Genomic DNA, 56,950 nt, shown 5'->3' with positions numbered 1-56,950 from the left:
TAGATGGTTGAAGGCCTTTCCGCGATATGCTTGGGGCTTTGTCATTGCTTAGTGACCCAATCAGTGTAATGATTTGCCTAAAAAACCCACTTGACGTGACATTTGTGGTGTTTTTAGTCTGTTAACATGCCCTCTTTTGTGGTCAAGAAAGCATCAACTTTGCTCATTGAAAGATTGCCAAGGAAAGTGAGCATTGAAAGAGGCAAATTGTTTGTGACATGTTACGTAAGTGCGTTCGCTTTGAAAAACGGGGCAGATGAGCCTCTGCTTTTCAAAAAGATGACACGACGCTATCTTCAATCAAACTACCTCCCAAGAATTTGCTAATCAGTGAGATCCCACACCAAATCCTTGTAGTTGAGACAAATTACAAGTCCCAACTCTTTGAAAACTATACTCCAAACTTCATGATTTGCTAGAATTTTATGTTTCAAGACCAATTTTTTTTATAGCATCAAAAGATATACGAGGAAAAAGGTGTTCAAACCCTTCAATTATTGATAATTCCAACAGATTTTTTTATGTAATTAATTGTCGAGAAAAATTATTTTGTGGTCTAATTTTTGACATAAGAACTCCAACGATGAAAATCTAATTTTAGTCAAGAAAATGCTTAAATAGTTAGAGTTATTCAGAAACTAAATTTCCGACGATTATCATGATCATATATTATATAGTTCTGGACGTGCCAAAAATGTGTTGAGGGAAAAGGACAGTAGAGCCCATAACCCACATCATTACTCGGTCAAATTAAGCAGTGCTTTCGTTGCCATGTAATCTTCTGCTTTCAATCCAAATTAAATTTGTCTTGGCGCACACTTGAAGCTTTCCAAACTAATAATTCCCTATGCTAGCATGCTTGTTTGTTGCTGTTCCTGTCCGAAGCAGCTGGCTGCTATTAATCAAGTTACCGCATCCTTTTCTTTTTAATTTTTTTTTGGAAAAATATTTTATATTTTCTTGTAAAATATTTTCAATAATAATAATAATAATAGTAGTTGTTGTAGTGATTTGATGAGATAACAGTGATGAAAAAAATAGTAGTGAAATAATCATAATAGTAATTAAAAAAAATATATATTAGTAGAGAAAGAGGTAATGGTAAGATAATGATTACGGTGAAATAAAGATGATGAGAAGATAAAAATGAGGTGATTATGGTAATAATAATAATAAAAAGATAATGATTGAAATAGTTTGATAAAATTATAATTGAGTTATTATTTAGAAAACATTTTACAAAATTTAATGGGTTATAAATATATTTTAATAAATGAATTAAGTTGAATAGTAACTATAAAATATTTTTATGAATACTTTTTATATAAAATATTTTACAAGAAACAAATAAAAAAAACCATTTCTAAAAACAAATATAAAAACATGAGAAAAATATTTTACACAAGACTAAGTGGGACCAGTTTCCCATGACTTCAAGGATTGGTCTAGAAATTAAAAAAGAAAAAAGAAAAAAGTATATTCCTTTTCTTGATGTACCAAGTTTAAATCTTGGACATTCATGAGAACTTTTTAAACACTCTTATTGATATGGGAGGGCATTTTAAGTCCCTCAAGAAAAGTAAAACTTGTTTTAATTTAGGTGAAAACTAATATAAGTATATATTTTTACCATATAATAAAAAACAATATTTCATATGACGTGTCCACTAATGACGGTTCACCCTAGTTCTGCTGGTCACGAGCTTGAGGGCTCACGGATGCCAACCATTTGACGCACCACTTATCATGACCAATAACTTTGAGCAGAAAGAGCACAGAACCATAGGTCCACACGTGACATAGCCATGGCAAATGGGTGCCACTGTGGATTTTACAAATCGAAGCCGTACAGAGTGTACAGTGGGAGTTTCATTGGGTATAATACTGTCTGAAAATTCACAGATACTGCATTGCAGTGTTGCCAGATGGACTTTGCTGCAACCTATAGGAGCTACGCGCGACTTTTAAAATTGTTTGTTTTCATGTTTTAAAAGAATTTAATTTTTTTTTGTTTTTATATGTTAATATTAAAAAAAATTAATATATTTTTTTTAAAAAATCTATTACTAGAATACCAAATAACGCGAGGAAGGTAACATTTTAGGGCTCCATGAGCACTGAGAAAGAAAGTTTGCATTTTAGAGCTTATAATCATTTTGATATTTGTTTTTATGAACGAACTGTGCAATTGGCCTTAAAAAAAAAGAAAAGCTGTGTGGAGGAATAAATATTTAATAATAAAATAAGTTCATTATCAAAGTTAATATAATAAAAATTAAAATTAAAATTAAGACAAAGATCTACAGCATCTAACCTGCGAGATCAGTATGGATGACATAATAAATGAAACAAATCAACTATATGAAATAAAACTTTATCATGTTAATTTAATATCAGCATATTAAAATTATTAATTTAAAGTTAGAAAAAATATTAAAAAAAGCCATGTTTCGAACGCAATAATAAAGAACCCTCGTACAAGACAATACACCCTCAAAAATCGCTCAATTTCCTTCTCCATTCTGTACTTCCACGTGACTTTCTGAATATCCCACTCGCTAAAAACCCAGCCAGCTGCCCACCAACACTCGACCATATGAAGCAACCACAAACATCCTCCACTTCCCACTACACAATGCCACTAGGCAACCCTCTCCTCCTCTTCCTCCTCCTCCTCCTCACCACCCTCACCACCTCTCAGCTTGAGCAAACAACCTACCTTCCCCCACAAGACGCAGTTTCCATCCTCTCTTTCAAATCCAAAGCTGACTTAGACAACAAACTCTTCTACACCCTCAACGAACGTTTTGACTACTGTCAATGGCAAGGCATCAAATGTGCTCAAGGCCGCGTTGTCCGTGTTGTCCTTCAAGGTTTCGGTCTGCGTGGGACTTTCCCTCCCTTCACTCTTTCCCGGCTCGACCAACTTCGTGTCCTTTCTCTCCAAAACAACTCCCTCTCCGGTCCCATTCCTGACTTGTCCCCACTTTTTAACCTGAAATCTCTGTTTTTACACCATAACTCTTTCTCTGCTTCTTTCCCTCCTTCCATTTTATTGCTCCATAGATTAACAATTCTTGATCTTTCGTACAACAGTCTCACTGGACAGCTTCCTGTAAATTTATCTTCTTTGGTCCGGTTAAACTCGCTTCAACTCGAGTTTAATCAGTTTAACGGGACACTCCCTTCTTTAGACCTCGGACTTCTTGTTTTCTTTAATGTTTCTGGCAATAACCTTTCCGGCCCCATTCCTTTGACCCCTACATTGTCACGTTTTGACACCTCCTCTTTCTCCTTAAATCCTTATCTTTGTGGAGAGATTATTAATAAGGCTTGCAAGCCACGGTCTCCATTTTTTGATTCTTCGGCTTCTCCTACTGCTAGTTCGCCGGCGGGAGTGCCGTTTGGACAAAGCGCTCAAGCTGGAGGTGGGGTTGTGGTATCTATAACTCCTCCTTCGAAGCAGAAGCATAGTAGAGATGGTGTTGTTTTGGGATTTACTGTTGGGGTTTCGGTTTTAGTACTGTCTTTGCTGTGCTTTGTTTTGGTTTTGGTCAAGAAACAGAAGCAAGAAAGACGTGTTGAAGAAGAGAAAGAACAAGTGGTGACCGGGACGACTTCTCCGGTGAGGACACCTTCGAACAATCCGGCAATGCAAAGTCAAGTCGGAGAGAAGGGTCATGAGATTATAAACACGAAGGCGACAGAAGGGCTGGTTCAACAAGTTAGGAAAGCAGAGAAGAGTGGGAGTTTAGTGTTTTGTGGGGGGAAAACACAGGTTTATACATTAGAGCAGTTAATGAGGGCATCTGCCGAGTTGCTGGGGAGGGGTACGATTGGAACTACTTATAAAGCTGTTCTTGATAATCAATTGATTGTTACAGTGAAAAGGCTTGATGCTAGTAAGACTGCAATTACTAGTAGTGATGTGTTTGAGAGGCACATGGATGTTGTCGGTGCGCTTAGACACCCAAACTTGGTGCCAATAGCTGCTTATTTTCAAGCTAAAGGAGAAAGGCTTGTTATCTTTGATTATCAACCCAATGGCAGCCTCTACAATCTCATCCATGGTATTACTTTGTTTTTTTCCCCTTACTTTCTAGAAGTTTGCCTTGGCAGAACTACATTTCTCTTGTTTCTGTTTCTGATTTCGTCACCTTTTGAGCTAGGACCACATCTCCACTACATGGATTTTCTTCTTAATTTTAACATTTAAGGTATTTTCGGGCCAGCTTTTAGCTCCGATGCTAAATCCTTCTCAGGTCACCGGCAGGCCTTAAGCAACAAGTCTTTATCCAAACCGGTACATTCATGAGAAATTATGTTTCTCTAGGTCTCGCATATGATGCGAACGCTAGAATGATAACGTAGAGAGAGCAAACCAATGGCAATTTTGCTGAGATAAAATTCTGGCATTTCAGTTAAATTCAATGAATACATGAAAAGGAAAGTTCAACCAAGAGTTCATTTCATTTATAATGGACCTAGATAAGAGAAATAAATAATCCAGTTGGACCCACCTGCGAGTAGTGTCCTGATGTGTTATGTCACTGTTTGGTAATGTCTGGACGTGTGTGCTATTTAGCATTGGATGGCTCATAACCTCTAAACTGTTGCAGCTTTTTTAGAATTTGGATTCTAATGTTCATGTTCCACTGCCGACATTCACGGTGTTGCTTTCAAAATGAACCAATTATTTATAAAGAAATGTAGTGGCTTTAATTATGTTGTTGGCTAGACAGCTAGTAAAAGTGAATAGAAAATTTTGTCCTTAAAACTCTGTTGATGTAATGAAACAATCTCAAAGCATGGGTGGTTCCGCAACTGATCAACATTAACATTAATCACAGGATGGTACATTTACATGCTGTTCTGCTGTTAGTGTTTTGAAGTTTAAATGTTAGTCTTTGTTCTTGGTATCAACATACGATCTTCATAGTAAATGTACCAAGAAAATCATGTTAGGAAGACGCATGATTATCATCTTTTGAGACCATGATGCCATTCTTCATGGTCAACACTTAGTGACAAAATCAGAGAGTTCATTCATTTGTTGACTGATCTTATGGTTTATCCAAATGATTGGGAGGAATTAATGGTGCTTATCTTTCGACAGGCTCATAATTGTTTAGCATATGAATTAAGCATAGATACAAATGTTGAATATATAGCCTGGGTGTAATGGTACCTTCTGTTGGCAGTGTTATAAGCATAAGCATAAGCGTAGTGGCTAATGCTTTCTTAATACAATTTAACTTTCATAAAAGAAAAAGTTATTGTTCTGCCTTAATTGATCCTCATCTGTAGATTGCATAGGATGCTTATGTTTTCCCATTTGTTAATACTGCATGTATTGCATTGCTACTCTAATTGCATGTTTTCTAGAAATTGGATTTGAACAACTCCTATATTAAAACAGTTTTGTGATGGTTGGTGGAGCTGTCATAACTTTAGCTGAGATTATGAAAGGCCTTTGTTAAAATAAAAATAAAAAAGGGCTGAATTTTATCATTTGTTTTTTGGATGCCTGTAATGGATATGCATGGCATGATCACCTTTCGTCAGTGTGGTTCTCATCTTCCAATCAAATGTCATCAATTTGTTTTATGTTTGAACAGAATTTGTATCCTTTTCAATCCTTGTTACTGCTATCAAAGAATTTTTTCATACATAGTTTATAACAGAAAATAATTTGTGCAGGTTCAAGATCAACAAGGGCAAAGCCACTTCATTGGACATCGTGCTTGAAGATAGCAGAAGATGTGGCACAGGGTCTTGCTTACATCCATCAAACGTCAAACCTTGTCCATGGAAACCTGAAATCCGCCAATGTTCTACTTGGAGCTGATTTTGAGGCCTGCATCACAGACTACTGCCTTGCCATGCTTGCAGACACTTCTTCTAGTGAAAATCCTGATTCAGCAGCTTGTAAAGCACCTGAGACTCGCAAGGCTAGCCGTCGAGCCACTTCCAAATCTGATGTCTATGCATTTGGTGTGCTATTACTGGAGCTTTTGACTGGTAAACATCCATCACAACATCCATACCTTGTGCCTGCTGATATGTTGGACTGGGTCAGAACAGTGAGAGATGACGGTAGTGGGGATGACAACCAGCTTGGAATGCTTACTGAAGTTGCTAGTGTTTGTAGCTTAACCTCGCCGGAACAGAGGCCGGCAATGTGGCAAGTGTTAAAGATGATACAGGAGATAAAGGACAATGTCATGGTTGAAGATAATGCAGCTGATGGATATTCATAGATCCTTTGTATGTTTTCACACAATTGAAAGCATAGGAGAATTGAACTCGGGGGATCAGAACTATCCTTTTGGAAGGTATGTACCCCATTGAAGAATTATAGAATGGAATGATCAATGCGAGCTATGCGTGAAATGAGAAAATTTTCATTTCTCCGGACTTCCCCTGCAGAAGTTACTGGAACTGCCGTTCTTGATGTCACGGATGTGGGATATAGATCATAATTTTGTAAAGGCTGCTTCTTTTTTTCCTCTTTTTTTCCCCCTTATGGAGTGTTTATGATCATTTTGATTTTTGAGGTTTACTTCATGATTACGCAGTATCTGTTTTTCTTGCCAAATCTACCAATGAAGGTTTGGACCGAGTCGATGCAAAGTCCTTAAGATCAATGTCCACATATTTTCAAGCAGGAACGCCCAGAGCACTCTCGATGAATAGCAACATAAAAAGCCATCTATTGCCAAAGAACAGAAGCATACATGGGAATGGATTTGATGTGTGGAGAGATAGAGAATTGGAGATTGCACGAGTAACATGATTTTCATGATACAGAAGTTGAAAGTGAAGTGAAGATAATGTTGAAAAGAATGGTGGAGATGGAGCTGGCTAACTGCTTTCCCAGCAACCATGCCATCATACCTGAATTATTTGTCATCAATGAAGACACTAGCTCATAGCAGCCATGGAGGATTCAACAGTTAACGACTATGCAGCTGGGTATGAATCAATCTCTAGACCAATGCGTTCGGGAATCCTAGATGACCTCCTCCACTGACAAGGCCTTATCGGAGATGAGAATACGATAAAGGTCAACCTGACCTCTCTAATGAATCATCCTTTCATATTTCTATCCAAACATCCCACTAAAGCCACCTCATAAAGGGCATCTTCACTGTAAAGGAGTGGTCCTACCAAGCCACAAACCATAACCAAGTAATCAACAGCATTTGTGATAGCTACAATGGTTTTATCTAATAATTTTGTTGATGAGAAACTTTGTCCCCAATGTATCCCACGCCCTACAAGGATGCACACAGCATGCCATAGCAGCGCTGCAAAGGCTGTCATTTAGCGAGTTGGCTTTCACCCTACAATGGTAGCGTGGCTCCTTTTCAGATAGTTTCATCTTTTCATGAGATGGCCCTGCGGGCTGCATCCTGCTCTACTTTTGAGTGCATTATCGGTGATATTTTCATGATTGGATCCCTTTCAGTTTTCAGAGGCAACGAATGGCCTGCATCTCCAGTTTTTGTCTAGCCAGACCCCACTGCGCCCAGACTGTAAGAAAAGCACTGATCTGGTTTGAATAATTCAACTCAAGGCAGTTCCATTTGATTTCCCCGTGCAAAGTATACACGAAACTGACAGTGGAAAGTCTCTGGGACTGATTGAGTGTGGAGAAATAATAGAATACGAAGGTCACTTTAGTTACATAAAAAGTCAACAAAATGTGTCAAGACTTGAAGCCAGGCTAGGATCCCCGAAAGAACCAAGGAACAGGGCTAGCTATTGGACGAAAAAACTACTCTTTATTGATCTCTCTTTGACTAAATCGTAACATGTACAGGCAAACTGGAAACAACCTACAATGAAAGGAAAGATTTCCTCTTATTAATTTTTAATAGCAATAAACTCAATAGATTAACAGGAAAAATCCACATCCTGAAGCACAGCATCAAAATCTTCTGTCATACACACATGCTCGGTTGCTCAAACCTTCTACCATTTTCCAAAAATTTTGTTAACCCATCAGCATGAGAAGATGCAGATGTCATGATTTGAGACGGCATCAGTAATTTCCCATTTCCCATTCTCTCTCGATAGGAACCTCTTTGCCAATGTACAACAGCCTGTGTATTGTTGCAAGGAAAATAGATGTCATGCATTCTTTCAGGGAGAATTAAGAATTTAATAAAAGATGGCGAGGGTTTGATTCCTTGGCAGAATGACAACATAATAAAAGATCTGTCGGGCCGGTTTAAGCGCAGGGCATGCAGAAAGTTACCCAGGAAACACGGGCCACAGTCCAATATTCATGGGCTCTTGATGCTTTAAATTACCAGAGTAAAAGGAAATTTAGACAATCGTTGTCCACACTGATCTCATGGTAGTTTAAAGATGACAGTTTTATGCAAATTTAAATCCAAAGTTTAATGATTCTATGATAATTTTGGTATTAAGAATAATCTGCCCACTGCAACTCTACCATGGGGTTGCACAGTGTATAGAACATTATGTTCAAATAATAAAAATTAACAAAAATTTCAATCCACCTGGTATGATGGTAAAAATATATGAAAAACAAGAGCAAGACTTACCTCTACTCGCACGAGTTTCACCCAACCATGAGTCAGATCATATAAGCAAGCAAGATATATGTACAGCATGTGGTGGTCATATCATAGCACTAGAGCCTGTGAGCGAGGCCTTGACCTCATGATTGTTTCATCACTGTGTTTGATCCACTCTGAGAGCTTCCATGGTTTCTGCCACTTCCATTTGAACTGAAGCAGCCACTGATGATGACTCCTCTTCCATCGCCAGAGTTTTCCAGTTTGCCCTAAAGCTGCCAATTTCTTCATTGACAAATGTCCAAGCGGTACTATCTGAACTCACAGCATACTTGCCTTTATTAATCAAAGGGGAAGCCACACTCTCAAATACAGCAAGAAGCAGGGGAATTACCTTTCCCGTTTGGTCTAGAAATGCCACAGATTCTCTAGCAGGCCCGTTAACAATCCCAGGTGTAAATTTTAGTTGCTTTGGCGCTGGAAGCAACATTGGAGACAAATGACCACTCATGTCGTCTGCATAATGCTTCGAAGAACTGCGTGAGCTATCCTGTTGATTTTGATTCATAAGAGTAAGAAAATTACACTTCCTCCCAAAACATAAAAAAGGAACTAGGGTCCTCATTCATTGGTGCTAGGGTTAGAAGCCAGGAATCAGGAAAGAAATGATGTTTTCATCACAAATTCCATAATATTGTTGAATCACAAGTAATAGAAACCCATTTACGATATCACATGAATGGACAGTTGAAGCAAAATGTTACAATAGTATTTACAAAATGTTGTCACCAGGAAAATTCTTCAGCCTATGTTGAGGGGTTAATGGATCATCTCGTACAAATCTCTATGATTAAAGTTGACCAAAATCTAGGATATTACAATTCATGACTTTGACTTAGAATTAGAAGAACAAATGTAGCACGTATGATGATTAAAACTATGAAATGTTGAGTAGGCATTCTCACCGAAGCTGATGAGGCAAATGCAATTGCAACAGCTTGTTCTCTCATCTTTTGCTCCTTCAGAAGTTCCTTCCTCTGGATCTCACTTTGTCTTAGTAAGATCAAAAGATCATTCAATTCGTCTTTAGTTTCCTTGATTTCCATATCCTTTTCCCACAATCGGCATCTGATGACAAATGGATGCTACAATAGTCAGTTCTAACAGACATCCACCAAATTTTATCACTATAAATAAGCTACAATTGACACTGTCATCAGTTCATTTACAGAGGGAGGAAGGTAATTTGGGTAAGTTAAATTGGAAGTACAGAGTCTAAATAATCAATAATCCTAGTAAAACATTTGATCCTTGTCCATGTAAACCACCATCAACTTTCATCTTCTTTTCTTCTCCTGTTTGTTTGTTTCACGGAAAATTATGTCAGTGTATATTGGTAAAGGAGAATGTCCATGTAAAAGTGAATCTAAATGTGGCTCTTTTCTACTTCTAATCACTTAGCTTATATCATCTTTTACTTTACTGGGCACAGATTAGCCTTCCATTTTCCGTATATCAAACTGACTGAAATTAGAAGTTAGTGAATCAAAACTGACTGAAATTCTTTGGGAAGGTATATCACAACAAAATCTGATTGCCAAAAGAAAAGGCCCATGTTTTCACTGCATTACCTATCATCTGCAGCTGCAGCAAACATATACTGAAGCAGGTTCTTAGCTTCTCCCATTGAGCGTATTTGGTTCCAATGTCCACGGCCAATAAAGTTACGCTCTCTTTCTCCGGCTTCTGAAAGTTGTGAAGCCATTGTTGCTAGGGCACTTGCAGATACTCTCAGCATGTTCTCCAAAAAAGCAATTCTAGCCATTCTTGCATTTGGTGACATCAACATCAATCTGGTTGGGTGAAAGAAACACAAACCTCTAAATTAATCCAATAAAGAAAAGGATACCTGTATTTCCATCTTATTACATCATAAGAGATTTTCTTCATGCATAATCCCAAATACATCCATCGATTGTTTCATGAATCATATTCAGGTTTGAAGCTGGTTGAACGATCATAATTTGCAGGTTACAAATGAGAGCAATTAATTAGAAATATACCTAGTATGTCTATGTCCATTCTTTCCTTCTTGCGGACTACCCCCATTTGGAGAGAGCTGGTTCACTTGTTTCAACAAGGCTAACTCCTCCGCTAGTGCAGCATGTCTGTTGAGTTGTTCTAATTAATAAAATAACCATAGCATGTTGAAGAAAGCATGTACAGATAGCAACAACGAAAAGTGATTTATTGACTACATACTCTTGTTTTTGCTTCTCATGTTGAAGACGAACTTCATGCACTTTCACCATGACTTCAAGCTCGTGATCAAGCCATCTTCTTAAGGATTTTTCATTGCCCTAAAATCAAACTCAAATTAACTTATTTCTCATAATGATTTTGTAGGCTAAAATATGATCCAATTCATGATGGGTCATTTCAATAGGTCAAGCTTACTGCTTCACAGTCCTTATGAGGTAGCTCATAATGTTTTAAAAGACACTGGAAGAAATTGAAATAAACACACTTCTTATAATGTTTTAAAAGGCAGACAAAGGCATCCAGCATATGAACCTAATCATGTTAAACATATAATATTTTCAAAACAAACACAGAGAAGGAACATGTTGATTATGACTTAGAGCCTAAACTGAACCCAATCAGTCAATTCAGATGTTGCTCTGATTTGAACAAAAGATGCTGACTCTATCAACTTATTACCACTATAATCAACTGGAGAAGTCTAGATCATTACCTGCCCAGGCGATAAATGTCCATTGGAATTAGCTGTAAGGGACAATAAAACAATCAGTGTATCATAAATTTTAAAGAAACTAAGTCAAAGAAGAAATATTTACCTGAGCTCTCACGTGGTGAAGACTTGCGGGCTTCCAACAACTCCTTTAGTCTTTTGCTAGCCATTGCCGCCTCCTCTGTCTTCCTTTGAAGAACCTGAAACAAGAGAACACCGATGCAACCTTCCTTAAATATTAATAAAACAAATCAACTACAAAGCCTAGTCAATACTCGGTATTAGTTGCCACACCCCAGCACATGACCTAGTTTGGCCTATAGAACTGCTATAAGAAACAGGCAGTGCACAAACAAGAAAAAATATATGGAAAACAGAAGCAATGGTAAGATGTTATTCATGATACTAATGCTTATACTATGCCTTGCCAGATATAGTTCCTTACCATTTTCTGACGTTGATGCAGGGCTTCAAGCTTATGCCTCTCATGCTCATTTCTCCTGCCCTCCTTTCTTAGCTGCTTGAGCAAAACCAAAATCAAAACCACGGAAAGCACACAAGTATAAAAATAGAATAAAGTAGGACAAAACTTGCCAACACCATGTTTGAAAACATCAAAGTGATGGATTAAAAAAATGATCTTGTAACAAAGCATAGCCCAGCATTGTCGTTTCTTTTTTTCTTCTTCTTTGGGATAGTGAATCACCTGCAGCAATTCCTTCTCTTGACTGGCCTTCCATTGTCGAAATTGTTCTGATTCTTGTTTTATCTTGTGCTGCAACTGAACCTAAAAATTGAAGAATGCACGAGTTGGACAAATATCAAAAACATAAGATATGATTAAGGTAATAAAAAAATTTGCAAAAGCTGAGTGGAAACCAACCTTTTGAGCCTTGATATATTGTATTTCAGCTTGCAACCTATTCGCTGCTTCATCACTTCTTTGTTTTTGCTTCAAAAGTTCAAAGTGGCTTTCTTGTTTCTTTTTAAGATCTAAAATCTGAATATGTATGATGGAATATAGCTTAAAATCACACAATAGAACATGTCATGCCAACAGAATGACGACCAGATGAAGCATAATGTCACCTGTGCCTCAAGTGCTTTTAATTTCTGAGAATGAGTATCTTGTGTTTTCTGTGCTTGTCCATCAGAATTGGCAGCAAGGTTCTCAATTTCAACCAATAACTGATCCCTCTCTTGCTGTGTTCATTTTACTTATCATCAGCCATAACAGTGAAGCTGAAGTAAACAGCAAATATTCAATCATGTACAGTTTACCTGAACAGTTCTTTTCTCTTCCTCGAGTTCCAAGATTTTCTTCCTGAACTGCTGCTTCAGAACTTCAGTGTCAACCCCTCCAAAAAGTTTCATCTCAGACTGCATAAAAAAAGAGTAAACTGAGACCAAACTCAACATGCTGGACAGATATCAAAAGATTTCTTTGTGATTTTGATCACTAAAATGTAAGAATTTCTTGGGGGGGGGGGGGAATGAAGTTTAATCGATAATCAACATTTAAGGTTACTTGTGGGAGTAATGACTTCATATGGCAACTAGAATTGGACATGCTTGGCTATTATAAGATAACATGCTTATACATCAGCATCAAGTTAGTTTGACTAAGAAGCAACGCAAAAATAGGTTCCTCGGATAAGTTAAAACTAAAAATCAACTAACTTAGAAAATATGCCAGCCTGCATTGTTACATTCCTGTCCACCCAAAAGAAGGTTATTAAATAGTCATAGCAAAAATCTGCATATCCAGTTCTTCAAACAACAAAAAATATAGAATAAGTTCTAAGAGTATCACCTTCCTATTTTGTAGAATGTTTCAAATAATCGATATTTTCATAGAAGAAACAGTATGGATAGTTTTCAGGAGGCACCAACAGTTTTATTAGGAGCATTGGCGCTGCAGGGCAACACACACACACAAAGATGCTCCAAGAAAACAAAAAGGAGATGTAAGCACTCAGACTTTAGAAACTCTAACATCTCCAAACATCAAAGGTTGTAGGTCCCACAAAAGATCAAACGAGCCACAATAAAATGGATGATGTGCAATGGAAAATGGAAATATAAAGACACGCACCTTTATTTTAAATGCATGGGTGTGCATGAATATATATTATCTGGATCGAAAGTTTTTATTATTATTTTTTTGGATGAAAAGTTAATTTCAATCTAAAGTACTTATTTTCCAATCGTTAAACTAACAAAATCATTTATTATCATCAATGTATGAGATTTATAGAACAAGCACAAGCAGAACCTCTTTTTGCTCCAAACGTTTGTTCAGCTCATTCAATTCTTTATCCATGGTGCTTTGTATAAGTGTGTGCTCCCATTCTTTTGCTGCTTCATCAATTTCCCCAGAGCTATCACCTGCAGAAGGCAGTTGCAATCAAGATGTACGAGAAGTGGCAAATGGAACACATGACTTGCATAATATAACCCTAATAGCTGTGGCAGCTCCTTTGATCTACTCCCTAAATTATTCTTCTACAACAGGCTGGACAATATTAGTAAACAAGAAATTTACCTGATATGCCTTCATCCATATAATACTCAGATGAGTCCATACTCTGAAAGTTCCTCTTAAGTCCATCACTTTTTGCAGAAGTGGCATGCCCCTCCTGAGGTTTAAAACCAAAATGCAAATACATTACTATGAATCTAACAATTAAAATTAGATGTCACTACATTAGTGAAAAAAATGTAAATAAAACCATAAGGTACCAATAAGAAAATATTATTTTGGGGAAAACAAAACCAGAAAAAGAAAAGAGAATAGATAAAAATTAGAATTTCCTTTGACATACATAAGCATCTATTTCACACTTCTCTGTAATAGCACATCGGCTCCGGTATTCATGAAGTTTTCGAGAAAGGTCCTCATTTGTAGCCTCAAGCCAAGCAATCCTTTCCCTGAGAACCTGTTGAAGCAAAGGTTTTAACTCATTAAGCATACCACAACTAAATGCATATATTTCCCTAAAAACAAAATGAACTAACTTGATCGAATCATGGTTTTAGAAGATTGCATATACCTGTACTTCATCTGAAGCAGCTCTAACCCCGCGAGTACAAAGTTCTGCCTGCAAGTACTTTAACTGTTGGCGCATCTGTTGCATCTCATTGGATATTAAATCTCTATTAGCCTGTATAACAAAAGGAGATTCATTGCATCACGATAGGTGGCAGTTGAGACCTGATCAATTTTACAATCTACAACATATGTATGGCAGGCCACACAATATTTAAGTGATAGAAGAAACTTACAACTGGCTTATTTTGAATATTGCGTGCACGGTTTGCGTATTTGAGAGTGTTGAGAGTCTCCTCAGCATTGATGTCAGCAGGACTGATGCAAGCTGGAAGAAAGAAATCTTTCAGAAATTGAAGAACAATATAAGTTTCTAATTACATTATAGATAGCAATCTAAATCAAGATATCTTGAAAATATCTGCATCTTGTCACCAAAAGGCGCTTTTAAAGAAAAATTAAGCATGACTATTGATTACCTATCATAACAGTTTTGCTGTTTCCACCAAGGGAATCCTGTCAGAGAATAAGCAGAAACATTAAGAAGAGAAATTGAATTGGCAAAAGGAAACTCTTTAACACTTCCTAAATTCTTGTAAGACCTGGAAAAGATCTTGTTTGTCATTTCTGATGCCAACAAATCCACCACTCTGATATTGTGTTCCATTAAATTTTAAAAACCAAAAATGCAGAACCATTATCAACTGATACCTAATGTCTAAAGCCCCAACAACTAAATTTTAACATACATAACTACACCCATTATTAACCTGCCAGTTACCAAATGACTAACTAGTAGGTGAAAAATTTCCTACACTATGAAAAACCGAATGAAACTACATGGTTTGTTAATATCCTCGATCCCTTGTTGTTTGCAGCATAATGCTTAACAGCTGAAACAAAAACAGTAAGTGTAGCCTAACAGAGGTGCACAGCACATGGAGAAACAACAATAACAAACCAAGACGGCCTCTCCTATACCACGTTCAAGCCTTCAGCCTAAAATTTTAATCATCAGAAAGTAGACTCGTATAAATTTAAGCATCTTACTGGCATTTTTGCTAATACTAATTTGCACCTATTTAGTCTTAATGTGTAGCTTTAATGTATACTATGTGCAATAACGTTTTTCACTACTTAAAACAATTGAGACATCTGAAGCTTAAAATACCAAGTGGAGAGGCCCATAAACATCAGACTCTGCATTTGACCACTTAAGAATTACTCAACATCCATAAAAAATAAAAAAAATAAAAAAATAAAAAAAAAGGTTACTGAGAGCTTTGTAACGTGACCTATCTGAGTGGAACTTGTTGTAAGACAAATGCATAATGAGAATTACCAAGTCATATGCTTTATAAGGCAAATGTTTCATTTAATTTGCATTGACCTTTTTAGTCTGTAATAACATGGTAAAATATGCTGATGAGATGTCAGTAATGTGGGAAATTAACGTAACCATTGGTTGCATAGATATTAGGGAATTACATGAATCATGTCAACATTAGCTACACAAATTAGTAACATGAACAAACAGTTTTTTTTGTTAGTCTAACCTGTAAGAGTCGGGTCAGTTTACTGTCTCGGTAGGGAACATGCATGCCTTCTTTTCGCTTTTTTTCATCCCCCAAAGCACTGATGACATTACCAAGTGCAAGAAGCCCCTTATTAATGTGAATACCTGCTCGTGTAAACATAATTGATACTTTGTCACAACAACAACCAAGCCTCAATCCCAGACTTGATGAGGTCAGCCGTGTGTGGTGTGTGTGTGTGTGTGTGTGTGTGTGTGTGAGAGAGAGAGAGAGAGAGAGAGAATAGTAGTGAGAGGAAAAGCTAGAGCATGTTAGCTAAAGTTCATTTACCTACCTTCTTTCAAACGAAGACCGTCAGTACCAGTTCTTTTTGCTCGTTCAGATCCAGCTAGATCTACCAAATGGAGCTTTGCACAGAAATACTCTTCACCCATATCCTCATCTGGAGTGTCATTAACAGGAGAAACTGAATGGAGTTTGCGCATCTGTTCTAATGTGATCGTGAATATGGCATGCGACCGACTTTTATGAACATAAAGAAGGGAACGACATGACATTAGACTATGAAAATACATTGCAAAGTTATAATGATGAAATAAGCCTTCATAGCATCTACATTTATAACTTCAATATACCTCTCTCTAGCAAAAAGGAGAGAACCCCATTTTTGCAGCTAAAATGGAACGTAGATGGACAAAAAAAATACTAATTATTTTATGAACTCAGCACACAAAGATTACCATATGATTACCAAACTCCTTAAGTGAATTTTCCATCGTTTGCCATATTTTACTTTCTTACTGTCCTTTTCTTTTTGAAGCCTCATCTTCCATTCAATACTTGTTTTTCTGTCTAATACAGCTATGGATGTTTGAGAAATTTAGTTACCTATTAAATAGAAAGGATTACCCCCAATTGTAAAGTGAAGTTTCATGGTTAATATCAACTTTCAAATAGCAAAAGTAATTGAAGAGTGTTTCTCAACCAAAAGTTTTAATTGCTTCAATTGGAAGGCATGGAAAGTTAGTCAGAATGAAATCTTAAATTAGGCAGAATGGATCTTTTGATGTTCACAGTTTACCTGGACTGGTTATTCATATTTGTACTTCCCGTTGCCCTACATAATGATCCTTGCTCCAAGCACGCTGCCATTTCTTGCAATGTACTGACAGCTACTTCAGTTGATCCTGCTAGAGTTATAACTCCATTCGATGCTTCACGAATTTGTATTGGAGACTTCCCAGGAACTGCAACTTTCCCAGCATGTCCATTAGCAACCACTGATTTACTCTCAGATGCAGAATCCAGCAAGTCTCTCACTTCTTCCCTTAAGATCTTCAAATTGGAAACCCAATAATTAAATGCTCAACATGGAGGAAATCATGTATTAATGAACATTCTATGACAAAAGAATAGCAGCCTATCCATCAGTTGCCAATTTATACACTATATAAAACTGGATTTCTGTCCAAAAGTTCTTCTCAGTGTCCATGGCATTAACACAAGAAAAGATATTTTAACCTACCACATGTTAGTCAATATCATTTTAATTTAAAATTTGATTTCCCCCTTTTCATATAATTACATAGTTCTGTAGAGGAAGCTTTGAAGATTAATATCTTTGTACATACCAAACATGATGCATTGAACTAGATAGCTAGCACCATTTATGGTGCACGACTCGGGGCATATCTTTAGGTCCTTAATCATCTGAGAATGACAGTTTCTCTATGAAATACCTACCTCTATGAAGGACACATGCAATTGGAATTCCGTTTGATGCTTCAGTGTTTCAATCTTGTTGAATAATGCACCCATAACTTGAGGAATCAGTCCGGTATGGCAACCATCTTTGAAGCCAGTTCCCATAGTATATGTTTTCCCCGATCCCGTCTGCAGCAGCGTGTGTGTGTGTGTATATATCATTATCAATCTCCAATTAGAAAACCCAGTATTCGTGAGAAATCATATGCAAGAGCCGTGGCATTGTATTGAAGGTAATATTTGGGACGGGGTAGGCATTACCTGACCATACGCAAGAACCGTGGCATTGTATCCTTGGAACAATCCATCAACAAGTGGAGCAACACATTGTTCAAACATGGCAGATGACTCTGCGCCACCATTTCCATAGACATGATCAAATGTAAATGAATGTGTCCCAATTTGTACCTAAGACATCATCAAAACCATCAGCATTCTTACCCCTTGTTTCTTAAAGTATCCGAAAATCCAACTTCCTAACAATTGATAAGGAAACAATGCGCGTCCAACAATATAACGAACTATCAACAAGGCCAGAGAAGGAAAAAAATCAATAAACAGAAAATGAAAATGACATGCAGTACAGGTATGGTAATAAGGTAAGTAGTAGTAAGCAGATTCAGGTCATCAATAATCATGAAAGAAGCCAAGGAACTCAACAAAGATTACATTAAATTCTTAATTCAGCTCATACAACAACGAGAGAGAGAGAGAGAGAGAGAGAGAGGAACTAGAGAACTACATAGACACCTGAGGTAGTCGAGGAACAACAGAAACACAATCTTTACAGCCTTGAAGACGCTCGTCGGCAATAAGGGGTCGTATATGAAGCGCAACCTTAACACTACAAGTCTCCGATGACGGTATCATTTCCATAAGCAGTTAAGAAGAAGAAGAGAGAGGAAAGAGGAGGTAAATACTTTCCTTGGAAGATAGATTAGTTAGTTAGAGAGAAATTATGGCGAGGAAAATGATAGAGCAGCAACGAAGACAAGAGGAAGGCGGGGCTGGGATATTTGTTCGGATGGGGTAATCACTGTTTAACTCAATTAATAACATTCATTAATTATTCTTCCCTCTTTTGTTTGTTGTGTGAACAAATTGTTGCAGCTTCATTTTCTTCACTGCTCCTGAGCCGCAGACAGACAAATATTATATTACTACCAGTAAAAGCAGGAGCAGTGAGTCGGAGTGAGTTGGAGCGAGCGAGCGAGTACACCAGCTTCCTTCGACCAATAAAAGGTAACCCCACCCCCTCTGGCTGTCTGTATCTGCTGCTTGGTGTGCGTACGTGTAGACGCTCCACTCCTAGACTGGTACTCGAAGAAGAGTGCCGCCCTTCTTCTTCTTTTTTATTTTTATTTAATTATCAAAAAATTATTAAAAAAATATGAATAAAATTAAAAATACATTTAAAAAACACTAGACTCATCACGGTAAGCAAGAGACCTGCACTAGTCTTTAAGTATATATATTTTATTTAGTAAAGGAAGGCTTAAAGAGCCGAAAGCAACGGCCAGGATCAAAACCAAAACGTAAGACGAAGGAACAAACAGCTTTCTGGGGCCTCCGTCACGTGCTAATAACTTCACCAAGCCTTACAGCTGGCTGGATCCACTAATCCCACTTTTGTTACATTCGCTTACATTTCTCAATGCCAGCTGTTTTTTTTTTCTCCTTCGTTTTGGCTGGCAAGTGGCAATGAGAGTTAAAAGTAACTTTTTTGAGCTTGTTTGGTTATTCCTTTCTTCCCGGGGGATCCAAATGGAAAGCTGTAACAAAAAAAACTATTTTTTTTTTACTTTTTAATGAAGAAAAATCATTTTTGATATTCAAAAGCATTAAAATACATTATTTAAATACCAATTCTTCCATCTCTACAATTTTTCTCAATACTTTTATAAAAAAAATATTAATATTAAATATATTAAAATACAAATGGATTGTTAAAATAAGTTTTTTTATTGGATGCACATAAAAAAAAATCATATTTATGGCTATTCAAATGGGTTTTTCATTAGAGAGCTACTTCAATACATGATTTTTTTAGATTCTTTGATAAAAGATATATTTCCCGTATTTAAATGAGTTTAATAAAAAAAAATTCTAGCCTTAATAGTTGAATATAAAAAAATAAAGAAAATAAGCAAACCTCTTTAATCACCATGTCATCAATCACTTAGGGCAATACCAACACATGATTAAAGAACAACATTTGGCCAAATCATATAAGCCCAAAGAGAGTATTTTTCTTGTTTTTTTTTTTTTTGTCCTTTCAAACGATTAAACCTATTAGAAGAAATGTAATGTCAATTTGCATGTGATGATTTATATATATTGCTTGATATTTTTAGAGGATATTTGAGAATGTGATATAATTGCTTTTAAAAATATTTTTTTATTTAAAAATAATTTTTTTAAAAAAATTATTTTTAATATTAGCATATCAAAATAATTAGAAAACACCAAAAAATATTAATTTAAAATAAAAAAATAAAATTATTTTTTTAAAAAAATATTTTTAAATGTAAAATCAAATTGATTAATGTGGTACAATATAAGTTAAGCAAACTGCCGGATAGAACAATTACTTGCAACTTGTTTGACTATAAGAAATGTTAGGAGAGAAGTTGCTTAAATCTCAACCTTGAAGTTTCGTTTTCTTTACCTAATTCTGAATTCTTGGACTTCATTAATTCGACCGTTAGCTTGGATGCTAACTAAGGAACCATAGGAAGCCCCCACTCGTAAATATGACTTAATTACATGGTTAGTTCTTGTGTTTAATCTGATCTTAGTTCTGTTAGTGTTGTGTTTGGTCTGCACCACACCATCAAAATCAACCTCATCTTGTCCTAAAACGATCATGATTAGGATTCAAGGGAGGAGGCTAATCGGCACAAAACTACAAATGGTGTGCTTTCTAAAGAGTTCGGTGGTCAGATTTTGTTAATGATGGTGGATTGACTGACTTCCATTTTAGATCGATTGAGAGGTCCACCGAATTCTTTCCTTAATTGGAAGGCAACATCGGCATAATTGATGCCATTCAATTCTCCTACTAGAGATACTTTGAAATTGAAACATCACCCATAGTCTATACTAGTTTATTGTTAGCCCGCATTTTCAAAGGCGTGAAAAAAAATATTCCAGATCTTGAAATTTACTTATTTAATTTCTTATCTATTTCATGTTTAAAATTAATCCACATAAAGATTGTCTATCAACTTGAAAGTTTCTAAATCAACCTAGGTTATTAATAGAAGAAAAAGAGGAAGACATTGTTTGGCTTTTAAAAAAATTTCAAGTCTTGTTTGGGTTTAAAAACTTAGAGACCAAGGAAGAGAATTGATTAATGTAACATACAATGAAAAGGCATCATTGTTTTATTATCAGGGGTATGTTTGGTTTTTTAACCTTGTTTTTTATTAAATTATCATGTGGAGTCAGGGGTATTTTTATCTTTATGTAATTCAAAAAACAAAGAGGAGGCATTAGCACCTTTTGGGCGACATGTGAGGCGACTTTCAATGGCCATTGGAGATCCTCAACGATGGTGTCTAAAGCGTCGAGTCGCCCTCAACATGGGGCCAGCGCATGTCAGCATTCGCGACCTGGTGTAGCTCTGGTAAAAATTTTTCTCCTTCTTTTTTTTCTCTCTCTCCTCCACTTCAAAAGATATGTTGGCCTTGCAAAGTGATCCTTAATCTTTTAATTGTATTAAATTTGATTTATTTGTTTTTCAATTTCATCTCTTGACATTTGATTTTTTATTTTTTATTTTTTTATCAAATTTGATCTTCATTCTTTTAATTCCTATTTATTTTGCTTTTAATCCTTTTCTAATTGGAATTTATTTTTCGATTTAATCCCTAATCATTTGATTTTAATTCTTTTTTTGGTTGAATTTGATCATCATTCTTATGATTGCAATTCCTTTTATTTTTAGTTCTCTTAGTGATTTTTTTTTTTTTGCAATTTAATCACTCATTGTTTAATTTCATTGGATTTTCATTTTATATTTGGTGCTTATTTTATTATCATGCTCTTAAAAACCAACTCAGGAGTCGACCCCTATCATGTCTTGAGTCATGAGTTGGGTAGAGTGATTGGGGTTACCAAGGTCAATCAGGTTTTTTATTGTGCATGAAGTAAAAATGACATTATTTTGATAAAAAAAATAATGGTAAAAAAATAAAAATCAACGGGTGTTGACATGATTTTCTCCTAACTAATCGCTTGATTTTTTATTCAATGAAAAGGTAAAACTTGTATTATTTTGATAAAAAAAATAGTGGAGGAAAAAAATTCAATTATGATCCTCTTTCTTTTGATTGTTCTTTCTTGTTTTAATTTTTTTTATTTTCATTTGATTTTGTTTAGTTTTTATATCAAATATGGTACTCGTTCTCTTTATTGTTGTTGTTTTTTTATTCTTTTCTTGGTTTGTTTTTTTCTTTCAATTTTATCCCTCATCATTTTCTTTCATTTCTTTTTTTTTCCTAGATTTAGTCCTCATTTTTTTAATTGCTCTTTTTTTTTATCATTTTCTTAATTTGTTTTTTTCTTTGAATTTTATCCCTTGACATTTTATTTCAATTTTTTTTTATCCAATCTTGGTTGTTATTTTTTTAACTTTTTTTAATTATATTTTTCGATTAAACTTCTCATTATTTTCTTTTATTATTTTGTATATTAAATTTGATCTTCATTATTTTGATTATGATTTGTTTTTTTTTTAACGGTTAAGAATTTTGTTCAAGGTTTTTTTTTGTTTTTTTATATAGTTATCTTGATATCATGATTAAAATTATTGATTTTAATAATTAAAAAAATTGACCAGCCCCACGACATAGCACAGCAAAAACAAAAATATAGTAAATGACAAAGGGAAATGTTTTTTCCAAGTATCATTGATAATAATCTCTTTTTTCCCTAGACACATCCCGGTTTCTTAATACTTTCATGCATGTAGTAATGCCCTACACGAGGACATGCTGCTTTTCAGGAATTCAAGAGTGTGTTTTGCAGTGGTCGAGATAGTATTGCTCGGTAATCAATCATGCTTTTTGACTCGGGCAATACTATGATTTCGAGGGATGGAGATTACTCGGCGTAATCTTATTGTTGAAACGAATATAAGAAATTATGAGCAGACAGCATGTGTAAGCCATCGAAATCAACATCGCAAAGCATCCAATGCTAGAGGAGGATCCCTTGACTCATCTTCACCATATTCGAAATCAAGTCGAGGGGTGAAGCTGTGGGATCAAACGAGGTGATTTAGTACAGTGGACATATAATTATGAAAAAAAAAAAAACAACAGCATGGAACCGAGGAGAGGTGGATGATCAGTCCAGAGGAGAGGAATTTTGGTAAAAAAAAAAAGAAGACTACTTACTGTTCGAGGAAGAACCAGAGAGAGCTTTTTCTTCCCTCCTTTACTTTCCTGACCATTTTTATCTCCAGCTGCGCTTTCTGGCCTCAGTGGGCCTCTTCTTCGCATGCTCCGTAACTTTAACATGATCACTCAATTCCCTGTCAATTCTCGTTTGATTGTTCTCCACATACTGAAAGCTTTATCCAATACCAGAGATTAGATGTTGATATTTCATATATATCTCGAGCTGTTCTAATCCAACAGGAGAATCCCACAAAACTATGATTGCGTTTTCTCTGATCAATGTACTCATTCAAGTTCAAGCAGCATCGAAAAGCAATCCACTTATTTAGGTTAAAGATAGCTTTTTAGGGTACAATTATGGATGTGGTCCTCTTTATCATTACAAAACAATCCCCACACTATTTCTTAGTATAAGCTTTTGTTCTCAATCAAGTTTTGTCCTGGACATTTACCAGGTGCAGTTCCACTGAGCTTTTTATATATATGGCTTCAATCTTTATGTTTTCCTTTTCCCTCTTCTTTACAGCTCGAGCTTTCGATGCTATTTGACAACAGCTACAGCCGACATGTGCATTACTGCAACTTCTCATCATGTTTTGCCTTAAGACATCGGACATGAATTCGGGACTGCACTTTTTTCTTTTCTGCATCAAGTGTCCCAATTTGTTAACCGACCACAAATTCAAGCCCCATTTTCTCGCAAGACTCCTTTTTAATTGTGTTTGCATAATTAGGAAAGGTAGTAGGAGGGGAAAGGTGTGATAGTGCGGGGATAGATGATCTTGTAACATGGAGGAAGGTGATCATATATTGATTGACCCATTGGAAAGCCAGCTACATGTTGGAAAATTTGCTAAAAGATGGTTAATTAGTATATTTGAGGCTAAATTAAAAGCAGAGTCTATTTATTTTTCAAGTTAAAACTTTGTTGGAATTTAATCACAGATATAAGTTCTTTAACATAAAATATTAACATGTTTTAAACAAATTATGGTTGAATGAGAAATTGATCTCAAATAACTCTTAGTTGGCATATTTTGGTGAAATCCAAAATCCTCTAAAAAAAAATTCTTGGTGTTTATAAAGTGAAAAGTTAAAAAATTATAAATGGATTCAAATAGCACTTACGCTTTTAGAGAGGAAAAGTTCTAGGTAAAGTTGGCTTTGAGCTTAAATCCACATACATGTGCTGGTCAGCTTGAATTTCGAGCATTGGTTTGGATTTATTGTAAAAATAATATTTTAGGCATGAATGTTAACAATCTTTTAGAAGCTTTTGTTACAAATCTAAATAGTTGAGTTCAAAACATTTATATTTGTAGCTACTATGTTCATATTTAATTCTTAATTTATGATGGCTAATTTAAAGTTGATAATGGTGGAGACTAATTCTAATTATTACAATAATTAATTCTTTATTTTTTAGCTTCCAAAATCTATTATAAAAAAAAGAGGTGAATGAAGAGTTTTACACACAATTTCTCACCTCATTTCAAAGTTTTTCCTATTCTTTTTATGCTTTGATTTTCCTTTCAAATCTAGAGCTTAGGTTCATATTGTTGAAAGATATTTGAGTTACATAATATTTAGTTTAAAGGTCTTGTTTATAAGTGCATTTAAACTAAATTGGTGTTGTTGAAATCTTATGAGACATATTACAGATATCCTAGATGCACAAGTAAAGAGCAATAAAGCCTTAAGAATAAATTATTTATACTTGACAACAACAAATATTCATTACTTTAAAGTGCTTTAACAAGTATCCTTATTTTTTTTTTAATTTAATCATAGATATTTTTATTATCAGTATGCATGTTAAAACTTTAAATTGATATCAATTGCAAGTTTGAGTTTATGCTTAGTACGCATGATAGAGTTCTATTATTATATTTGTGTTGAAAACATGTTTATCATGAATTTTTATTTAGCATGCTTATAGATTTAAACTTGTATGAACTATAGGCTTTCTTTGAAAATATTTTATGTGTGCACGTTATTGTTATGATAAACTAAATATTCTTGCTTACTAGTCTAATACAATTTGCATTGTTTTTTGGAAAATAATTTTAAAGCTTTATTGCTTAATAGACTTTGTTTAGTTTATCTCGTGTGTGTATATATATATATATAAAGCATAATAATAATATAGATTAATTGTTTAAGAGGTTTCTAGCATCTTTAACTTTAAGTTATGATATGACTCTTTTTTAATCGTTATATTCTCACATATAAATTTATTTCTAATGTTATATATTTTAATCTAAAACTTTTTGGTTTGTTTATGGAGTTTTTTTTTTTTGTTTAATTTTAAAAGGTTGTTATATATCTTGGTTTTAAAGTTATAGTTTATCTTATAAAATTGTTTTTCATTCAATTTGGATGTTTTGATGCAGGTCTTATATCTTATAAATTTATATTTTTCAACAAGTGAATTAAGGTGATGTTATTAGAATCTTGAGAGATATATTACAAACATCTTAATTGCATAAGTGAGAAGCAATAAAACCTTAAAAACAAAATATTCATCCTTGACAACAATAAAAATTTCATAAATTTTAAGTACTTCAACAAGTAATCATCCTCATTTATTTTAATTTAACCATAGATATTTTAGCTATTAGTATGCATGTTACAACTTTAAATTGATATCAATTGCAAGCTTGAATATATACTTAGTATGCATGCTAAAATTCTATTATTATATTTATATTAAAAGCTTGTTTGCAATGAGTTTTTATTTAGCATGCTTATTGATTTAAACTTGGATGGACTCTAGGCTTTTTTTAAATATCTTTTATGTTTATATACTATTATTATGATAAACTAAATATCATATCTCACTTATCTAATACAATTATCATTATTTTTGGAAAACACTCCATTCTTCATCGCTTTGGTTCTTTCCATCAAGTACATGCTATAGGTGTTTTAAAAAAAGCAAATATTAGTATAATGATAAATAATATTTTTTATAAATTACATATTTGATGGGTGGATGAGAGTTTGATAAAGTTTATTATAGAATAAATAATTTTTCAATATTAATCATGCATAACAAAAACTCAAAAAGGACTTAAAAATACTTTCTTAATTATTTCATTAATCATTTTATTCATTGAACTGTAAATTTTATTTAATTTGTTTCTTAAGATTAGAGGGACTAATTCATAATATACCCCTTTTTTTCAAGTGATAATGTAAGTTTGAATTAAAACAAAGAAAACCCAAATGACACCTTTGGGTGAAGTAGGACCAAAGCATTTGTTAACTTGTTGGTGGTTTAGCAACCGAGGGGCGTGGACCTCTTTTTTTTTTTTTTTTTTTTTTTTTTTTCCTTTGAGAGTTTTTTTCTTGAGAAAAATGTTCAACTCACCAATAATTCATGAGCATCACATCTTGAAAAGAAGGTTAAATACTTGAAAGCACGGATCAATTGCATCTTGAAATTAAAATAATTTTTCAGTCTAAAAGTCATCCAATTAAAAGAGCCTTTGGTAGGTCTTCGCCTAAAAAAATGATATAGTTGGATTTTGGATAGAGAAGTTCATCAAGGACAAATAATATCATAGATTTTCTTAAACCAGCCCGACGTGAATGCTTGACTAATAGATAGCTATCCAACTGTTTCTTGTTAGAGGCTCTTGGCTAGTGCGCTCTCTTTAGCGCCTAAAGCTAAAAATATCAACGGCAATTGAAATTAAAATAAAAGTTTAAAAGGTGAGGGATTTTCTTCGACATTGTGAGGATTTAATGTGGATTATAATTTATAATAATGTTTTTTTCTTTTTTTTTCTTTTTAATCCAATCATTTAATTCTCTTTTTTTTTAATGAATGCGTGATTTTAAAAAAAAAAAATAGTTTTAGTGAACATGAAAACAATAAAATCTGGGACCAAACTTGAAAATGATGCAAATAATGATTTTAAGAAAGAAAAAAAGGGCATTACTTGTACAACACCTTTTTAGCATTTCTTGACATGAGAGTTTGACAGATTTTATTTTTGATCAATGTAGTTTAATATTGTTTTTTTGTTTTGATGTAAAATTTTATTTTTTTTCCTTGTATTTGGGGAAGACAGAAAAACTCGTCGAAAATGGCAAAAAAAAAAAAGTCTTTACAATTAAAAAAAATCAATATTAATATTAACAAGTTTAATTTGAAGAGGTGTTCCGTTGAGATGTTTTTTACCTTCATTTTACCGAAAAATTAGATCATGGTTAAGAAAGAAATTATTTTTTTTGTTTGATTTTATGTTTTGTTGACCACTTTAGAAGTGTTTTGAGTTGATGGATTGATTTATTAAAATTTTAAGGATATTTATTTGGTGAAAATAGGTTGAAAATTGAATTATTGGGTCCAAAAAATGTAAATTAATTAAAATAAAGAGATTAAATGTATTTAATTTTAATTTTAATTGAGATTAATTAAAATAAATAAATCAAAAAATTTTTTTGTGATTTTTAATAAAATATAGTTTAATTTTTACTTGGCTTTCTATTAAGATTGTAACATTTTTTTCTAATATTTCTAGGTATTATTTTTGTTCAACTCTATACAATAAATTTCAATCGTTTTCCTTCGTGTGTGTGTGTGTGTAAGTATATTGTTTATTATTGTTTAATTCAATAAAAATTTAATTCAAAAACTAAAGTTATTAATCACAGCTAAATCTATAGCTCGTGTTGTGAGATCAAATATCTTAATCAATATTTATTTTTAACTTTTAATTTATTACTTGGTTAGTGTTAACAATTTTTTTTTCCTTTACTAGCTAATATAATTTCCATTTTATTTAATTAAATATATGCATCAACTTTTTAATTTATAATTAAAAACTTTTCTTGATGTAAAAAAATGCATGTTTATTGTTTTGCGTTAAAATCTTTTGATTCGACTCACGGCGAAGCGCGAGTCAACTAACTAGTATTTCCTAATAAAAAAAAGTTAATTACCTATTCTACTTGGTTTACTAAAATAAACTAATTATTATCACTATTAATATCATTACAACTACAACCACAACTATTATCATCATCAATAATTTAATTATTATTGTTATTGTTGTATATCATCATTATTATTATCGTTATTATTATTATCATCAATATTAATTTTTGTTATATCACTATCACTATCACCATCACCATTATTATTATTATTATAAATAAAATTTCTATTATGATCATCGTCACTAATTTAATTATTATTTTTGAAATAATAAAAACCATGAACTTGATTTGGAGGATATAAATGAAAAATATATAAAAAACAATTGACAAAAAAACCAAGGAAAACAATAAGAAATCAAAAGAAGAGGGATTAAGCTGAAATCACTATTATTATCATTGAAAAAGCCAAAATTATAAACTTAATTTGAATGATAAAATTATAAACTATAAAAACTTTGTCGAAAGGGCAGAGGGCAAAAACTCAAAATTAAAAGTAGAAAGATCAAATAAAAAATTATTATATATACAAATTAGAAACCAAGGGTTAAATTAAAAACACATACAATTTTAACAAAAGGAAAAATGATAAAAATATATAAATCAAAGCTAAAATGATTGAATCTGAAATACCAATAACACTAAGAACTATAATGTATTTAATGGGACAGGAGAGAGAAACAAAGGGGGGGAAGGATCACCAATGATTAACCAAGAATATTTGGACTAGACATGCTGCTTAGAATGGAAAAAAAAACAACTGGGAATCGGACTATACGGTAGAATTTCATTTTTGACCATCAAAAGTTGCGACACGCGCCGCCCTAAAGTTGCGGTGTCCTACACTTGCTGGCACATGCACAACAACTTTTTCTAATTAAAAATATTATTTAATGGTAAATTACCGCACTACCCTCATGCAAACCAACAATTAACCAAAAAAAAAAAAATTTGGAGGCAAAAGACTTTAATACCCTTGACCCCAATGCATAAAATTTTTTGAATCTTAGGGTACATTTGTAATTCAACTATATATAAAGAACCAAAAATACCAATATACTCTTCCCTAATACAATTTTTTTAAAAAACTTCTGGGTGTATTTATGTTATTTTATGGTCCATAAAAATACTGCATAAACATAAAAAGCATCACATGATTTAATAATGATGAATGAATTATATAAAAATATCAGAATACTCTTGAATTAATTAAAGACATATAATTTTTTTCATCAAGATGAAAGGCTTCATTCCCCTATTATACTAAATATAAACACAGTAAAATCTCCACCCGATAGAATATTTGTTATATGTTATATAAATTATAAAGAAAGATTCGCCAATCTCAATGTAGATTTCGCATACATCTTTCCATTATTTCTCTTTCACGTACAGTACATAACCATCAGCTATGGATTTTTTTAATCAATATTGTATTGAAATAAATCTTTAATTAAATGTCAGTTTTTTCATCAAAATCAAACATATTTTTATTTTTTATATCATAATTTAACATATTTTTTAAATATATAAAAATATATTCATGATATTAAAAACTAAAATATAGATAGTAAATAAAAAAAATCATAAAATAAATATTGATTGAATTTAATTTAACTTTAAATCTACATTTTAAGTCTATTTAATAAAAAGTTAAAACAACTCCACCATCAACCCATTTCTTTTAATATATCAAAAACAACATTATTTTTTATAATGATTATGCTATGAAAACATTATTTATTAGAAGTATAAATTTTAAATATTGTTTATGTTGTTTTATAATGTTTATGCTATGTTGACAATGTGAACAGAGAATAATAAACTACAATAATTATTTTTTATAATGAAAATGCCTGTGAAATGGGCCTAGTCCCCAACTTGGTCCAGTCACATAAACTCCACAGTTGAAAAATTCGAGAACCCAAAAACATCGAAGGGCTCACTCGCTCACTCTCTCCCTCTCCCCACCCAATGGAGGAAAACATGGCCGCATACTACCCCCCACCGCCACCACCTGGTCACTACCCAACCTACTACCAACCGCAACCTCCGCCACCAACGGTGGCACCTATTCCACCTCCACCTCCTCATCACCTCCCTTACATACCTCATCCACAACCGCCACCGGCACCTTTCGTATCTTACGTCAGTGTTCCTGCTTATGTCCCACATGATCAGGTCCGTACTCTCTTTGTTGCTGGCCTTCCTGATGACATCAAGCCCCGCGAAATGTACAATTTATTCCGCGAGTTCCCTGGCTACGAATCTTCTCATCTCCGTACCCCCTCTCAAAATTCTCAGGTACTTGCTATTTTTTAAAAATAAAAATTTGAGATTAGGAAGTCCTTTAATTATGGTTTTTCTAATTAGCGAGGTCAAAATCTTTCTCGGTGATGAATCATTGGGAACTTTTTCTTACATAATTGCACGTGTTGACGAGGTTGTAAGAGAAATTAGGTTAAATAAAAAACAAGAATGTTTTCCATGAAATTAGGTTATGAGCTGAATATGCGTGATTAAAGGCTTAGAATTAGGACAGCTGATATCTTATTCACTCTTTACATGATCTCTGTTGAGGCTTTATTCTGATGTGTTGTGATTGTTGCAGCCATTTGCCTTTGCTACATTCACTGACCAGCCGTCGGCGGTTGCAGCCATGCATGCTCTGAATGTATGAACATCTTGCCTTGATCCTGTAAAACGCGCTGCATTTTTTTAGGGTTTGTTTTGCATGAAAGTTAAGTTCTGTCCTAGTCAGGAATTATGCAGAATCTTATCCTTCTGTGGTTTGAAGCAATGCCAATTTCATTTTTCAATTTGCACCGAAGGCATTCAGTTAATGGCGGGACAACCCCCCCAGGCACATGCTCGCGCACAGGGTTATTTTGGATTAATTGCAATGCTGTTTATGCAAGCCAATAACTGTTAATTCTTGGTTCTGAAACTTGGTTGCAGGGGATGGTTTTCGATCTTGAAAAGGGATCTACCCTATATATTGATCTAGCAAAATCTAATTCCAGATCTAAGCGCTCAAGAACAGGTCTAAAATCTTATGCTTGCATATTATTGTAGCTTCAAATTCCTTTTTTCCTATTTCAACTTACTAAACTTCACATATATACTTGATTTTGAGGATTAGATGATGAATGGTCTAGTTTGGATAAAAAGGCTAGGGTTTCGTCTGGATTCTCGATGGGCACTCCCGATTCAGGTAAGACCATTGTCTAAAATTGATAGTATCATTTGGACTCTTCTCCATGGGAGCTCCTTGTTAGCACACTTTTCTCTGTGTTTATTTTATGGATTGTGTACTCGCTGCTATTTAGCTTTGTGGTTTCCTTGGCATATAAATTAATTGCTTAGTCACATGGAGGACACATTCTTCTAAAAGCTCACATTGCACATGTTTTGCACGCTTGGACACTAGCAGGTTTTGGCAGCGTTCACTTGCCTGGAATGGCTAATTCTGCTTTCAACACGATTGGTTTTCCATCTGCACAAAGGTCATTTGCACTTCTTGAGCACATCTTTATTACCTGGAGTAACTACAGGCTACGTTTAGCTCAACTAGCACTTGTTTTAGCTTGAAGTGATTCCTTCTAGCTGAAAGATAAGGGCTTAGCACAAGCAGTTACTGCATGCCCTGTTTTCTGATGTTAAAGTACAGGGACCATCTTTGATTAATTCTTCATCTATTCATGATTGTGTAATCAATTTTCTTTTTGTGTGTCTCAATTATTCAGTCCTGGAAGCATCGATGACAGATCTAGAAATGAGTCAAAAGCAGGAAGAATGGTTAGATTACTTTTCACCTCTTTTGTTTTTATGTCACAATATCAGTCCTGTAAATTCCATACGTTTCTTTGTTATCTCAATTATTTCACCTTGAATTAGAATTACTGTTTTGTACTAAAACAATTTGTTATCCTTGTTATCGTTTTTTATTGTTTGGAAAATCATTTATTTCTAGATTTGAATATTTTGTAATTCTTTTGGGGAATATATGCCCCCCACTTAGTTCATAAGTAGTTCTTGCAAGTAATAGTTGCTAGAATTTTTACTGTAGAGAAACAAGACATTCAAATGCACTCATATTATGCTGTACTCCTGGAAGAATCTATGCACATCTTTTATATTATTATGGGCATTTATTGCTGGATGGTTTGCTTTCACATCAAAATAACAGAATGTGATCTGCACATGAGCATATATTCTGAGGATGATAAACTAATGTTCCTACTGACAGAATAATTCTTCAGCACCTCCATGCCCAACACTTTTTGTGGCTAATCTAGGACAAAATTGTACAGAGGAAGAGCTAATTCAAGTATTCTCAAGGCAAGGAAGCAATAGTCATTCCAGGTGTAATGTTCTGTTGATTCTTTTTTCTATAAAAAAAAAATATTATGCTGCTGATTCTTTTTTCCCTTCTCTTTCTGTCAGATGCCCTGGATTTCTGAAATTGAAGATGCAGAGCACATATGGGGCTCCAGTCGCATTTGTTGATTTCCAGGTTCTTGATTGCTGTCTAGCTCTTTTTCACTGTCTCCTTCCATTCTTCTTTCTTTCTCTGATTCTATTCTTTTAAAACAACCCAACTAGACAAATTAAGGAACTTTCTTTTGAAGAAGGAAAGTGGAATAATTGAATGAATTTTCTTGTAGCTTGTAAGAGAGGTAGGTTTGGTTTTAAGGTAAAGAATAGTTTTGGGATTCATGTTTATCGTAATGAATTTTTGTTGCGTTTTGCTTAGGATTTGGATTGTTTGCTTACCCTATGGCATTTGAAGATGCAGAATCTTCATTTTGCTTTATTTATTAACTTGATTTTACAATCTGTCCCATGCACCAAATTTGATGGGCTGTAAACTAGTGAAGCTTCAATTTATTGGAAATGTCAATATCACAGTTTTCTTATTTCTTGGATATATTATGAGTCCGGAATTCTAATTATAAGTTACTTTATCTACTCTGATCTTTAAGTTAAGAATGCTATCACTTGTGCAGGATACTGCCAGCTCAACTGGGGCACTAAATCATCTGCAAGGCACCGTTCTCTATTCATCAGTTGCTGGCGAGGGCTTGCGGTTGGAGTATCCTTTATAAATTCTTTTATGCAACTGTAGTTGTTTTTGTTGTTGTTGTTGAAGCATGTAATGTGGTTAGAAGTTGAAAACTTCTTGTTGTTATTGTTGTTTTGGCTTAATGAGAAATCTAGATATGCAAAATCACGCATGGGAATGCGGAGGAAACCAAGGTAATTAGCTATGTAGAAGCGAGCAAACGCGCATCATTCATTCGGATGCACATTTTACAAGGGTTTTTGTACCCAAAAGATGCTTGTAATGTGGTTAGAAGTTTAGAACTACTTATAGAATCAGAATTTCCTTTGCTAAATCATAACAATCTGTAGTTTAGATCATTTTCACAATGGGAAATAAATCTTATTTGATTCTCATGCACAATGCTGTTTATTTTATTTTATATTATATTTCAGTATGAAGTGATGAGAATTGGTTACTCCAATTGTCAAAACATGATGGTATTATTCTTAAATTTAGCATCGCAAGGCTTAGTTTGATTGATGGAAAGGAATGTTAATGGAAGAAATAACTAGTTTTTTTTTTTTTTTTTTCTTGCGATGAATTGTATGTTGTGCCCAGTATTCTGTTCATAGTTTAAGCTTGGGATTTTTTATTTGAAAAATTCTGCAAGGATAGGTACATGAGGTTTTATGAGAAAGAATGGTCCTTTCCTACCATTAACATCTTAATTCACAGACGTAATACTTTTTTCTTTCTCAACAGATAGAAAAGAAAAGAAAATCTTTGGGGTTTAGGAGCAGCACATTTCTCAGCATCCTAGCTGTCTGCAGACTGCTTTGAGAAAGGTTGAGCTGTGCCCCATTTGTCAGATATTTGTATTAATGCGTTTTTATTTGGTAATGCCATTCTTAAATTAATGCTAATTAATGTTTTTTTAGGAGGATGTCAAAAAATAAAAAAATAGTTTTGAAAAAAATATAATTTTAATATATTTTAACTAAAAAGTATTTTTGCAAAATCTCATTGAATTACTAAAAAAAGAGGCACACAACATGCTTGTTACCAACAGTAGGGGTGTTACAAAATATTTGCATTATCTAATTAGATTTAATTTGTTAATACATAGGATAGCGAAAAACAAAATCTAAGAAATAGGTATCATTTTGAAATCTGTCAATCCCGACTTAACTTTTATACTCCATATTTATTTTATTTTTATATTTGATAATATGTGGATTTGATAATATGTGGATTAAATATTTATTTTATTTTATTTGAAAATATTTTGGCTCTAAAAATCTTATTCATGGATTTTTTATTAGATTTTTTTAATGTAATAAAAAATTACTTCTCTTTGCTAGATGGAAAGGGAAAGTTAACCAGAATTTAATAGGGGTACATTATATAAAAATTAGATCTAATATTAAAGATGCTGTGACACTTATTATCCATGTTATAAATTTGCAATTTGCCTCTAAATACGATCCTATAAAAATTAGAAATGTAAATTTAATTAGTGGATATTTATAATATCCATAAAAAATTAACTTGACTTGATATATCAAACCGTTCATTTTAAAATAATAAATTGAGTGAGTTAGAATTATAATTTATAAAATATCATAAATTTAGAGGGATGTTTGAGAATGATTGCTATTACTTTTTAAAATATTTTTTTTACTCAGAAATGCATTAAAATAATATATATTTTTTATTTTTTAAATATTTTTAACATTAGCATATCGAAATAATATGAAAATATCAAAAAAAATATTAATCTAAAATAAAAAAATAAAAAAAATTTAATTTTTTTAAAAAAATAGTTTTAAAATGTAAAAATAAACCAATACAATTAGAGACATAATCCAACGTAACTATATCCAACAACTCCCTTAACCAACCTGCCAAAATTTTCGTTTCTAGTTTGGAACCAATTGAATCTTAGGTTAAGTGCAAAAGGGGGTCTGAATTGTCTATTCCAGACAGTAAGATTTGATTTTGGGTCAGTCGGGAGTCGGGACTGATTAAGAAAGAAGACATTGAATGTAGACAGCTCTATGAATTTACTCGTGTTTTCTTTTTCTATGAAAGCAATTTCTTCCCATGACTAACCACACCAAGTCTTCTTTCACTGCACATGGTCAGCAGTAAAATCTCAAAGCATATTTATCAACAATACTAATTCAAAATAAAAAAGAAAAACTCAAATTATTTTCTTATTTTGATTTCATGAAAAGAGTTTTCATCATTTTTTTATTTATTTTCTGGAAGTGTTTTTGAGAGAGGAAAAAAAAAAAAAAGCTTAAAAACCTAAGTATTTTGCTCACTGACGCACATGATGATTTAAAAAAAAAGACTATTTTTTTAAAATCAATTTTTTTTTAAATATTTCTAGATTATTTTAATATATTGAAATTAAAAAATATTTTTAAAAACAATAAATAGGAAAATAATAGATTGGTGATGTTTAGTCCTGCCAATCTCCACCTAAATTTTGACTTTTTTTAGCTCAATAATAGGACGGCCGGCAACATTTACATCACGATCCAAATACATCCTCTTTTCCTTTCGGCGTTGATGCCAAAGATTTTTTTCTCTTAACTAACTTGTTGACTTCCTCTAGTCAGGCACAGGCACGGGATCTCACATATATTAGTACAAAACTTAATTAACCACAAAGTAAATAAATCGATTTCCATGTGCTGTCATCATCAGGTGCATTGCTGATACATGCATTCTCTGGACCGCTCCAGCAAATATAGACCACACACGTACCCAATACTTCCCTTCTTGTAAAAAGCCAAAAGTTATGACCTTGAAAAAGTCAAATTGCACTCTTACAAGGTCACCCATAACAGGGTTTATTTCCACGCGTAATTATTGGAAATTATTTTTTTTTTTTTATAATTTTTTTTAATATGAATCGACAATCTTTATAGACACAAGACTTTTTAAAGATTGTGTTTATTAAGGGGCTAGACTAGTATAAAAGTTTATTATATAAATATTAGATAAAAAAAATTTGAAATAGTTTTTATTATTTATAGCATATTAAAATATTTTTAATTTGAAAAAATATTTTTTTTATTTTTTAAAATTTATTTTTAATAGCAACCCATCAAAATGATATGAAAATATTAAAAAAATTATTTTTTTAAAAAATAAATTTAAAATTTTTTAAAAATATTTTTTAAAATAAAAAAAATAAACATCTTTTTAACTGTTTATAACATATCCTGTTTATAACAATTTTTTTAATTGGTCTTGCTTTCAAATTTTTGAAATTATAGTTGTAAGATATTTTTCAAAATAGTTTTTTTATTTAAAAATATATTAAATAAATAATTTTAAAATATTTATTTAATATATTATCAAGTTAAAATTACTATTAAAAAGTATCCTACGATAGGAATAGAGTTTCAAACACCCCTTAATTTGCGAACAAATTAACCATGGATTGTTTAAGCCTTTCTTGCTTTGGACACATGGTGTGGGCTCCCAGGGCTAGAAGCCTAGAGGGGTAGTAATTAACTACTCCATGCGCCTATATATATAATTTAAGCTTACGTTACATGTTAATGATGTGGTTAATCTTTTTTTGCATTGACAACAAGATTTGGTTAGCCGCTAGTTATATTCTCCCATGTTCCACGGGTCAAAATATTCTCTTTTTAAATATAAAAATAATATGAAGATTATGAAGATTTTTTCAGCAGAATGATTTTGAAATCTACTAACTTCATTTTTTATTCAGTTTAAATTATATAAAACTGATTTAAAGTAAATCATTAAATTTAATAAATTTTAAAACAACTTAAATAACTAGTAAAATCATGAGATAACTTTAAAAAGAAAACTTTAAGATGACAATTGTTTATATAGCTATGTGATAAAAAAAAAAAAGATAATCGTGAAAAATCAAGCAACAAACCAAATACTAAACTTTTTTTTTCTAGATTATGATAACTACATAGAAAGCAAAATAAAACAAATTATAAAACTTAATTTTCAATCAATCTAATATTAAAGGATAAAATAAAAAAATAAATTAAAGAAAAAAAAGGGTTAAACTCACCAAACCCATCAATATGCTTGTAGACTTTTTAAAATTTAATAAGATGTTTTTTAAAAAAATTATATTTTTTTAACTATATGATAAAATGAGAAATCGACAATCACATAATCGAATTCAATTATATATATATATATATATATATATATATATATATATATATAAAGGTACCCTGTTAAACTAGGGCAACCAGGGTTACCTCGTCGAACATGCAAACCGGGTCATTGACTCCAAAAAATTTAATAACCTAGTTTTTTTTCAAAATCATTTTTATTTAACTATTTTTTTTTAAGAATAAACTATATCATGATACTGAGATATTTTTCTAATATCAACTCGATACTGAAATATTTTTTTGATACAACGATAACCATATAAAAGTCAAATTAAAATAAATTATCAACTTTAAATCCCATAAACACATCATATAAGGTCAAAATGAAAAAAAAAAAAAAAATTGTGGATTACTATTGTAATTCATAGTGCTGATGAGTGTGGAGAAATGATGTTTTTATTTTTTATTTCACTATTTTGTTTTTAAATAGATCATACCATGATGTTAAAATATTTTTTCAATATCAACTCGATGCTGAGATACTTTTTTTTGATATTGCAATAACCATATAAAAGGTAAATTAAAATAAATTATCAACTCTAAATCCCCATAAACACATCATATAAGGACTAAATTAAAAAATAAATCAATAGCCAAAGGAAAAAAAAAAAGAAGGTCAAAATGAAAAGAAATAAAAAATAAAAATCAACACTATAAATTGCTATTGTAATACAAAATACTAATGAGGGTGTGTTTTCCAACTCCTTTTAGCTTTATACTAGTTATGTGACCTATGCTTCACTACAGGTTAAGTATTTTTATTTTTCATAAAAACATTATATATGTAGGTTTCTTCAAAGCATTTTTATAGATCAAAAAATTTAATAAGTCAAAAACTGTATGGACACATGTAAATAAATAAACTCAAAACTATGTATGCTTATAAATAAATAAAAAATCATTAAAAATATCTAAAAATAAAATTTAAAACATCAAGAGACGGATGTAAATCAATATATTTAATCTCATAAGACAAGACATTTACCTGATCACGTTGCTAATTTTTATTTATTAAAATATTTTTTTATTTAATCAATTGATAATAAAAATAGACAAACATATTAAATTGATTGAATAAAATAATAATAAAAAAAGAATAATATGTAAAAATATACATACTAGAAATAGAGAGGGTATTAATGTAAGGCCCTGTTAGTTTTACATAAAATGATTTCCTGAAAATCACTTTCTAAACTTTCATGTGTTTATTTACCATTAGAAAAATTGATTAACGAAAACCACTTTCCAGTCAAAAAAAATTTGGCTTGGTTTTCAGGAAAGTATTTTTCTTTTATTTTGAGCGAAAAACACTTTCCAAAAGTTATGAAAAAACTAGAAATGTCATATTATTTGCTGATTATACTAGAATTGATCCTTAAACTTTTTATTGTTATATATTTTGTTTTGATTTTTTTTTCAATTTCATTCTATATAATTTGATTTGTCTTTATTTTTATAATTGTTATTTGCTTTTCTCTTATTATTTTTTTAACTGAAATTTTTTATCTATCAAATTTGTTTATTATTCTTTTGATTGTTACTTATTTTATTTGAAATAATTTATGAAATTATAATTATTATTATTTTAATTTCATCATCTTTCAATTTTTTTATTTGTTAGACTTGATTTTCATGATTTTGATTGTTATTTATTTTATTTGTGATAATTTATTAAATTATATTTTTTTTTAAAATTTCATTCTCATTCAATTTTTAATTTGTAAGATTTTTTCTTCATTAATTTAATAAAATTGAAAAAAGAAAACATTAATAAGTTATTTTCCAGCTTATTTTTCATGACATAACCTAACACTAGAAAGTGTTTTTCCAATTTATTTTCTATGACACTACTAAACATCAAAAAATAATTCACTTTTCAGGAATACACTTTTTAAGGAAACAACTTTCTAGTAAACAAACATGACCCAAATATAATTAAGTTTTTTTTTAAATAAAAGAAAGCTTTAAATGAAATTAAAAAAAATTAGAAAAAAAAGTGTCAAGTCAACTCACCTGACCCATTTCATCAGGTCCTAGGGCAGACCTAAATGGCGAGGCCCCTTTTTTTTAAAAAAAAATAACTGCATTTGGGGCAGATGACATGTTATCCGTTTTTTTTTTTTTTTGAAAAAAAAAGAAGATGATATGTTGTCTATTTTGCCCAGATTTTGAATAGTGTGGTGGTTAGAAAATTGAGCTCAAGGTTCTTTTAACCCAAAAACCTATTTTTTAACCTGTTTTGATCCTAAACACCTACGCTGCCTTAGAAACCACGATAAACTTATCTATGGCCTTAAAAACCCAAAGAAACACCCCAAAAAATTGAACTAACCCAAAACTAAAAATCAACCTGAGCTAAGATTTGTGTTTTCACAAACTTTTAAGGAACAAGAACACCTAATATGAAGTGTCCACATCAAATAGAATAATTTTACACAAATATCATCCATTTTGATGCTTTAAGTCGGTGTCAATGGCATGTTTTTCTCTCTATCACGAGAATCCGGTAATCTCTCTCCTCTCTCAACCAGGGACCATAAAAATAACAAAAATAAATTTTTATACCAAAATGAAATTGAAAAAATGTTAATGAACCGAGCTTGTATAAATTGCATGATTGTTTAAGTTGGAGGATCAAAATACATTTTTTTAAAAAACTTATAACATGTCACTTATATTTTCCAAGTTTTTCATTTTAGTTCCAATTTTTCAATTTTATTCTTTCAACTTGAAATCAATCGCTCTTTCAATTTAATCACCAAAAAAAAAAAGGGTTGAATATCAAACTAAAAAATATAAAATTTTACACCATTCATCCGCAGTAAAATATATAAGGATAAACAGTGAAGATAATGTACAATTTTGCACAACACACCATTTAGATTATAGGTAATTCTCCATCGCCTACCTCAGCTAGCTCCCCTATGATAGCTTTTTTTTTTTTTTTTTCCTTGCCTTTCATTTGTTTATTATTTTCCACAAGCTCTTCTAGTCGAGGCTTGCACGCTATTGTATTAAAAAGAAGAGAAGAAGCTATACGCCATTCCAAACCATTACATAACATCAGAACAATAGCCATAATAATAATTAATAATAATAATAAGATTGCTTCCAATTAAATTATTCTAAAAAACCCATAATAATAATAATAATAATAAAAGGAAAGGGGGGAATTTTTTTTTCACAACATACGGTACATGCCCTCTCATGTTTGGCTGTACAAACACAAGTGCTTGTATGGGAACATAATAATTTGGCACCATATGTTTGTGCCAACTAGTTCACAGCTAAATGCCACCATGGGAGCGTAGCCTTAATTTGCCTTTTTCTTGTGTTTTCTTCTCTCCCATCTCTATAATTCCCATTGCAACTAGCTATGATTAATTAACAAGCCACTCCATGATTAAAAATTAAATTATAATTGTTCATTAATTGGAGACACGACCTAACATTAGGACATGATCAATCCTGATATTTTTAATAAAAACTATAATTTATTTTGGTTTGAGTACATCAATTTATGTACTTTAACCAAAATAAATTATGGATCAATATGGGATCCTTTGGGAGGTATAGCTTACCATTGCTATACATAGTATCCAATATAAATCTCGAGAAAAGCCACAGATTTACACACACAAACACAAATGACTATAAACACACAAAATACATAGTATAAATATGAAAGAGAAGGAGATATGCATAACACAATTAAGAGAAATGATTCACTTGTAAGCATATGGTTTATTAAATTTCTTAAAAATTGATGCAAAAATAATTTTTTTTTTAAAATCCCATTTTTTAAACTTATTTTCACATGAAAATTCTTAAAAATAAATCATATAATTCCTTATAAAACCATTTTCAAGCCTAAAACAACCTCTATTTTTTTCAAAATATAAAAAATAAATGAAATAAAAAAATTAACGACTGATATAAATTTTCTAATATTTTTTAAGAAAACAACTGTATTCATCAAACTTCCATTCAAAAGATAAATTCATTGATATAAATATCATTTTTTTTAGTGGTCTGAATGTCAACATCTAATCATTTTTCTCTTTTTATTTTATGATATGTTTTTCTTATCTCTCAATTCTAGAAAACTAAAACGTGAAAAAAAAACATAAAGATTTGAATCAAAATAAAGTTAATATGAAAATGAGGGTTTTTTTTTTTTTTTTCCAGTTTAGTCTTTTCTTCTCTTAATTTCTACATGTAACTACAAATAAATTACTCTTCAATTTATTAGCAAAATATCCTTCAATACTTTACATGATGATAAAACATGAACAAAAGATGTGCCAATATGGATAACTACGCCAGCATAATTTGGATAGATGAAATTGTAAATAATTTTATTTATTTATTTATTTGTTGGTGATGGGGAAGAAGCACAACGTTGAAATCGCAACATTTTTGGTGTGTACATACCCATTATTCAGCGTAGAAAAATAATGGTGGAGGATGAGGTAATGCAAATACAATTAATAGTAAGCCGCCCAAAGGAAAAAACAGGGATGCCCCATCGATTCATCATCAAGTGGAGTGGACCGTGAGAAATATCCTATGCTTTTGACAAGAAAGCCCATCCAATTATATCGTTATTGCGTGGAGGGAAAGTCAATTCCTAACGGTATCTATCCACCGACCACCGACCTACCCTTTGCCCCTCTTTAGAAAATTATTTTTACCCACAAAAATATAAAAAAAAATCCCAACACTAATTAATAATACAAATATGTCATCTTTCTATCCTAGTTATTAAACCCGACCCGACAGATCGACCCGAAACCTAGTTGTCCTGGTGACTAGATCGGTCTGGGTTTAAAAAAAGATCGGCTATGGCAACAACCCGACTGACCTGGCGGGTCAACCCATGACCCGGACGAACTTGGACAAGATTCGGTGTTTTTTTCAAATGTGATATTTGAAATCCATTAGTATATATACTTTATGTTCCTAAGAAAAAAATTATGTTTTTTTAATATGGGATAAAAAAATCTTTTGGTTTAAATACTTCAACTTAAAATGATAACATAATATCTTTTCAATGTAGGATTTGAAACTTTTTCGTATATATACTTTATGTTCTCAAGAAAAAAAGTTATGTTTTTTCAATGTGGGATTTGAAACTCATTAATATATATACTCTATGTTCTCAAGAAAAAAATATTTTTTCAATATGGGATAAAAAACTTTTTTGGTTTAAATATTTCAAACTAGCTTAATATAATATCTTTTTAATGTGGGATAAAAAACTTTTTAAAATATTCTTTTAAACTTCATTATTTACAATATGTATAGCCTATATTTACATGGATTTTTTTCTTAATTTTTTCATATGAAATATTAAAGCTTTAAATATTTTTTTTTTAATTTTTTCAGGTTGATCCGAGTTGACCCGGGTTGACCCATGAAACCCGTGATTTGGCCCCTATGCCGAGTCAACCCCGGACCAGGTTTAATAACTATGCTTTCTATCTTTTCTCACTACTATGACACACTATAATTCTTTTTCCCCCCCTCAATCTTTGAATTCCACCTAACTTGTCTGCAAAACAACAACTCCCATCACTACTTCCCACCCCACCTAGCTTAATCTTTTATGTCTTTTTTTTTTTCTTTTCTTTGGTTTTGTCTTATTAAATCTCAAAGTTGCGAACAATTAATTGTATTATTAGTTGAATTGAAATGATTAAAAATTAAAACTTACTATGCATAAGTTTTCTTAAGTATTTTATTGTAGTGTAAAACAAAAATAGCTTTCAATAAAATGGTCAAAAACATTCTTTCATGACCTAATTTTAACATATTTTTTTCACCACACTTTGGTTGTTCACATGCCATTTTATGGTTTTTAAGTATTTTTCTATTGTTGAAGTTTTCCAAAAAAGATCAAAATTCAAAAATATGTTTTCGATGCATTGCTCCATTTTTATATTTTTCAATGTCCTTTAAAAACATCAAAAAATAAAAAGAAAAGAGTAAAAAAAAGGCCCACTAAATGCGTTGTGCACTAAGTACAAATACACTCACAAGCTATATAGCCAATGTTTTTGACATCTTTGAATAAAAAAAAAAGCAAAGAAAATAATAATTAAGGGGGAGATCATTAAAGAGGTAGAAAAGAAAAAAAAAATGTTTATCTCTTCTTTGCAAAATTGCTCCTTCTTTAACCATTTTCAAAAGAAAGAAAAATCTTCATAGACAAACACACAAAATAAAAAATAAAAAACTAAGGGGCTAACCATTGTGGAAAAAAAAGAAAGGAAGAAAACCTAATTAATCATACTCTCTCTCTCTCTCTCTCACTTTTCTCCCTCGTTGTTGATCTTCCCCACAACCGATCACCTTGTTAGCACATACAACAGAACCACCACAAGCCTTTTTTTTTAGTACTGTCTTTCTCTCTCCTCGTCAATAACAACCATTGACGATATCCTCTCCACCCAACCACAAGTGGATCCTCCACCAATCACCAACATCCCCACTTTACCGAGCCATAACAAACCTATATAAACCTAAAAATCACCCACCATAATAGCTCAACCAAAATCAAAGAAAAGAAGAAAAAACTAGCTTTTTTCTCCTCTACAACTTTGATTGTTCATCCTTTTTTCTCTCATTAAGTGTCAACACGCTAGCAATACTACCAACAATGTTTCCACCTCTAACCGGCTACACCAAGAACATTGCCACCATCTCCTCATGCCGATGAATAAAGCTGCTTCACTATAACAAGCCTAGTTGAAAACCAAAACAAACATCCCTTTCCATGATAATTCAACCTCTTTTTATTACCAATAACAAACCTTTATGGTCACCAAAAGGAGAACTAGGAAACAACAAGAAATAGGAGAAGAAAAACCAACAAAGAGCAAAAAAGAGAAAAAAAGAAAGAAAGAAAGAGGACTCAAACTTGAGGGTTCCTGATCTTTCATCTATTTGACTGTAGATGACATTGCTAGTGAAGACATGAAGAGGGGACAGAGACACACCAAATATGGTAGGTGACGCCTTTTAACAAGTGACAATTTATGGTTCCAAGCATCAATAATGGTGGTGATGCATGAATCATAAGCTACTCATTATGATTTGTGCTGATAAAATGAATGTCTAAGAAAAGATAATTTTTTTCTCAATGAAACCTTGAGCTTTCACTTAAGTCTCTTGCTTTGAAACCAACAAAAGACATAAGGTCACCTCATCATGTATCTTTACTGATTACTAATATTGTATTCACAAGAGACTAAATCGCTATTTTTCAAAATTATCACCTTGTGAATTATGAGAAATTCAAAACAAAACTGTTTTAAGCTTACATCAGATACATTTTTATTTTTAGAATGCAAGATAGTCAAGATTTTAAAAAAATTCATTTGAGCCATAGAAAGCCCAATTTTGAGCTAACATTCTGTTCTCAACTTATACCTTATCAATCATTAATAAATTACATGTAAAATTGCATCTTGATGTTAGAAGACATGTCCTAGGGTCTCGATCGAAGAAATACTTTCCAATATATGTCTCAGTGATTCCATGCCAATCATGAAACATACACAAACATAATCAATAAAACTTATAAAGTGGTATAAAAATACAAAAAAAAGATTTTTTTTGAAAAATCTTCATTGATTGATTTTACAAAGTTCTTAACAAAAAATAATGATGCATGTATTTTTTTTTCATGGTTTTGGAAAGATGAGCACATCTAAGTCAGTTAGGGGAAATCTAGTTTGAAGAAGCCCCTTGTAATAACAATAGTCAAATGATAATTTGACAAACTCATTGTTGTAACCCATTTTTTGGGTCCCCACATATAAAATAATAAAATACAAAAAAATTCAAAAAATATATTACAAAAAAAATATAACAGTGAAAAATGCCAGAGCGCCATAAACATGCTAAAAAAATTGTTTGAGGATTTTCAAAAATATAAAAATTATTTTTTGACAGTATATCATTGACTGATGAGAGCCCCGATGATAAAGAAAATTCAATTTGTGGAAGAAAATGCAAAATCAGAAGTTTATGGACTCAATTAAATTTTATTAAAGGTTTAATTGCATTTATGAAGATTTTAATTGCAAAAAAATTGATTTTGGAGTTAATTTGGGCTTTAATTAGAAGAAATTAATTTGCTGGGGTCAAATTATAATTTTTGGAAGTTAAATTGGTCAAATCAGGGGCTTAATTGCATAAATATTGAAGTTTAATGGCCAATTAGGGACTTAATTGAAGAAATCGAGACCAGGGACCAAAATGCAAAACGCGCGCAAATGGAGGGCCGAAATTTGAATCTGATGCTTTTGGCGCCTTTTCCTTTTAAATGAAACGGCGCGTTTTGACCAAAACGGCGCCGTTTCATTCACTGTTGCAAAAAAAAAAAAAAAAAAAAAAAAAGAAGCCCAAAACGGCGCCGTTTTGACGGCACTGTAGGTCTTCTTCTTCCCTGGACGCGCGAGGCAGGGGAAGAAGAAGATTTTCTTCTCCCTTTTCGCCTAACTTCTTTCCCCATTTCTACGCAATAAGACGCCCACCATTCGACGCCCACTTGCCTCCTTTTTATCCGTTGAACGGCTAGTGGAGGGACGGCCAACAGTGGCCGCCCCACACCATCCCCCCCCCTGTTTTTGCCTATAAAAACAGGGGAGGGGCACCGAAAAAAAAAAAAAAAAAAAAGAAAGGAGAGGAGAAGAGTGAGAGGGGAGAAGAGGAGAGAGGACAGAAACGAGAGAGGAGAAGAGACTAGAGAGAGAGGAATAGAAAAAACCAAAAAGAAGAAGAAGCAGAAAAGAGCAAAAACAACAGAGGAGAGAGAGAGAGATAGAGAGAGAACCACCGCCGGCCTCCGCCACCATCGCCACCGTGCCTACGCCGCCAGCAGCACCGCCTCGACGCCACCCGGGTACCCTCCTGCTCCCGATCATTTTCTTCTCCTGCTGCCCCGCCTTGCACTTGCATGCAGAACGTGAATAATTCACGTTCTGCTGCAAAATGCAGCGTGGGCTGGTTACTGTGCTGATGCACAGTAACCAGCCCAGTTGGGCTTGGGCTGGGCCGTTCAGCCAGCCCATGCATTTGGGCCGAGTCTGGCCCATATAATTTTTATTTTTATTACTATTTTTTTGTTTATCTTATTTTTATTTTTGTTATATATTTATTTTCCAGCACATTTCTTTTATCAATGTTTATTTAATATCACTCTGTTTTTTATATCACAATAACATAACTCCGGTATTCAAATACCGGTTTTCGTCCAACGGTACTGTTCACATGACACTATTTACGGTACTGTTCACACATGCATAAAATAAACAAAAATATTTGTTTCAGCATTTTATAATTTTTCCGCGTAGTTTTTATGTCATTTTGATTAATATCGGACAGTATTTTTATACAAATCCAGTATTAAAATACCCGTTTTTTTTTATAAAAAATCTTCCAAAAATACAAAAAAAAATTAAAAAAAAATGTTTTTGTGCATACGGCCAAGTGTCTCAAATCTAAAAATATCGTATTTTTCATATGTAAAAAAAAAAACAATATTTAGCATGCATTTTGGCTTTAATAACCAGTTTATTAAAGTCAAGAGAATATTGGCCAAAATTTCAAAAACAACAAATATTTTATTTTGTTTGTCTCTTAGAACCCGGGGTATGACATTACATGTAATGCGTATTCCGAACAATAATAAACCACAACACGATCTTATATTTTATCAGACATTAAAACAATGCAGGCCTACCTTAGGTAGGGCGTAGTTGGGGTGCTAATACCTTCCCTTTACGCAACCAGTCTCCGTACCTGATCTCTAAAGACCAGTAAGGGTTCCTAGTAACCAGAAATACTAGGTGGCGACTCCCAGTCCATATTTTCACATGTAGAGACAAGAATTCCTTGTCTCTCCACACATTTGCCAGGAATAAAATTAATTCCGATTTTTCCTTGAGGGTGGACGATCGCCGCGCCGCCGCACATGTGCGACAGAATGGCGACTCCACTGGGGATCTTGTGGGCTAAGCTTTGTTTTTGTCTGATTTATTGTGTTTTTTGTTGTGGTTTGCGTGTTTATTTTTAAATATGCATTTCCTTTATTTATTTCTCACGCGCTTTAATTTTGTACATATTTGTTCATGCATTGTATAGAACTGCCTCATGTATCACATGCTTTATATTTGTCAAGCACACACAAGCTTCTAAGTTAAGTGGGGAATTAACGATCTGCCTTATGACTATTGGTCGGGTTCAGATGCGTGAAACACCCAACTCATATCTGAGTGCCTGCTTGGTAATGGTGGGCATACGTGTCTTAACTGTTCTTTGCAACGCCCCCATATTGCCTTTACGAAGGACGTCACTGGGCAGATATGAGACCCTTTTGAGACCAGGTAGAAAACCTATGCATGAATAGACGCTGTCTTTAGTTTGTATGCGTTATTATCTTTCTTTACAGAATATGTCATACAAAAAAAAAAACAAAAAAAACAAAAAAACCATGTCACCCTTGAAGGGCAAGTGCATCATATAAATTACATGTTCATACATTTAACATGCATACATGACAGATTGAAATATAGGTCCCCAAAAAGTCTACAACACCCGACTTCGAGCAAGAAACATGGAAGATGAAGAGCGTGCTCAACGTGAAGCCTATTTGCACGACGAGTTGGAGTCTCTGAAAATAAGTGTGGCTCACCTCACTAGCTTACTCAAGCAAACACTAAGACATACCTCTGATGAAGGTCCTTCTAATCGACCGATCACCTTTGATCCGGCTCCTACTACAGTTCAGCCTGAGGAAAGAATGAGTGAACATGGTCAAGAACCTCAGCAAAAATCCAACATTTGTGCAGTCAACGACACCTGCACCATCCCCAACAGTCGTGAAGGCATCTGCTAATGAGTCCCACGAGGCTAAGTCATCTGATAGCATTGATCAAGCTAAGATAGAGGCGCTGGAAGCCAGACTTAAAGCCATTGAAGGGATAGACTTATATGACCCGGTCCGAGCAGCAGAGATGTGTTTGGTCCCAAATGTGGTTATCCCAAAGAAATTTCGTGTTCCTGAATTCATCAAATACAGTGGAACACAATGTCCCATGACCCATCTCAGGTCCTACTGCAATAAAATGGCTGAGGTAGTACATGATGAAAAACTACTAATGCACTTTTTCCAAGACAGTTTAAGTGGGGCAACTTTGAGTTGGTACATGAGATTGGATAACACAAAAATTCACAACTGGAAAGATCTTGTGGATGCTTTCGTCAAGCAATACAAGTACAACATGGACATTGCGCCCGACAGAACCAGTTTGTCCAATATAGAGAAAAAGGATAAAGAAAGCATAAGGGAATATGCTCAAAGATGGCGAGAATTAGCTGCTCAAGTACATCCCCCACTTCTGGACAAAGAGATGGTCTCTTTATTTGCCAACACACTTAAAGCACCATATTACGAACATATGATGGGTAGTTCAGCCCAACAATTCACTGATGCTGTGATAGTGTGTGAACGCATAGAGCAAGGTGTTAAAAGTGGTAGAATTGCTGCACCAATCGAGAAAAGAGGCGTCGAAAGAAAAGAGGTTCACCATGTTGAAGATGGCTACATGGGTCAAACAAATACATCCCGAAATTACCATACTCCATCCCAAATTGCCAACATCAAAAAACCTGAACCCCAAAACTTTCAAGCCAAAAGCCAAATTGGAAATTTCCAAAGGGTTCAAGAACAACTACCTCCACTACCGTTACCCCTGAATGAGATGTATCAAAAGCTATTGAGCATCGGGCAAATAGCTCCCGAACCTCTAACACCTCTGCAGCCACCTTATCCTAATTGGTACAAGCCAGAACTCAATTGTGAATACCATGCCGGTATTACTGGGCATAGCATCTATACCTGCAACGCCTTCAAGAGAAAGCTTCTGCAATTAATCAAGGCTGGGTGGATAGAATTGGAAGATGCCCCCAATGTGAATACGAACCCGTTGCCTAATCATGCTTGAAGCATATTAGGATGGAATATTTGGGGAATTGGAAAGCATCAATGGTCCAGCATGATAGCTTGAATTTTGTGGAACTCAACCTTGGACCGTGGTGTTGTTCCGCATTGTCTTTGAGTCCTCTACGCAGAGCTTTTGAGAGGAGGTTTAGCCTATGAACAGATTCACCAAAGCCTGCCTTGTTATTGCCTTTTGTTAATGCTTTTGAACAAGACTTTCTCTGTTAATGAGCTTTTCTTGTGAAATAAGATCATGTGTTTTCTTGTGTTCACATCACACTCTTCTTTGTTGTTATTCCATGTAAATAACATTTTGAGCGCAACTTTGCTCACAACACTACAACATGAAGAATCCTTTGGTTTTCCTTTCTTCCAAACCCATACATTAATCTCATATGTTTTCAAGGATATTTTTTTTTTGGGACCTCCAAGGTGAGTACAAAAACAAAAATCGTGTTGATATTTGTCCAAAACAAATGCATTTTGAAAATTCAAGTGATTCCTTAAATAGGTACACATATACCTAGAAAACTTGAAAGAAAAAAAGACAACAAAGATAAACAACACTATGAGGTGACTCAAAAGCTGAGTTTTATTTGATTGAATAAATCATTTGGCATACGCACATGAAAGCAAGACCTATCGATCCTCACTGCAGTGCATTTGAGATGAAGAAAGGCCATCTTTGATAATCCTTTCACAAGACTGAAATATATCCTTTGCAGTCCCATGTTGAGCCTAGTAGTATTTTTTTGGAAATAACCTTGACTAGGATCACACCCCACACTGGGGGGCAAAATAAGAGAGTGTTGTTTTTTATCATCCAGACAAAGCAGTGAAGATGGGTGCTGGAATTGATCATGTAATGTTTCATCTTTTACTGTGAAACAGTGAAGATAAATACTGTGATTGGTTAAAAGATTTGAGCTTCTCATAAAAACAACTGATATGATTGTGCTCAACGAAACAAAAACGAAGAAAACAAAGAGAAAAAGCCCAAACCCGACACTAGGGGGCAGGACAACTCAGTTTGAAAAAACAGCAAATCCAAAAGACAAAAGGTCAGGAAACAAGCACAAGTGATCCTTAGTCTTGAAATCCCTTAAACACCTTTTGAGCCTGCAACATATCCATTTTCTTCATAACCAATAGCCAAAGCCTACATTACATACATGATAAAGCCCTTTCTGATCAAAGGCAAGTAATCTGAATCGGTATGCAGTGCTTTCTCGTGCGAGTCAAATCATTATTCATGCAAATAAAATAAATGCTTTGAATTATTTCGGTTCTCAATAACCCTCAAATTGAAATTTCAACCTTTTGTGACCAACCAGATGTCACTTCATCTTTAAACCAAAAGCAAAAAGCTTTCATCACTTTAAGAAACCTGTCCATAGGAATCACTTGAATTTTTGAGAACAAGTTTATTTTGAACCAATATCAAAATCATTTTGTGATTGGAATAACTTGGAAGTTCCAAAAATTTTGCATGAAAACATTTCATTGTACAAAAAAACCCAAACCTACTTTCACATATCCTCACCCCAAACTAAACCCAAGTTGAACACTTGGGGGGCATGATCAAGCTGGGGGGCAGTCAAAAACACATGGTAGGGCTGGCTCCATGATTCCTGTTCTAAGGAAAATATCGGGCAAAATTGGTAACTCTTGAGATAAAGGGTGAAGGACAAAGATGTATGATGACATCAAACCCTTCCCAGAGGTCAAGATCACAATATGTAACCCGAGTAAGCAGAAGTGGAAAAGCCATCGAAGTTTACTACCAACATTACAACTTTTGAGAGAAAAAAAGACACCATGAAGAAATGGGGGCCTATATTTCTCAGGTAAGTATACATGCATATCAATCATAATGCATTTTGCTTTTTAACATTGACAATCATTGTTTCAACATCAACTTTTGGGTAGTGCGTTTTATAACCCTACCTCCTTTTGAGTGCGCCTTTGAGCCCTCACCTTCTTTGGAGTGCGCCTTTGAGCCCTCACTTCCATTTTGAGTGCGCCTTTAAGCCCTCATCCTTTCGGTAGTGCGTTTTCTAACCTTACCTCCCTTTGAGTGCGCCTTTGAGCCCTCACCGCCTTTTGAGTGCGCCTTTGAGCCCTCATCCCTTTGGTAGTGCGTTTTCTAACCCTACCTCCGTTTGAGTGTGCCTTTGAGCCCTCACCTCCGTTTGAGTGCGCCTTTGAGCCCTCACCTCCATTTTGAGTGCGCCTTTGAGCCCTCATCCCTTTGGTAGTGCGTTTTCTAACCCTACCTCCGTTTGAGTGCGCCTTTGAGCCCTCGCCTTCATTTTGAGCGCGCCTTTGAGCCCTCATCCATTTGGTAGTGCGTTTTCTAACCCTACCTCCGTTTGAGTGCGCCATTGAGCCCTCACCTCCGTTTGAGTGTGCCTTTGAGCCCTCACCTCCATTTTGAGTGCGCCTTTGAGCCGTCATCCCTTGGGTAGTGCATTTTCTAACCCTACCTCCCTTTGAGTGCGCCTTTGAGCCCTCAACTCCTTTGGTAGTGCGTTTTTCTAACCCTACCTCTTTTCGAGTGTGCCTTTAAGCCCTCGCCATCCAATTCTTCATATTTTTTCCATCTGGGTAGGTCACCCATTACAATGAGACCACTCTTTACTTTTATGTTTGGGCAGGTCGCCCATGAAAATAGACCAATGTCAGCGTAAGTGTGTGGGCTGGTCGCCCCTGAAAATAGACCACCTTAAGTATGTGTTGGGCAGCTCGCCCGTGAAAATATACCATCTTTCTTCAAAAACAAAGGGTTTGAACACACAGGTTTTTGTTCTGGTTAGAGGGGATTGCCGAAAGGAATCTCAGTCTATCCCAACCACACACAAGATTTTGGTTCTAGTTAGAGGGATTGCCGAAAGCAATCTCAGTCTATCCCAACCGCACAGAGGATTTTGGTTCTGGTTAGAGGGGATTGCCGAAAGGAATCTCAGTCTATCCCAACCACACACAGGATTTTGGTTCTGGTTAGAGGGGATTGCCGAAAGGAATCTCAGTCTATCCCAACCAAACAAGATTTTGGTTCTGGTTAGAGGGGATTGCCGAAAGGAATCTCAGTCTATCCCAACCACACACAGGATTTTGGTTCTGGTTAGAGGGGATTGCCGAAAGGAATCTCAGTCTATCTTAACCACACACACATAATATTTAAGTTTCGGGTTAAAGGGAATTGGCGAAAGGAATCTCAGTTTAGCCCAACCACACACAGGGCTTTTGGGTCCAGTTGAAGTTTTAGGTCAATCAAATTTTGAGACGACCCGTTTCGGAAAACCAACTTTGTTTTATCTTTACAACACTTACTATGCACAAATCTTTGCTCCGTAAGCATTGTAAAGAGGGGGGCAACTGTTGTAACCCATTTTTGGGTCCCCACATATAAAATAATAAAATACAAAAAAATTCAAAAAAATATATTACAAAAAAAATATAACAGTGAAAAATGCCAGAGCGCCATAAACATGCTAAAAAAAATTGTTTGAGGATTTTCAAAAAATATAAAAATTATTTTTTGACAGTATATCATTGACTGATGAGAGCCCCGATGATAAAGAAAATTCAATTTGTGGAAGAAAAATGCAAAATCAGAAGTTTATGGACTCAATTAAATTTTATTAAAGGTTTAATTGCATTTATGAAGATTTTAATTGCAAAAAAAATTGATTTTGGAGTTAATTTGGGCTTTAATTAGAAGAAATTAATTTGCTGGGGTCAAATTATAATTTTTGGAAGTTAAATTGGTCAAATCAGGGGCTTAATTGCATAAATATTGAAGTTTAATGGCCAATTAGGGACTTAATTGAAGAAATCCGAGACCAGGGACCAAAATGCAAAACGCGCGCAAATGGAGGGCCGAAATTTGAATCTGATGCTTTTGGCGCCTTTTCCTTTTAAATGAAACGGCGCGTTTTGACCAAAACGGCGCCGTTTCATTCACTGTTGCAAAAAAAAAAAAAAAAAAAAAAAAAGAAGCCCAAAACGGCGCCGTTTTGACGGCACTGTAGGTCTTCTTCTTCCCCTGGACGCGCGAGGCAGGGGAAGAAGAAGATTTTCTTCTCCCTTTTCGCCTAACTTCTTTCCCCATTTCTACGCAATAAGACGCCCACCATTCGACGCCCACTTGCCTCCTTTTTATCCGTTGAACGGCTAGTGGAGGGACGGCCAACAGTGGCCGCCCCACCACCATCCCCCCCCCTGTTTTTGCCTATAAAAACAGGGGAGGGGCACCGAAAAAAAAAAAAAAAAAAAAAAAGAAAGGAGAGGAGAAGAGTGAGAGGGGAGAAGAGGAGAGAGGACAGAAACGAGAGAGGAGAAGAGACTAGAGAGAGAGGAATAGAAAAAACCAAAAAGAAGAAGAAGCAGAAAAGAGCAAAAACAACAGAGGAGAGAGAGAGAGATAGAGAGAGAACCACCGCCGGCCTCCGCCACCATCGCCACCGTGCCTACGCCGCCAGCAGCACCGCCTCGACGCCACCCCGGGTACCCTCCTGCTCCCCGATCATTTTCTTCTCCTGCTGCCCCGCCTTGCACTTGCATGCAGAACGTGAATAATTCACGTTCTGCTGCAAAATGCAGCGTGGGCTGGTTACTGTGCTGATGCACAGTAACCAGCCCAGTTGGGCTTGGGCTGGGCCGTTCAGCCCAGCCCATGCATTTGGGCCGAGTCTGGCCCATATAATTTTTATTTTTATTACTATTTTTTTGTTTATCTTATTTTTATTTTTGTTATATATTTATTTTCCAGCACATTTCTTTTATCAATGTTTATTTAATATCACTCTGTTTTTTATATCACAATAACATAACTCCGGTATTCAAATACCCGGTTTTCGTCCAACGGTACTGTTCACATGACACTATTTACGGTACTGTTCACACATGCATAAAATAAACAAAAATATTTGTTTCAGCATTTTATAATTTTTCCGCGTAGTTTTTATGTCATTTTGATTAATATCGGACAGTATTTTTATACAAATCCAGTATTAAAATACCCGTTTTTTTTTATAAAAAATCTTCCAAAAATACAAAAAAAAATTAAAAAAAAATGTTTTTGTGCATACGGCCAAGTGTCTCAAATCTAAAAATATCGTATTTTTCATATGTAAAAAAAAAAAACAATATTTAGCATGCATTTTGGCTTTAATAACCAGTTTATTAAAGTCAAGAGAATATTGGCCAAAATTTCAAAAACAACAAATATTTTATTTTGTTTGTCTCTTAGAACCCGGGGTATGACATTACATGTAATGCGTATTCCGAACAATAATAAACCACAACACGATCTTATATTTTATCAGACATTAAAACAATGCAGCCTACCTTAGGTAGGGCGTAGTTGGGGTGCTAATACCTTCCCTTTACGCAACCAGTCTCCGTACCTGATCTCTAAAGACCAGTAAGGGTTCCTAGTAACCAGAATACTAGGTGGCGACTCCCAGTCCATATTTTCACATGTAGAGACAAGAATTCCTTGTCTCTCCACACATTTGCCAGGAATAAAATTAATTCCGATTTTTCCTTGAGGGTGGACGATCGCCGCGCCGCCGCACATGTGCGACACTCATCAAAGCCATAAATTGTATTTGACGATGAGGAGTTTCAAAAGAATGAGCACAACTAGATTAGCTAGGGCAAATGTTATTTATAATAGCCCATAACAATGGATGATTTGATGAACTTCCTTAGTAATTAAGAGTAACACAATACTTTAGGGCTATGGTCTAACTATGGGGCATCTTCATGGTTTAAAGGTGGTTTACCTTTTTGAGGTGATTATGATACCTAATAAAGATATTATGAGTGCTTTTTTTTTTTTTTTATGAATGCTGAAAGGGTGCACACAACTAGCTCAGTTAAACGCAAGTTGAAGTAGTCCTTAACAGTAAAGGACTTGATAAACTTTTTAGAAATTAAGAGTTGTGGAGTACTCTTTTACTAAAATAGAAGATGAATAGGAAATAGGGCAACAATACCACATTTAAGGAGTATGGTTAGACTAAAAAACATCTTTATTGTTAAAGGAAGATTTACCCTTTTAAAAGATTGTTATGATACATTATGAAGATTTTGCCATATAAATGCCTTTCTTTATGAATGCTAAAAAGGTACGCACAACTAAATCAGTTGATGGGGCAATCTTGTTTGAAAAAGTTCATGATTTAATGAACTTCTTCAAAAGTTGAGAGTGGTGAAGCATCGCTTCTCCATCAAAATAGATAAGAAGTAGAAAATGATATAAGAATACCACACTTGGGGAAATAGTCTAATTATAGGTAACATCATAGCTAAGAAACAATTTATCACTTATTAAAGGATGATCAACCAAGTAGATCTTTATGTAGCAAATATAAAAGGGAAATATCTATTGTACAAGGTCTAAGCCATATGATAAAAAAAATCATACTTATTAATAAAGAGGGTAAAACTCGAGTGGACTGAAGAGTTAAGTGACTAAAAAGACTTATTTAGACATAACAAACCCTTATCAATCAAGCAAGAGATAGGTTGTCTATACTTCAAACCAGGTAAAGATGCATGTATGATATTTAATCTTGAAAGAATACACGATATTTTTTGCAAAAATGTTAAAGGAAAAAACTCCAAATAGACTTCAACAAGGCTTTAACAAAATTGAGTCAACCACCTATCACCAAAAATGATTTGGTTTCAATGGAAAATCATTTATCACTGGAAGATATCCTTAAGTTATGGTACTAAAGAAAGATTGATCTTGCATTGATGGATAACCACTTATCACCAGAAGTAATCCTTGTAGATTGATCTTGTATTGATGGATTTCAAACCATCACTAGAAGTATCAAGAGTTATACCTAAGTGGATGGAATTCGAACCAGTACTGAAAGATTGATCTTGAGTTGGTGGATTTCAATCCATTACCGTAAATACCAAGAATTATCCACAACTCACTAGAATTCAAACAAGTGCTGAAAAAGTGATATTGTATTGGTGGACTTTAAACAATCACTAGAAATACCTAGAGTTATATATAAGTCGTTGGAATTCAAACCAATTCTAGAAGAATAATCTTGTATCAGTGGATTTCAAGCCATCACTAAAAGAACCATGAGTTATCTCTAAGCTGATAGAATTTAAATTAGTGCTAAAAGATTGATCCCGCATCGATTGATTTCAAAACATCGCTAGAATTTACCCAAAGCTAAGTAGGTATAAATGGATTTTAAACCATCACTATAAGCCCCTCTTTGTTTTCAAAACGAGTACACAAAAACTCATCTTGCAACAAAATTCAACCTCTACAAGGAAATGCAGTCTCTTATCGGACTTCAAATAACTCCAAGAATCTTACTCTTTTAAAGGCTAAGTCTTGTGTTACTTAGATTCAAACTAGTACCAAGAAGATTATCATGTGGAAGAATTCAACCTGCATAAAGAAATCAAATCTAATCATCATAAAATCTTAATTCAACTAGCAAGAAGGCTAGATAAGTCATTCTTGAACCATGAGGTTGGTCATCTCTTTGAAGGATTAAATTTCAAAGATTTTTCAAAATTCAAAAATTCCCAGTAAAGTCTTTTAGACTTAATTGTTTTAAAAAAGTTTTCAAAAACACCATGTTTTCTTTACAAACTTACTATACAAAGTTAAAGGAAATTTTTTTTTTAATGACTTTATACTGTAAATATTGTATAG

General features: G+C 33.6%; 3 protein-coding genes across 6 annotated transcripts; 2 read left to right on the top strand and 1 right to left on the bottom strand.

The window, feature by feature from the left end:
* The first annotated feature begins 2,494 nt into the window (after nucleotides 1-2,494).
* On the top strand, nucleotides 2,495-6,562 carry LOC118047779 (probable inactive receptor kinase At5g67200). The gene is made up of 2 exons (XM_035057154.2): nucleotides 2,495-4,070; nucleotides 5,701-6,562. The coding sequence occupies exons 1-2, from the start codon at nucleotides 2,597-2,599 to the stop codon at nucleotides 6,258-6,260; spliced, it is 2,034 nt and encodes a 677-aa protein (XP_034913045.1). The 5' UTR covers nucleotides 2,495-2,596; the 3' UTR covers nucleotides 6,261-6,562.
* A 1,205-nt stretch (nucleotides 6,563-7,767) lies between these two features.
* On the bottom strand, nucleotides 7,768-19,085 carry LOC118047778 (kinesin-like protein KIN-4A). 3 transcript variants are annotated; one of them, XM_035057152.2, is made up of 26 exons: nucleotides 18,400-19,079; nucleotides 17,911-18,057; nucleotides 17,629-17,778; nucleotides 16,967-17,220; nucleotides 16,220-16,407; nucleotides 15,907-16,031; nucleotides 14,830-14,866; nucleotides 14,587-14,678; nucleotides 14,355-14,465; nucleotides 14,127-14,240; nucleotides 13,847-13,940; nucleotides 13,577-13,689; nucleotides 12,583-12,681; nucleotides 12,391-12,504; nucleotides 12,185-12,301; nucleotides 12,008-12,088; nucleotides 11,747-11,818; nucleotides 11,408-11,501; nucleotides 11,305-11,336; nucleotides 10,812-10,909; nucleotides 10,613-10,717; nucleotides 10,181-10,402; nucleotides 9,515-9,677; nucleotides 8,944-9,099; nucleotides 8,577-8,864; nucleotides 7,768-8,108 (listed from the first exon to the last, which is right to left on the bottom strand). In XM_035057152.2, exons 1-25 carry the CDS (start codon nucleotides 18,523-18,525, stop codon nucleotides 8,658-8,660), a joined length of 3,111 nt encoding a protein of 1,036 aa, XP_034913043.1. In that variant the 5' UTR covers nucleotides 18,526-19,079; the 3' UTR covers nucleotides 7,768-8,108; nucleotides 8,577-8,657. The 3 variants fall into 3 exon arrangements, with proteins under 3 accessions (XP_034913043.1, XP_034913044.1, XP_073266712.1); XM_035057153.2 differs by lacking the exons at nucleotides 17,629-17,778; nucleotides 17,911-18,057; nucleotides 18,400-19,079 and having other exon boundaries at nucleotides 16,220-16,327; nucleotides 16,967-17,108; XM_073410611.1 differs by lacking the exons at nucleotides 7,768-8,108; nucleotides 8,577-8,864; nucleotides 8,944-9,099; nucleotides 9,515-9,677 and adding an exon at nucleotides 9,719-10,073 and having other exon boundaries at nucleotides 18,400-19,085.
* Nucleotides 19,086-29,906: 10,821 nt separating this feature from the next.
* Nucleotides 29,907-33,461, top strand: LOC118047777 (uncharacterized). 2 transcript variants are annotated; one of them, XM_035057149.2, is made up of 10 exons: nucleotides 29,907-30,305; nucleotides 30,613-30,675; nucleotides 30,960-31,044; nucleotides 31,144-31,215; nucleotides 31,432-31,507; nucleotides 31,748-31,799; nucleotides 32,251-32,342; nucleotides 32,448-32,517; nucleotides 33,011-33,096; nucleotides 33,222-33,461. In XM_035057149.2, exons 1-10 carry the CDS (start codon nucleotides 29,976-29,978, stop codon nucleotides 33,262-33,264), a joined length of 969 nt encoding a protein of 322 aa, XP_034913040.1. In that variant the 5' UTR covers nucleotides 29,907-29,975; the 3' UTR covers nucleotides 33,265-33,461. The 2 variants fall into 2 exon arrangements, with proteins under 2 accessions (XP_034913040.1, XP_034913041.1); XM_035057150.2 differs by having other exon boundaries at nucleotides 29,908-30,305; nucleotides 31,435-31,507.
* Nucleotides 33,462-56,950: the final 23,489 nt, after the last annotated feature.

Source organism: Populus alba, chromosome 7, assembly GCF_005239225.2.
Source record: "Populus alba chromosome 7, ASM523922v2, whole genome shotgun sequence".
Classification (NCBI taxonomy): Eukaryota; Viridiplantae; Streptophyta; class Magnoliopsida; order Malpighiales; family Salicaceae; genus Populus; species Populus alba.
Note: the sequence above shows the minus strand (reverse complement) of the source record. Positions and strands in the feature narration are given on the sequence as shown.

Coding starts and splice junctions, on each gene's coding strand:
- LOC118047779 (XM_035057154.2), top strand. CDS start 2,597: ATGAAGCAACCACAAACATCCTCCACTTCCCACTACACAATGCCACTA. Junction 4,071..5,700: donor CCTCTACAATCTCATCCATG/GTATTACTTTGT, acceptor TAATTTGTGCAG/GTTCAAGATCAACAAGGGCA.
- LOC118047778 (XM_035057152.2), bottom strand. CDS start 18,525: ATGGAAATGATACCGTCATCGGAGACTTGTAGTGTTAAGGTTGCGCTT. Junction 14,241..14,354: donor CTGCTTCAGATGAAGTACAG/GTATATGCAATC, acceptor TTGCTTCAACAG/GTTCTCAGGGAAAGGATTGC. Junction 12,089..12,184: donor AATATATCAAGGCTCAAAAG/GTTGGTTTCCAC, acceptor TTCAATTTTTAG/GTTCAGTTGCAGCACAAGAT.
- LOC118047777 (XM_035057149.2), top strand. CDS start 29,976: ATGGAGGAAAACATGGCCGCATACTACCCCCCACCGCCACCACCTGGT. Junction 31,216..31,431: donor GATGGGCACTCCCGATTCAG/GTAAGACCATTG, acceptor CTTGGACACTAG/CAGGTTTTGGCAGCGTTCAC. Junction 32,518..33,010: donor TCGCATTTGTTGATTTCCAG/GTTCTTGATTGC, acceptor TCACTTGTGCAG/GATACTGCCAGCTCAACTGG.